General features: G+C 34.0%; 1 protein-coding gene across 2 annotated transcripts; it reads left to right on the plus strand.

The window, feature by feature from the left end:
* The first annotated feature begins 32,890 nt into the window (after window positions 1–32,890).
* LOC131065569 (uncharacterized) lies at window positions 32,891–45,439 on the plus strand. Of its 2 annotated transcripts, none has more exons than XM_058000122.2 (3): window positions 32,891–33,777; window positions 43,690–43,817; window positions 45,175–45,439. In XM_058000122.2, exons 1-2 carry the CDS (start codon window positions 33,168–33,170, stop codon window positions 43,797–43,799), a joined length of 720 nt encoding a protein of 239 aa, XP_057856105.1. In that variant the 5' UTR covers window positions 32,891–33,167; the 3' UTR covers window positions 43,800–43,817; window positions 45,175–45,439. The 2 variants fall into 2 exon arrangements, with proteins under 2 accessions (XP_057856105.1, XP_057856104.1); XM_058000121.2 differs by lacking the exon at window positions 45,175–45,439 and adding an exon at window positions 44,095–44,209.
* Window positions 45,440–60,948: the final 15,509 nt, after the last annotated feature.

Here is a 60,948-nt window from a genome sequence, read left to right on the forward strand (position 1 = left end):
GACCGCAAAGCTATCAAGGGATAGGTTATTGTAGATCAGTTGGGTGATGCACCACTCAAAGGTGACCATCCTCTTATTTCCAACTTTTCAGATGAGAAAATTTCATGATCACAACTACACAACCCTGAAAGCTATATTTTGAAGTCTCATACACCAGACATGGCTTAGGGGTAGGTATTCTTTTTATCACACCTCAAGATGGTAGTATCCTAAAGTCATACAAACTCACTTTCCCATGCACAAATAATATAGCAGAATATGAGGCCTTGATCACAGGACTCAGATTGACCATGCAATAGAATCTAAAAGAGCTACAAGTATATGGAGATTCCCAGTTGGTCATCCGACAAGTCACTGATTAATACCAAACAAAGGATGATAAGCTCATGTCATACAAATGGATGGTGGATAGTTTCAAAGAATCATTTACAACCATCACATTTGAGCAAATACCAAGAGATCAGAATCGAGTTCCCGATGCAATGCTTACAATTGCATCTCTCCTAGATCTTCCACAAAATTCGACACGCTATGAGTTCTTGGTGGAACAACTTTGGATCCCTGCTTATGATATCCCTGAATCTAAAATGATATGTCGCCTTATCGGTTCTGACTCCCCATGGTACAGTGAGTTTTCACTTACCTACGTGACCACACACTTCCCCCTAACCAATCAAACAACCAACGAAAAACCTTTATCTGCCAAACCGCTAGATACACCATCTTTGTTGAAACCCTATACAAATGAAGTCTTGATGGTACTCTCCTTTGATGTTTGGAACAAGATGAGATAACAAAAGCCCTGGAAGAGATACATGAAGGAATTTGTGGGGCTCACTCAAGCGGTCCTTCACTAGCAAATAAAATCATGCAAGCTGAATACTATTGGCCCTCCATGGAGAAGGACTCCTATTATTTTATCAGAAAGTGCAAGAAGTGCCAAGTTCATGGAGATCTGATACATGCCCCAACACAGGAATTACAACCTATCATAACACCATGGCCCTTTTGTCAATGGGGACTTGACCTTGTGGGTAAAATCCATCCATCTTCATCCAACGATCATAAATTTATCATTACCGCCACAAAGTACTTCACCAAGTGAATCAAAGTCGTTCCACTCACCCAAGTCACCAACAAGCAGATCACCTCATTCATCCTCAATTACATCATCTGTTGGTATGGTGTACCCATGTCCATCATAGATAATGGGCTCCCTTTCAAAAATCAAGATGTTCGTGAACTCTATGAGAAGTTTCATATCCAACACTGTTTTTCTACCTCATATTACCCACAAGGCAATGGTCAAGAAGAAGCATCCAATAAGAATATATTGAGGATCCTCAAAAAGATAGTCAATGATGTTGGTCGTGATTGGCACATTCGTTTGAATCCATCACTATGGGCATATTGAACTAGCATTTGAACCCCTACAAGCGCAACCCCCTACTCACTGGTTTATGGAGCAGAAGCCATCTTGCCTATTGAGGTTGAATTACCATCTCTATGGGTCTCCTTGCATAGTCTAATAGATGATGAAGAATACCGAGTCTCATATCTTTAGGACTTGGAACTACTTGATGAAAAGTGACAAGCTGCCTGCCATCACCTAAAAGCCTATTAACAGCGCATGAGCATAAGCTACAATCATAGGGTCAAACCTCGCACATTTGAAGTAGGAGATCTTGTTCTCAAGGAAAATCCTCGCAATCAACTGAACATAGAACACTGGGGTATATTCGAATCCAATTGGCTGGGTCCATATGTCATCACTGTCGTCTTCGGGTCTGGGGCATATCAGTTAGCAACTTTAGAAGGAGAACCACTACTAGATCCAATCAAGAAAATGCATCTAAAAAGGTTTCATACATAAGTTGTGCAGAGTATCAAGCTCATCCAATATTAGAAAATACCAAAAACATTCAGAAAGCAGTCCTGAACAAAATACAAAAATACAAAAATCAAGAAAAATAGTAAAGAAAAATCATTCATCCAAACGGTGAAAACCACTTTGGTGGCACATTGGGTAAGTACGGTGGTGAAAACCTGGTAAACAGGCTCCATACATAAAAGGCTATGGCTCCATTGTCTTTCAAATTTGTTGCAATCACATCATTGAATCCATTCACCCATCATTTATATCATGGCTTGTTAATGATTTGCAGTCAGGGTTATTACTTCATGTGTCTTGCGTCATGCTTTCATAGTGACATCTAATTGGGGGCAATGTTCTTCAACCTACTGATGGGAGTGGAATCTCCATGCTTGTGATTCATTGAGTTGTTCATTCAAAATGTCTTGAAATAATACCAAAAACATTCATAAAATCTTAGAAAAACCCCCAAAAATTTGCAAAAATGTCTTGAAATAATACCAAAAACATTCATAAAATCTTAGAAAATTCCAAAAACATTTGCAAAATGTCCTAAAAATAATACCAAAAACATTCACAACATTCAAAAAATTCAAAAACATGACAAAAACATCAACATCAATAAAAAACATTACAAAGTATATTATTCCTTGTACATACACATCGCAAAAGACACAAAACAAAATTTTGAGCTACTCAAACGATGACCACCTACCAAATCAACCAACCAATAAAAACATTTGCACACGACCGTATTCACAAGGAGGCATCCTTCTCCACAAACAAGACATGGTAACATTTTCTTTGACAAGAAAATTTTGTTTGGCTGATAAGCACTTGGTCAATTTTTTATTTATTTATTTATTTATAGCAGGTTCCTACGCTACTCTAGGATATCAACAAGTGATTAGAGTTGTCGGGATGGATCCTGAAATCTTTTTCTTTGTTTGTTTGTTGTCTGTGGATTGTTCCAATGAAGTTCTAGGGCATATACTAATGGTGTCTACGTGGGAAATTCACTAAGCTACGTGATCCTATGCAAAAATATAGTCATGGATCACTATGGCTTACTGACTACAATGTATACCTCGACCATTTGTACATGAACTAGAATGGAGGGGAACTTTCCTTGTCTACGATGTTTGTTTACAGGTGAAACGCTCAACCTTGGTTTCTGCTACCTTGGCCAACATCAATACTACCATGCTCGATGATGAAAATTAAGCACTGTGAATAAGTCATGGGTCGCCACTTCATCTCATTCATATATATTACATTCCATTGCATTCCATCCATCCATAAATCCATATCGCTGCATATCATTCATACATAGTCATGACAATGGATATTCTAATTTTTTTAATCCTCTTCCACATGAATGAGTCATATGTGTTCAATACCTTCTATCTAACATTGAATCCCCCACCTCACCCTCCCCATCTCGATCATCAGCCTCACATACCCTACATCGTGTCCCATCAACCCAATCAAGCCACGTTCATCACTGTCCATCTCTAAAAAGAGGGGTTGTGTAACCTATGTTATCCTAGGTCATCCTATAAGAAAAGCAAGTTACTCTGTCTACACAGATACATCGACTCATGCACACCTAGACTATCAACAGATACTTTTTGATCAAGTATCTCCAGGTCTCAATAGGCAATCAATTATGGCAATCCTAGACTACAACAGGCATTTACATCACTTGCCTAATCTCAATAGGTACGCTTAGTCCAACAAACACCACAAACAACCTACAATGCAAACACTATCAATTAATCAACCAATTAAACACAATCAACACAGACAATTACATCAATTGTCTAAGTCTCAACGAGTAATTAGCCTCAAAAACCTTGACTTCATCAGACAATTCATCCAATTGTCTAAGTCACAACAAGTCACTTTGACTCACTTACTCTGACTTTTTCCTGTACAAGTGAACAACTGACATCAACTGTCACACTTTGACTCAACCGGGGAAATTCAACCGATTGCCCCAGATTGTCCAACTAATTTTGATCAATTGTACAATATCAATAAAAAACACAAACACTACATTTTCACTATGACCACCGTGTACTTTTGAGGCTTGTCGTTTCTCCGTATTCACTCCATCTTCTCCCATTCTTTCACCATTATTTCTAAGTTCTTCTATTCTACATCCCCCCAACTTCTTTCTCTTTTTCGAGAGATCGCCCAATTTTTTGACATTTTTTGGTCCATCTCTCAATGGGGCATACCACCCACTAAATTAACATTTTCGAGGCATATTTCTCATAGCTATCTTTCTTTCTTTGAAACAACGCGATAAACCGCACCGTCTCAAAGAGGGGCAAATATAGACATAAATCTGTCCACTAAATTAAATAAACATTTAATATTTATTTGATAAACTAATATTTCTCTATTAATTAAATTCACATTTAATTAATTTAGTCAACCCCCATTCTGTTATTTTAATTAAATAAATTACATAAATTTATTTAAATTGAAAATCCCTATCTATAACCGAGTTGTTAAATAGATCTAATTTATTTAATTTCCCTCATTCCTCTCATTTAAATAAATTGACATTTATTTAAAAAAAACACAAATCAAATTCCATTTTTAAATAAATCAATATTTATTTAAAATCCCACCCCACTTGCATTCTCCTACAAATGCAAGTTGCACAAATAAATAGATTTTATTTCTAAATAAAATCCTATTTTCTCTCACCCACCAAACCCACTTACCCACTAACTTCCTTCTAGATTCCTTTAACCCCCCCTCTAATTAGCCTAATCCCCCTCTCTAATCATTTGCACATTCCCAAACAAAGGTCACTTCTCAAAAATGCCTTAAAGTCTTTAAAATGCATTAAAGGCTTTTATTCTTCAACAAGTTAACCCCCAAAGTCTTTTTAAGCCTTTATGGCTCTTACATAACCATTAATGGTTAACTCAACTCACCCACATGATTAGATACTTTCCCTCTAACTCAACCCTCATTTAACTCATAGGTCTCTTCAAGCATTTATTTCTTTGACTATGGTTATCCCCTTTAACTCTTACACATGAGTTTATCCATTGGAGAAAAGTAATTACCCTTGGATAAAAGCTTTATCCACTAACTCAAGCCTAACCAAACCCTCCTAGGGTAATAACCTTCATGTCATCTCAAGCATTCAATGCTTCTTCCCTCTCCTCTCCAGCCATCTCATGTTGACACTTACCATCATGGGATTGGGTTGAAAGCCATCACATGGATCACAAACCCATCAATCCTAGCCCTTCACAAGCCCACTCAATCTTGACCATTTAAACAACATTTTTCCCTATAAAAGGATCTCATTTCTCAAGAAAAGAAGGAAGCATTTTGCATTGTTAGTATACTAAGATTCACATAGACATTAATTAGGAGCTTTCTCATAGCAAAATCATTTACACTTGCATAAGCATTTACTTTTATTTTAACAACCATCTTGAATCTTCATATCACATCCATGGATACTGCTAAAAGTTGAGACCTACACTCATGTGAGACTTGGAGAGGAGAGGAACAAGGGAGAAACATCTATGAGCCTCTTTGGAGCATCTTGGGGAGTCTTCTTTCTCTCTTTCATTTATGTATACTTCTTATTGTTTGCTTTATATCTCTCTTGGTATGCATCTTAAGGTTTTTGAGTTCATTTGTATTTAGTTTTGGTTGGGACTAATCTGCTAATGTTTGAACTTGTGTTTGTGCCTTGTGCCCCTTTTGCTACGCATCATTTGGTGAACCCAACGTGAATCAAACACGCAACCTTCTGATTGACTTTTTTTGTGATTTTCCAAAATTTTCATGCACAGGTTGCGCTTTAGCACTTTTGTTCCGCGGTTTGGCACCTTTGTTTGACAGTTTTGGCACTTTAGTTAGGGTTTTAGCGCTTTTGCACATTAATCACCGCTTTTGTACTAATATAGCGCTTTTTCTCTGTCTGTCTGTCAATTTTAATTATGTCTAAAAAAATTATCATAGTGCTTTTGTTAATACTATAGCGCTGTTGTTAATATATATCAGCACTATTGTCCGAATTAGTGCTTAGGTTTTCTCACAGAGTAGCACTTTTGTTCCAGAGAGTTCAAAATTGTAACCGAAAAAAACTAAATTTAGGCTTGTAGAAGCCAACATAAGGTTGGATTTTTACTAACTTCTTTATTTGCAAGTTTTTAACAATTTATTGCAGGTTGGAGGAGTTAAATCTAGGATTTTAATTTCTTTTTAGCTTCATTTCAAAGATTGGTTAAAAAGAATTCATATTTACTCTTTTCTTGGTAAAAAAAACCTCACAATTTAGTTTTGGTGCTTTAAAACAAATCAAAACTTGTCTTTTGGGCTTAAAAAGAACATTACTTGCAAAGCTAAAATTTACAACAACTTCAACATTTATTTTTTTCAAGTTAGGTTCACACTTCAAAATTTGGGCTATAAAAATAACAATCAACTTGTCCATTTACTTACAAAGTGATTTACTTTCAAGCAAATGTGCTTTCATTTCATTGACTGGATTTCCATTCCTAGTTAAACAAACAAATTGCTTTGTGGGATAAAAAGAACACCAAATATGTTGGAGCAACATCTCCAAATAGCAAATAGATCACATTACAATAAAAAGGTTAAAAAGAACAAGTGTCTTTTGTGTTTGGCAAGCTTGTGCAAATCTGTAGAGTGGTCCCAGTTCTAACACATACTATCCTCTCCCTTGGCTCTCATGGTTCTAGGTGCAAGAGAAAAGTGTTAGTAACACTCTAAATTTTTTTTTTTAAGTGAGGCCTGCCAAGAGACACATCACTCTTGGGATGACCTTGCACGGTAAATTCTTCGAGCTGCTATAGAAATCAGGTGAGAGTGAAATTTGTAGCCTTGAGTGTAGTTGTTCCTACAGTGTAACTTGTCGAAAGGACATATGGACCCCACTGTGAGTTACAAGGCTCTTAAGTGAGTCACTGCATAATGAACTTACATCCAAAGACATCGAACATTACTAGACACCTTTTATTTTAGAAGCCCACCCGTTCTATTGATTGAGGATATTTGTGAAAAGTTCAGTGCAAGAGCATAGATGGTTTTGCTCCCAAGATACTCACCATACATATTTCCTTGAGTAGAAACAGGGCTTTTTGAAAGGCTACTTGCAGTTTGATGAAAGTGGTGTCTCCCCCATCATAGGGATCACCTATCTATTACGCTCGCGCAAGACTTAGTATATCACATCCATACCTGCCACAACGGGATACATAAGGTATGTAGTACCAAAGTCAAAGAAATATCAAGTTGTGGGCTGAGAATATTGCAACTGGCCATTACCTTAGGGATAAAAAGTGTTTGAGTTGTCTTCATCTTGTTTCAGACCAATAAAAATTTGGGCCAACTTTAGGCCTGGGAACATACATACATTTATAAGGGTCACAAAGTTCATGATTGGGTTGATTTAGACCCACACCTGTTGTGCCTTTATTGAAAAGGGGCAAGACTAAGTGCTTGTGTGCTTGACGTATTTTCTTGTCAAAGGATTTAAAACAATTGAAACAAAGTATCCATCCAACAAATCTACATCAACATTGATAATTTTGTATGGCCATCACTCATATCTTGAGAAAAAAAAGTCTTCATCAAAAGACTAAGTTAAAGAAGAGATAACTTGGTTCAAGGGCTCTTATCAAGAAAATGAAATTTCTCTATATCAATAGACAACTCTTTCTCTCACATAGAATATTCTTATGTCATATGCGCTTGAACCTTCAGGGCAAATCCAACGAATTTGACAAAGAGCCTTTGAAAAATAGAGATTTCACTTAGTATAGAGATTTTGATTATCGAAAGAACAAACGAGGCAAGATCAATCTCGCTTTCTTTCCTAAAATTTGTATCACATACAATGAAGTTCGAGAGGAACCACTAACCCTTGTAAGAGAGGAAGAAGTAGAAACCCCCTTCATAACGGAAGAGTTTTATTGAGACACATATCCTATCCACTTGCACATCCAAACATGACAAAATCACTCAACTCTCAATACAAAGAGGTCTTGTCCTTAGTCCTTTCAGATATTGCTTAAACAAACCAATGAATCACTTTTTAGGGTGCCTTAGTTAAACCCAGGTTGGAATCAACCCTACAACATTGATGATAAAGAAATAGAAGTCTAAAGTGAAATGATTGAATAAAAATGCTTGATTGAAATGATTATACCTTCAATTGATGATGTAATTCTCTTAGGATAGATCCTCCATGTTTTGATGTAATAACATGGTAAATCATCATAAAATCCATGATGAAATCATAATTGAAGATGCCTTGATGTAGCTAGCTACTCCTTAGACTCAGATTTACCATTGAAGAATAATAGTTTCTCTTGGAATAAAACTTGTAGATGATGAAATGAATTATAGACCGATGTCTTATATCGGGATCTCAAGGTAAATTCACTTTTTGGCTAACTTAAAATAATCATTTTTTTGCATTGAATTTAGATCTAAAATTGCCAAGATCGACATATTATCCTCCTAAAATTTTGGCCAAAAATCATTTGACACTATTTGACAATTGCTAATGTCTTAACAAAATAGGCCTGAATGGTTAGGGTCGATATGAAAAATGATAATATTTAAGTGGTGGAAAAAGTTCATCAAACTTTAGAATGATGTAGGACCCATATAATCTTAAAAAGAAATAAGATAAATGACACACTTAAAAATAAGATCTTAGATAAGAAAATGTTGATGCAATAAAGTAATATAGGACTCATAATCTTGAATTAAATATTAATTTAATATTATAAGAGGTCCTATAATGCATAGAGGAGTGGGAATATTAAATCAGTGCTAGGGAGAGTGTGAAATACTCAATGTTAAAGGAGTACAATTTATGACATTGAAGATTATAACTTGCTAAATGCATGAGCTACAAACCTATTCAGCATTCATGGTCATTGGCCATTCCACTCTTACTTGAATCTTACCTAGATCAATTGTGTTTCCTTCTTCCAAAATAAAATACCAAAAACTATGAATCTTTGAGTTAAAATATTAACACTTGCTAATTTTTCCATATAGACTGTTCTCTCTAAGAATTCACAAAACCATTCTCATTTGTTTATCATGTTGATCCTTTCTCTATAAATAAATTAATATATCATCAAGAAATACCAAGACACATTAATGCAACATGTCATGAAACTTACACGTTTCCTAAGCATGTGAATGTTTAAGAAGTGTTGGTTAACCCAAAGGCTAGGACCACAAATTCATAGAGACCAAATCTCACGGGGAAGTTATTTTCTAAATATCCCCGTCCTTAATTCTAAATTTCAATGATATAATAATATTATTTTAATTTTATAATATAGCATGGATCCTTTCGCTTGACCAAACATATCATCTAGCAGTGATAATAAATAAGAAGTATCAATGATAACCTTATTAATTATTCAATAATTAAATAGAGATGGAAGGTAGCATCTTTATTCTTAACAAACAATTAGGAGAATGTTGGCATTATGTCATACACACTATAATTTTACATATTCTTATTGTAATTTATATTAATTATGCACTCACATGGAAACAACATCTTACTTGATGTGTCATTAGTTGTCACGCGTGAAGATGTAAAAAATATAATTCATACTCAACAAGTTGTAAGTATCACTTAGTGTTGTGAAAGTCGTAATTATTAACTTGAAGTTTGTAAGTGTAGCATCGTAAATTGTACACCTTTATTAGTGTGTCCAATTTTACACTCTCCTAAGACCTATTTTTAGTATTTCCTTTTCCTATATGTGTGATAGGAATTTATAATTATTTAATATTTAATTCAATGTTATGGGTCTTATTCCACTTTATTACACTGTTATTAGGGTCCTTGATTCCAGGTGTGCCCTTTATTTCTTCAATATCTTGATTTATCCTTTATCCTACCCCAATTTCAACTTCCAAGACACATTCCATATATCTATACATTATGGTTTGAGCAACCAAGATGGAATCGACATTAGAACCCCGTTATCTTGCATTCGTCAAAAGTTGAAAAAAATTTGTTGGGACCAAGGCAACCTACCACCATGGTCCTACACTTTTTTCCCTAAACTTTGACAGGATAATAAGACTAACCTACCCTATCCAAATCTAGCTCCATGCAAAAATATATCAAATCTAAGTTGACCTAAACGTTATTTCAATTATAAAATCTCTATATAAGGCATCTCTCTCCACTCATTTTAAATATTACACCTTATGCTAACATTATCATCCAATTCAAGAGCAATTCTTATTCCTCAAGAGTAGACCTGATTCAAGGAGCGGCCAACTACATCAAGACATCATCATATTATGTTTTAAAATTATGATTTCATGATGTTTTTTATGTGATTTATCATGTTATTAAATAAACACATGGAGGACTTATTCTAAGAACACTACATCACATATTGAAGGTATAATCGTCTACATTAAAGAATTTCAATTTAAGATCTAGCCTTGACCTTAAAAGGCAAGATTTTCCTATTCAATTTATTTTTCAATCAGGTTTAATTCCAAACTCGAGATTTGACCTAGGGAAAACCCCTATCCACAACCCTCTTCCTTCATTTCTTCTTGTGTGTAGCTACAAGTACCCAATGGAGCAAGGAAGACCAAAATAACACCAGGACCCAAAAATAAAGCATCTAGTCAAATTTTATAAAATATTACCTAGAATAGGGAGCTTTGGCACCATGGTCCTTCCATAATAGGTTCAAATTTAACAAGTGACTTCCAAACTACTTTAGGTTGCAGATTCTTTGATAGTAGCTCAACCTCAGAAGACCAAGGTGTTCTGGTACCCTTGCCCTGCCAGATCGGCATCAGATTTCAATCACAAGTGCAAAGACAAATTCCCAATCCATTTCTATACTTTTCGTGAAGTTTTTTGTTTCACTATCGTTTAGTATACTCAATCTAGTTGCTTGTTCATGCATGCACCTCCTTACCCTAGATTTGATTTTCAATTTACATCCTTTCAATTACATTTTAAACTCAAATAAAAAGGAAATAGGACTCCAATCATCATTCAACCATCTTCCTAATATAATTGAGGTTGTATCTATTGATTCACTCTCCCTTTTAATATAATGCATGTGAAAGTTAGGTTATTTCCTAGTTTACAAAGCATAACTTGTAAAACCCTATTTTTCCATCTATTACATTTTGGTGAACTTGACTCCTCTTACATTTGCATATTTATGATTTTTTAGTTTTAGATCTAATATTTGCATACAATTTTTAGATTTAGATGCATTTAATAATGGTTTATGTACTTGCATTAGTGAAAGACCACAAAAAATACATATTGTTGTCTCTTTTTATCATGCATTTTGCATGTGTTATCATTTGGAAAAGAAAATTGTTGTCATTTTGTTTTCATTAGTTAGTTCCATGATGCATTTATTTTGTATATGTAATAATGGCTTAGCATCCCTTGTTTCATTCTATCCCTCTCCTAATGATCCTCCTACCCATGAGGACATTTTAGTGCAAAAAGAGACCTTAAACACTTCTTTCAAAACTCTCCCTTCTAAGGATGAAGTTCTGATGAATGATGTTGATCTTTCTCCTAAAATATACCTCTCACATTAGGATATCCTAATGGAAGAGGATGATATCATAAACACATTCTTTAATGATACTTTACCTTTCATACATGGTACCTCTCCTAAAGAAGAAATGTTGATGGACACTAGTAATCTTTCTCCCCAAGTTTATCCTACCCATATAGGTTCCTTGGGGCAAGAAGAGGAAATTATTATCACCTTCCTTGATGATCTCCCTCCCAAAGAGGAATCATTGGAGAACAAAGAGCTTAATCAAGTAAATACCATTCATGTTTCCAATTATGAGAAGAATGAGCCCAATAAACCTCCTAATATCCTAAAAGATACTAAATACATATGTGAAATAGTTGATATGGAAAGACAACTAGAACAAAAATTTGGTTCCAAAATACATCACGCATTTAATCATGTTTCAAAAATAAAGATCCCAATGTTATTCTCACTTCCCTCCCTTCCCCCCATCATCCTAAGAAACATGTTGATAAGGAACCTAGTCTTGTTGAGAAATTCCACAACATCTTACCCAATATTTTATTTGGGACTTGATTCAAAATTCAAATTTATGGTACATAAGTTGATCCAAGAAACCTTACAAAATGTGGTCCCTAATCCCTCTTCTATACCACATGTTATTACATTCTTACAAGATAAATTGCCTTCTATAGAGGTTAAAATTATAGATGATCCCCTTATGATTAATCCTCACATTTATGAACAAGACATAACAACTACCTTAATTGATAATGGGTCAACACCTAACATTTATTGTGTTGACTTATTAGATTAGATAAATTTGTATTATTCTCCTATTCAACGTGATCCTCTTTATGTTAGAGACTTGATAATATTCCTAGAGAGTCACTTGGTACAATCATATTACCTATCAAAGTAGGACCTGTGACATTACCTACTCCTATTCATGTCATGCCCACCCATCTTAATTATAACCTTCTTCTAGGTAGACCATGGATTCATGTTATGAAAGTAGTCCCTTCTTCTCTTCATCTCACAATCAAACTCATATATAACAATAAACTTCACACAATCAAGGTTGATTCTAATTCTTATGATTTTGTTCATGATGAATTAGGATACATTTCTCCCTTTAATACTTGATTCCTTCAACAACACAATGTCCTATCAATGACTCTTCCTTAGGAAGGAATTGAGATAAATTATACTTTATACCTTTCTTTAATGGGTATAAGATCCCTCAATCTAAGTATGAAGCCTTGAAGGATCCCTGTGTGTCATTTATCCAAGCTTCTTTGAAGTTAATTCCCACCTCTCCTTCCAACACATGTCTTGATGATGATGGGAGATATTTAGACTTTGACACTAAGAATGAACCCTCTCCTTTAGAAATTTCAACATCTATGGATGGATGTATTGGACATGATTTAGGATGTGTACAACAAAGTTTTGACGGTTAGGCAAAATATACACCACACTTTTCCAAAGAAGGTATAGGTTTCCAAAATCCTCCTTTTTCAACATCCCCTCCCCCATTGCCTAATACATCTATGTCTTCTTACAACTTCACATCACAACAAGAGAGTATTTTGTATGAGCTTCTTAAAGCCAACTTTATTACTCTCCCTTTAAAAAATTAAAGAAAGAATCATAAGAAACATCAACACAATCCTTCTTTTTGCAAATATCATCAAATCCATGATTATTCCACTAATGAATGTCATGATTTAGAAGATAATATTCAACAAAAAATTGTAACTAGTATCATTAAAATACTTGATGACTATAAGTTGGATTCTCATCTTATTCCTTGCATATAATATTTAAGTTCCTATTATGTTGCTCATCACTATGTGATATTGTTAGCTTATTTATTGGGGGCCCATTGTCATTCATGGTGGTACAATTTCAGGTGCAATCATACTTAGGTAAAAACATAATAGCATTGTTATTATTGTCTCCACACTTGGGGGGCACAAATAGCATTCCAATTATTCTTTATTTCTAAGGATTCACTTTTTCTTTGTTGAGTTACTTCATTCATAACTCAATGTTGTTTCTTACATAGAATTATCCTTCATGTGAGTGCATGTGTGTTCCTGGTTTAGGACCTATTCTTCCTTGAAATGGTTTGTCTTTTATGAATAAACTCTCCTTAGTGAAAGTGTGAAATTTTTCACCAAGAATCCACTTTTTCCCAAACATTGGAGAAGGCGTGTATTATTAGTCCCCTTCTCCTTTCCAAGATGTCATCTTTTTTAAGAATTTCCTCTATTTTTGGTGGTAGGTATCTTTGGGTAAATATATCTTCCTCCTTTTTCAATCATGCATCCCTCAAAGGATCCCTTTACACTTATTGTAAGATATCTCTTTTACAATTATCTTTTCCTTTCTTAAAGAAACGAAGCCTATTCAGGCATGCATTGTTGCTTAATGGATATATCCTTGGTGTTGAAAGTGGGTATCCTTGTTCCTATCTACCTTAAGATATCAACATAGTTCTATGTTGAAATCTTAAGGGAAGGGCATATATGCAGCCTCCTAGTTGCATTTCAACTATCAATTATCAACATGGAATTGTTGCATCCTCGTGCTTTATCCTTATTTTATGTATTATCTGTCTTAGATAGGTTTTTGCATTTTCATATTACATTCCTAAAACTATAAATTTTCTATCACGCAACTTATATAGGTGGTTGCATGCTCAAAAAAAGACCTAAAGTCTTAGATGAGATTTTTATTTCTTGAAACTAGGCAACAACATATATAGCAAGTTGAGTTGACTAGCATAACACAAATTGCTATAACTTTTAGCTCTTCTTTTTTCAACTTCTTTAAGGTAGGTTGAGTAGCATAACACACCTTTCTAGACCTTTAAACCTTCCATGTGCTAAATTTTCAGGGTGATTGGACCTAGCATAACACAACTTGCTAGACTATTTTGACTCTTCATTCCTCCATGGATCACCTAGCATAATGCACTTTTCTAGCCTGTGTAATCCATGTTTCTTCTCCATCTCTCATGAACCCATAACATAATACACTTTGCTAGTATTGGATCATGGTTTATTGTGCTTTCAATTTGTGTACATCCTTGTTCTTTCTATAAGTCCACTTGTGATCTTGCAATAACATGCCGAGAATGATAATAATAGTTGAGATATTTTAATTATCTAGGTCTCTTCAACTATTTGACTTGTGACTTTGTGTTTTAGTACTAATGTTGTTTTCTTTTGTGTATATTTGAAGCTTACTTGCATCGATTGACATGGTCCTATGCTTGGGGGCTTGACTATCCCTTAGTATTATCCTATCTCTAGTTTGTCTTGCTCTATCTCTTCATTTCTACTTTAGTGAGTTTAATCATAAGATTATACTCTATCAAAGTGGGGGCTAAATGTAGCATTATAAATTGTACACCTTTATTAATGTATCCAATTTCACACTCTCCTAGCACCTATGTTAGTATTTCCCTTTCCTTTATGCATTATAGGACCTTTATTGTAATTAATTGATATTTAATTCAATGTTATGAGTCTTATTCCACTATTATTTGGGCCATTGATTCTAGGTGTTCCCTTTATTTCTTCAATATCCTGATTTATCCTTTATCCTACCCCAATTTTAACTTTTAAGGCACATTTTGCATATCTATACATTATGGTTTGAGCCACCGAGTTGGAATCGACATTAAAACCCTGTTATCTTGAATTCCTTGAACGTCGAAAAAAGTTGCTAGGACTAGAACAATCTACCACTATGGTCCCACACTTTTTTCCTCAAATTTTGAGAGGATAATAAGATGGTCCTATCCTATCCAAATCTAGCTCCATGCAAAAATATATCAAATCTAATTTAGCCTAAAGGTGATTTTAATTATGAATATAAAACATCTCTTTCAATTCATTTTAAATATTAAATCTTATGCTAACATAATCATCCAATTTAAGAGCAATTCTTCTTCCTCAAGAGTAGATCTGATTCAAGGAGAAACAAAATACATCAATACGTCTTCATATTATATTTCAATTATGATTTCATGGTGGATTTTATGTGATTTATCATGTTATTGCATCAACACATTGAGTAATTATCCTAAGAACATTGCATCACCTATTGAAGGTATTTCGATTAGGGTTAATTGCAAACCTGGGGTTTGACCTAAGGGAAACCCCTATCCACAACCCTCTCTATTTAGTCTTGTGTATAGCTATAGGTAATTAGTGGAGTCGGGAAGGCCAAAATAGTACTGAGACCCATAAATAAAACATCCAGCCAAATTTCATCAGAAAGTGCTTGGACTAGGGTGCTTTGGTGCCATGGTCTAGGACTAGGGTTCTTTGGCGAAATGGTTTCTTCCGAATTAGGCCCAAATTTTAAATATGAGTTATAGATTGCTCTAGGTTGCATAGTCTTTGATAATAGCTCAACCTCAGAAGACCAAGGTGTTTTGGCGTCGTGGCCCTACTAGATCAACATCTGATTTCGGTCATAGGTTCACAGTCAGATTACCTATCTTTTTTCTGTACCTATCATGAAGTTTATATTTCACTATAAATTAGTATACTCAATCTAGGTTGATTTTTCTTGCATTACCTCCTTACCATATATTTTATATTCAATTTACATCTTTTCAATTATATTTTTTAACTCAAACAAAAAGAAAATAGGACTCCAATCAACATTCAACCCTCTTTCTAATAGAATTGAGGTTGGATCTATTGAGTTCATCCTCCTTTTAATGTAATGCATGTAAAAGTTAGGTCATCTCCTAGTTTACAAAGCATAATTTGTGAAACCCTAATTTATTATCTATTGTATAGTAAGGTGTGAAAATATGGAATTAGGTGTGTAGAATCCCAAAAAGTATTTTTAGCCAATACACAAGATCATCTTGCTATAGGTAGATATGTCCAAGGTATTATCTTGACTTGGGTGGTGAACTTGACCATGGTTTTAGCACATGGTATTCGAAACTATCATTGATTTTTTATTTTGGACTTTCTTGTATATTACATGAATGTATTATTCATATTAGTGTAGAAGAGGTGTGGCTAGAAGGTAGGGTTATGCCATCACATTCTATCTAGAGAGAGAGAGAAAGAAGACACAATTATGTTGTATCTCCATCATATATTTTTTTCATTTTTTCTCATAGCCTTAGCTTTGTAGCATGTGCATGATGTATGACTAGGAAATTGCTAGTTCATTTACATGGCAGTGAGCAACTATTAAAGGTGCATGTTGTGGGAAGATTATATATGCAAATCTTTTGGTTTCAGTTCCCCTTTGTTATACTCCAAATAGAGCAATAATGCTTTGTGAATATATTATAATTTTGAAAAAAATTAACAACACAAGCTTTAGAGGTCAAATTATTCGTAAAATAATTTTCTAGGATATATCTTACATCATTTGCTTTTCTCAATTGATTAGCTTTAGTTTTGTAACTTATCATGCAATATCTCTCCTAGGATTAATATAGGAAATATTTAGTTTGAAAACTTCACTTTCTTTCACTTGGTATAATAACTTTTTTTTGAGTTTTTGATGCTAATGATGATATCGAAGTATTTCATTTAGTTTTTACATTTGAAAGATGACATCAAATACAAGAGTTTCAATATGATTACAATCATTGTGATATTGATATTTTTTGTAGGTGCTATTAATGATTTGTTGTGTGCATATGTGAAAATTTTGAAATTCAACTCTACCAAGAGCATAAAGAAAAAAGCGAGGCATTGTCTATGATATATCCTTTTGAAATCTAAACACTTTTTTAATCGATGAAATATGTTTTTATATTAATAATAATTTAAACAATATAGAGTAAAGAAAGTTGAATCTGCAAACCACTAATATTTACAAAAAGCTATTGCTCCAATAACCCCGGTTCTACTAGAAATGTACCATACTACCCTACATTCCCCAAGCAGTCTAATGAAAGTAAATATACAAAATATAGGAGTAGTTGTTGGAATATTGGCATAAATGTTGATGATATTGATGAACTGGTATAAGGATTGTTGGTGATGATATAGTTGAGATTTTGTTTGATGACTTGATGATCAGTTTGTGTTGTCATTGATGGCAACTATGGTTACATTATTCTATCATGTTATCTAAGTCGTCTATGATTGATCAGAAAACTATGGAATGGATTTGACAGTTAACTGGCAAATAGGACTTTAACTGGTAAATGTGAAACTGCGTTATACTTAAGTAATTGGATCTAGAGATTGTTGAGGAATATGGTGTTACGGTTTGGAATATGTGTTTGTAACATTGTAATGAGGTTATGACAGGAACCACATCATGTTTTGGCTACCGGAAGTCATGTTTATGATTGACTGATGTATTTTTTGTAAGGTTTTAGTAACGTTTAAGAACCGAAATTTAAATCTTATAACCGGTAATGATTTTGAGTTCTACGGTTTTATTACATTATGTTTGTAAGATGGTGATGACGTGGCTGAATTCATGTGAAGTGTTTAAATGTTGTTTTGGCGCGATCGAAGAGAAAATTTCTTGGGAATGAGTGAAGTGCTTAGTAGAACGAGCTAAGGGTTTGAAAGTGTATCAGATTGATGTGCAATGATCATTCAACGTCTGTAGTTGATTTGTAATTTGTTGTAATGATCCATATGATTATATGTAATGATTTTTAAAGATCTATGATGATCTGTGATGTAAAACTTAGTATGAGGTTAGGGTTTTGTAACCTACTAAGTTGTAAAGTCTATTTAGGGTAAGTTTGTGATGATTTACTATGTCGGTGATCAAAAGAAGAGTGTGTGGCTGAACCAGCATGTGTGTCTGTAAGAGAAAGTAGATTGGAATAGAAAAGGATTTGTACAAGCAAGCAAAGAGTGTTATTTTTAGATCATACATCTATTGTTCCCTAACAATTGCAATAGACTCAAAATCCCTTGACCGGGTAGGTCCTGACAGGCCTGATTGTATAAATCCCTTCACCAAGTGACTCATTATCTTGGATTTTAAATCCTTTCACAAGGTTACTCCTAACAAAGTAAAGTTCCTAACAGGGCTGAGGTAAATCCCTTAACTGGGGGACTCCTAACTGGGCATAATTGTAAGCTCCTAATAGGGCACATTCTGAAAGAGTGCAAAAATCTCATGGGTACCAATTCCCACTATGGTTTTTTCCATTTGGGTTTCCACGTAAAAATCCTGGTGTTCATGTGTTTCTTGATTTCTTGTGTTAAGTTGATATCTTTCTATTGCATGCATGATATTGAACTCTTAAATGAGTAGTTTGATAAATCTGGTCAACAATATGATTTCAGTTATTACCAATAATGTTTATGAGTTGTTTTGAGATAATTTTTTAGTGGTTGTTAAAGTTTTAAAGTTTACTGTCATTACTGATTCATCCCCCCTCTTAGTAATAATCGATTCCTCACAAATAACAATTGGTATCAAAGCATTGATCCTTTGTGTGCAGAAGCTTAATTGCTTGAGGTAAAGATCCTTGAGGGTAACATGAGGGATATGAGTTATAGGGATCTTTGAAATAGGCTTGTAGAATCTGAAGAAGTCCTAGGTGAGTTAAGGGTCAAGTATAAAGCTTCATTGGCTCAAATAAGAGAGCTAGTTGAACAACTGCATGAAATTAGTGAAAACAGTTCATCTAAGGAAGCAAACATTGATGCCTTGGTGAATGAGATGGAAAAGTTGAAGGATGATAAGGCAAATCTAAGAAGAGAGCTGGAAGCCCTTACTATAGGGATGAGTCAAGAGTTGGAAGCCAGAAGAATAGCTGAATACACAATAAGAGATAAGGAGTAGGAGATTATTAAGTTGAATCGGGAGACTAGTACCTTGAATGCACATATTCAAGAGGAAAAAGAGGGAAAAGAGGAAGTGAAAACTAATCTAGACATGGCTATGTCTCTTAAAAGGAGTCTTGTGAAAAAGAATGAAGATCTTACTAAGGAGTTGGCTAATGCTAATGAGATATTGGCTAAATACAACAAGAGCACTACTATGCTTAATGAGCAAATTCAGTCACAAAGGCAGAACAGAGATACACATGGCTTGGGATACACAACCTTTGAACAAGGAGAACCATCAGGTACCAAGGACACCTTGCTTGAAGCCAAATCCGCACCAAAGAAGAAAAATAAGAACACTGGTAAGAGAACCTACAAACCAGTATATTTTAACTGTCACAAGGTAGGTCATACTGCTAACGTTTGTAGAAATAGATCTAGTGTTGTTAATGGTAATAGACCTAATAGATATGATGTATATATGCCTAGTACTTTTAATGGTTATTGATACAATTACAACAAGTATGGGCATAAAGTTGTTGAGTGCAGGTCTAGAGTGAACAATCAAAGATCTTACATGGGTCATAGGTCTAATGACGAATGACAAAGATCATACTATGACCAAAGAAACCCTACTTGGCAGAGACCTTATGTGAACTGGTCTATTCCTCATGAAATAGAGAACAGATGGAATGTGATTTGCACTATTTGTCATAACTATGGACATGTTTCTATGAATAGCTGAAGAAGAATTGGTAGAGGTAATGATGGACCATGTAGAGCATCTAGGGTGGCATGTTTCCATTGTCACAAACCGAGACACCTTGCAAAGTTTTGTAGAGCTAAAATAAACAAATCGGTTAATCAATTTATTGATCAGAAAGGAAAGAAGAAAGTAGATGTGCAGGAAACCAGGAAGGAGATGAATAAGATTTGGAAGAAGAAAAGTGAGGAGGAACCATCTGAGGACTCCAATACTTCACCTACTATGGAGAATCCTTCACTGGTAAACTAAGTTATATATGAGGCTTAGGGGGAACATATTGTCAGATCCATTTCCAAACCCCCTGAATGGTATGTGGTAAGTTAAATCTGCATACTTTGATGTATAATATTGTTATGAAGTGATTTTGTGATCAAATTGGTAAACGGAGTGTGATATTTGTGTTAGTATCAAGTTTTAGAGTTGAACAATGATTAGGGTATGTTCAACCAGTTTAGTAAAAGGCAAATAAAAGTTATTTGATAGTTTCATATTTTTTTCACTCAGTATTATTGAGAAAATATCTAGAGAACATCAAAAACATTGAAGAGCTTTTGACTAGTACTTTGATTAAAGTTGATAGCAGATTGTGGAGATTTGTGAGTCAATGGAAGAGCATTCTCACTAGAAACCCTAGTTGTGAACAAATCTGATGATACCAATAGATTTGATGAAGCAGTTGATGATCAAAAACTTGTGATTATTGAACTGGAAGTGCATAAAGATGTTGAGCCTAATAGTGCAGATGATGCTAATCAATTGGTAGGTGATGAAGATGAAGATGAAGAACAAGAACAAGAAGAGACTTCTATACCAGAACCGGTTATACCTAGATATGTGAAGTTAAATCATCTTTTCTGAATGGTATATTGGAAAAGAAGTATATATAGAACAACCAGATGGTTTTGCATTGAGTGAAGATGAAAATATGGTTTGCAAACTACACAAGGCACTATATGGATTGAAGCAAGCTCCCAAAGCATGGTTTGAAAGATTGCATGCACATTTGATCAAGATAGGATTCTAGAGAACCAGTGAAGACAATAACATATATTTGAAGACTGATGGAGACAAAATGTTACTTGCTGAAGTTTTTGTTGATGATATAATATTTGGTGGAAATGATAACATTTGTATGTCTTTTTTAGATGAAATGAAGAAATAATTTGAGGTGTCTTTTATTGGTGAGATACAATTCTTTATTGGTTTATAGATACAACAACTAGAGAATGGAATATTTATTTGTCAGACTAGGTATGTAAAAGAAGTCTTGAAAACTTTTGGCATGGAAGAGTGTAAACTGGTTGGTACTTCGATGGTGACAGGTTGTAAATTGTCAAAAAAAGACGATTCACCTTATGTGGATGAGAAAGAATATAGGTCTGCGATTGGAAAGTTGCATTATGTTGTTCACAATAGACTAAACATTGCACATGTTGTTGGATTGGTTGTAAGATTTCATAAAGGTCCTAAGGAGACACACATGGTAGTGGTAAAAAGGATATTCAAGTATTTGAAAGGAATAATTGATTATGGTTTGTGGTATCCTTACAATGATAATTTTTCTTTAAAAAATTTCACAAATGCAGAATGGGTTGGAAATGTTGATGACCGGAAAAGCACAATTGGTGAAGCTTTCTTTTTAGGAGAAAGATTGGTGTCCTAGATGAGCAAGAAACAACATTGTATTTCACAATCTATAGATGAAGTAGAATATGTGGCAACATCAATGGATTGTACTCAGGCTATATGGATGAGACATATTTTGGAAGGTTTTAAGGAAGACATGTCTGAACCAGTGACTATTCGTTGTGATAACACTAGTGCTATTAATATTTCAAAAAATCTCGTATTACATGCAAGACCAAAGCACATTGAGTTGAACTATCACTTTCTGAGGGAAAGAGTATAGGAGAAGAAAGTAAGAATGGAGTATGTGTCTAGCAAAGAGCACTTAGCAGATATATTCACTAAACCTTTGCCTAAGACAACCTTTGAATATCTCAGAGGTATATTAGGGGTTGTACCCTGCACAAGATCAACTAAGATGCTGGTGATGCATCAATCCAGATAATTCATTAAATATATTTTAGTTTTGGATTGATGTGAAGTGGGCTACTCCTTAGGGGGAGCATCTACGATGAGATAAACAAAGATGAAGACAACATAGGTATTTGCACCTTTGGCATTGTTGTCCAAGGGGGAGAAGAACTAGTTGAGAAGAACAAGAACTAGATAACCGACAAAAGAAATACAAAGGAGATGTTGAGTAGAAGAGCAAGTACAAAATATATCAATTAAGTTCAATATGATGATGTTTTTTAGTGTTGCCATCAATGCCAAAGGGGGAGAATTTTGGCATATTGGCATAATTGTTGATGATATTGATGAACTAGTATAAGGATTGTTGGTGATGATATATTTGAGATGTTGTTTGATGACTTGATGATCAATTTGTGTTGTCATTGATGGCAAGTATGGTTAAATTGTTCTGTCATGTTATCTAAGTCGTCTATGATTGACCAAAAATTTATGGAATGGATTTGACGGTTAACTAACAAATAAGACTTTAACCAGTAAATGTGAAATTGTGTTATGCTTAAGTAATTCGATCTAGAGATTGTTGAGGATTTTTTTGGTGTTGCGGTTTGGAATATGTGTTTGTAACATTGCAATGAGGTTATGACCAAAACCACATCATGTTTTGACTATCGAAAGTCATGTTTATCATTGATAGATGTATTTTTTGTAGGGATTTAGTAGGGTTTAAGAACCGGTATTCAAATCTTATAACCGATAATGGTTTTGAGTTCGGCGGTGTATTACATTATGTTTTTAAGATGGTGATGATGTGGTTGAATCCACGTGAAGTGTTTAATGTTGTTTTGGCACGATCGAAGAGCAAATTTCTTGGGAATGAGAAAAGTGCTTAGTAGAACGAGCTAAGGGTTTGAAAGTGTATCAGATCAATATGCGGTGATCATTCAATGACTGTAATTGATTTGTAATTTGTTGTGATGATCCATATGATGATCTATAATTATTTGTAAAGATATGTGATGATCTATGTTGTAAAACTTAGTATGAGGATAGGGTTTTGTAACCGAGTAAGTTGTAAAGTCTATTTAGGGTAAGTCTGTGATGATTTAGTGTGTCGGTGATCAAAAGAAGAGTGTGTGGCTGAACCAGTGTGTGTCTACAAGAGAGAAGAATATTGAAATAGAAAAAGGATTTGTACAAGCAAGCAGAGAGCACTATTTTTAGATCATACATCTGTTGTTCCCTAACAGTTACAATAGACTCAAAATCCCTTAACTGGGTAGGTCCTAACAGGCCTAATTGTATAAATCCCTTCACCGGGTGACTCGTTAGCTTGGATTTTGAATCCTTTCACAAGGTCACTCTTAACAAATTAAAGCTCCTAACCGGGCTAGGCTCCTAACAGGGCGCATTCCAAAAGAGTGCAAAAATCTTGTGGGTACCAATTCCCACCGTGGTTTTTCCCATTTGGTTTTCCAGGTGAAAATCTTGGTGTTCATGTGTTGCTTGATTTTTTTTGTGTTAAGTTGATATCTTTCTATTGCATGCATGATATGGAACACTTAAATGAGCAGTTTGATAAATCTGATCAACAGTATGATTTTAGTTATTACCAGTACTATTTATGAGTTGTTTTGAATTTTTGGTGGTTGTTAAAGTTTTAAAGTTTACTGTTATTACTGATTCACCCCCCCTGTCAGTAATAATCGGTTCCTCACAAATAACAGTAGTTTGCAGGCATATTACTAGGTTTACAAAATGTAGAATCCTAAATTGTACTCCCTCACAATTTTGTCCTCACTTGGGCCCTCACCTTAATATTCATCCCCTAAGGCCTAATCGAAGTCCTGATTATGCTCACACTATGTATTTTAGTCAAATTTTCATTATCTGCACTTTCCTCCCTAAGATCTTGGGCCTTTAATGTCCAAGACTAGGGTACCCACTCTAGAGTACGAAGTGCCCTAGTCCTCTTCAAAAGGGATAATTTTGGGGCCTCATAACGGTAACATGATTTGAGCGGGAACCTAGATCTCGTGTCAACTCATGTCATAAAATGAATTTGTTTTTTGACTAGCATGTATAAAAGGAGGTCTACCTCTCTCATTTTGACATCAACTTGGAAAATTTGAGTCCTCAATTACACATTAGCAAATTCAAGTGAGAAAACAATAAGTCTTCTTTCAAGCATTGGAGCAAAAGTAAGTCAAGATTCAAGCATTGGAGATGGCATTCATGTTCTATGTTTTATGAAGACTATTTATATGAAACTCTAATTCCTTGTGAAGACAAACAACACTTCATTAAAAGGTATATCATTAGTGTTTCAAACATTTTTCAGCGTTTCCCTCAAAAGGAAATAATTTTCATTACAATACTTCATTTACATTTCAATTCTATTTCATGGTTGATTCCAAAAATAGGGTTTGACCTAGGGAAAACCCCTATTCCCAATCATTTTACCTTCTCTACTGTGTGCAGGAATAGGTATAGAGTTGCAATTCTCAGGATTGAGATTATGCACAGAGATGAACAAGTTCCCTTTTGGACAGTGAAAAGTTCAGAGGGCCAGAGTGACGGACATTCTGGTCTTGACAATTCAAGTCGACCTTCTGGGAACAAATCCTAACATTCACATATTGCTCAGATCTAGGTTCATGGCTTTGTTTGATGACTCCAACTCACTGTTTATGCATAATTGCTTCAATTTACACAGATTTACCCTAATTTCACTATCATTAGTTAAACAATTCAATTTAAAGGGAAAGAAGATGAACATATAAAACCCTTGGGATTTGATCATAATCTTAGTCTTTTTGACTTAGATCTATCAAATTCCATCTTTCCCTAATGTAATGGTCCATAAGCAAAAATTAGTGGTTTTATACATTATTGGGTGAAACCTTGATTTTTTCACCTTTAAACATAATTTACAATCTAAATATCAAAATGAAAGTAAAATGTATATTGTCCTTAATCTATTTTCATTTTCCTCTTTGTCTGCTCCTCCCTGTAATCTCCTTTGTCAAATTTCAACCTCTTCCTTTTCGGTGCTTGCACATAATTGTCCTCCACTCTTTGTTCTTTCTCCATGTCTCTTAGGTACTCCTTGACAAAGGTCCACCCTAATTATACTTCGGCTCGCTTGTCTTCCTTGTCGCAACCAACACTCCATAGTAGAATAGGGCATAAAGTAGGAGTGAACTCAACTACATGCAACCAATCCCCACCCCATGCCTTGAAACCCTCTCCAAGAATTTAGAGATGACAATAAATGCTTCTAGTCCATAACGCTACTCACCCTTCATAGATGAGTTCATTATCCATCACGTTTTGTCTTTCCCACCAAGATCCAAACACTAGGCCAAAAAAAAGTAGGCGATGCTCACATTTGTTCTATTTGAAAACCATGCATTCCTCTCCCAACATCATTTTGATTAATTGGAAGAACATTGGGTCATCAATTTTAAAAATGTTCTTTAAACAATCATCACTAGTTTTTCCCAGAAACACAAGCTATTATTTCTTTGTTCTTAAGGTAAATTTGGGCTCTATCTCGACTCTACAAAAATTATACCACCACTGCCAGCTCCTGATTGAAATAAAATATTTCTTCATCTACTCTACCTCCATAAAACATCATTTGCACATTTTAGAGGTCATATTAATCTCATCACATTCAATGCTTCTCAGTTACTCTATTCCTTGTCTTCATTTCATACCCACTCATCTTCAATATGCACCTCTCAAAAAACTTCCCAAATCAAACACTCATTACCTATATTTATTGCAATTGCTCATTTTGACAAGGTGTCTACCACCTTATTGTTGTCTCTCCAAGTGTGTGTTATTTTGAAACAAATAAATGAATTTAAATTGGATCTTATTAATTTGATGTATTTATTAATTTTCCAGACGTATGCTTTGTCTTTGATAATTGCATTGACGATCACTTGAGAGTCCCCTTCCAAGTGTAACTTTGAAATCAATAATTTTCTCTCCAAGTTTATGGCGAGTAAAGCCACCTTGGCGTTTTCTTCGTTGTTTGTATCATCCACAAGCTTCTGAGCTTCTACAACCCAAATGCTCCTCGTCCAATCCTTAGCAACACATCCTGCCCTTAAGGGACTAGGATTTCCTTTGGAAGCCTTGTCAGAATTGATTTTTATCCATCCTTCTTCTAGTTTGATCCAATCAACTTCCTTTGTCTTGTTCAATGATGGATGAACCTATGAAGGCCCATTGGCAGGTCTTTTTAAAATCTACATGTTATTTCAATTAATATCTTCATTATTTAGCATGTGTGATTCATGTAGTTCACATGCATACTAAAGTGGGAAGTATAGAGAAAAGTATATAATGCAATCTCTCTCCAATTATTTAATACTCACCTTGCGCCCTATCTTAATGAATTATGTAATAGTAATTACTTTGTTATATTTTATGCCCAAGCGAACAAAATCTACAAAATTTAACAACTTTTAACATATTTAGCTCCATTAGCCTTGAATCATTATGAAAGTTCACATCTATTTCCTCATTTTGGATTGAATTCCAAGGGGGATTTTATCCATGGATAGAATCACAAGACAAAATAATGTTTGTAATCACATCTTTTGGATTTAGACATGTTTTTCACTTATATCACACAATCTTTATGCCAAATACCACATTACTTGTCAACTTATAAACTAAAATAATCGAATTTAGCAATTAGGATGTCATCTTTGAAGGCAAACTCCACAACACTAGAAAACATCCTCACACATCTTTGAATATCCTACCCATGTAAGTATCAGTTCAAATTAACAAATATTAGTATTAACAAATATTATACAAATGTATAATGCATCTTTGTGTTTTTTATGTTCTCAAATTTTGTAAAGATCAATAAAAGTTTAACTAGGAGTTAAAAAAGTTCTACTTCAACCCTCTTACAATAGCTCTGCAAGATGCATCTTACAACACCATTATCTTACAATAAACTCCACAAGATACTTTTGACAACACTAAATCCTAAATTAGATATATTTAATGTTAGGAGATATTCTACAATGACAATAAGGAGTATAGTGTGATAGTGTGAATGCATTAATAAAAACTCTTATCATTTAGCTTAATTTTGACAATTATTTACATGTAGACAATTATTTACATGTCAAAATATTAATTTTAGTTATAAACATAATATTTTAAAAATAAACACCACATAAAAAGAAAGATATGCCCTTATCAAAATTATAAGTTTTAGATAGATGTATAATAAATAAATAAATAAATAAATAAATAAATAAATAAATAAATATATATATATATATATATATATATATATATATATATATATATATATATATATTAGTAGGTATTACAAATAATTAATTCAATTCGAAAATAAAAAAATATATAGTAGGTATTAAAAATAATTAATTCAACTCCACTGCGACCGTCATCAGTTTGGGTGAATACGCGACCCTCATTTTCCAAGCAATCCGAGGGGGTGATTAATGTTCTTTCATTTGCATCAAAGTCCAATACGGCCATGGTTTTACTTGCTCTTAGGTTTCTAGGTTATCACTGTCTCATAATATATGTATATGGCCTCTGCTATTGTTATTTCTGCCTACCCGCTATTGGTGTTGTCTTTCCATAGGAAGGTTTTAAAGCATTCAGCCTATGTTCATACACCCGTATTTTGTAACTACGCGGGTGGCATATTTGTTTGTATATATTTAAAAAAATAAAGCTTAATAGAGGGCGCTATCCCCACTCTTGATAACACTTATAAAAAAAATAAAAAAATTAATTCAATTCAAAAATATATTTATAATTTTTTATTTTTAACAATGTTTTAAATAATGATAATCATGAAAATTGTATTAAGAAAAAAGATGTAGAGTAAATTTAAATATCTCTATAGTAAATATAATTTAAAGTAAAATAAAATAATTTTTGTTGAGACATGGACCAGCTAGGACTCGAACCTAGGACCTTCCATACGTTGCTGGAGTGCTCTACCACTGAGCTACTGACCCCTCTTGGACTAGTCCATTGTCGGTCTGAGTGTGGCTTATTTCCAACACGGACACCCCCCTTAAGCCACACCTCTCGTGTGCTTGGGGCTCCTAGCCTGGACCTCACTCTGATACCATGTTGAGACATGGACCAGCTAGAACTCGAACCTAGGACCTTCCATACGTTGCTAGAGTGCTCTACCACTGAGCTACTAGCCCCTCTTGGACCAATCCATTGTCTGTCTGGGTGTGACTTATTTCCAACACCAACAATTTTGAGATAAATAAAATAATTTCAATTGATATAGCTTGACATTTCTTTAGATAGATGCATTTAAGATATCTATACTAGCTATAAATAAATAGGTTTCAAAAACATCACAACAACATCAAACAAATTATAATTAAATAGACAAAACACATTTCCAAATTGAAAACACATATAATTAATTAATGATGGATCATAGAGTTTGATACAAACATTGGACATAATAATATCTATAATTTGCTCCTTTCTATTAATTTTGATCAGATTATAGTAGGTAGGTACTTTTAAATTTTAATTTATGTTTTGATCACAATTCCCAATGAATATTGGTCTCCTAACTTATGAATGACAATCTGAGATTATACTATCCAATCAACTTGAGTATCTAGACTGTCTAATTGGTTGTATTTGATCCAATATATAGGATATACATGATCTGTTATTGGTTCCCTCAATTCTACTAAAGTATTTAGTCTTTTATGATATAATCTCACAATAGGCTATGTATATATATTGATCTGCAATCAATATATGTAATTATTGATGTTAATTTGATTGCCACCGACTGTTGAGTGTAACTATTGATCTGCATAGATCTACAAATATATGTAGATATACATCCGACCTTTGATTATGATGCAACGTCTACAATTTAATATTTATGCACTCCTAAATACGCCTTGCTCAATTGTAATTATGAACTGTATATATTTGACTTATTACATATAGCATTCTTTAGGAACTGCTATATTTCAAAACCAGTTGTATCGTTGTATATATATTATCGATCTCTCTTGCTACGTTATGTCTCCGCCTTATTGTATTCTGTATCTATCACCCTCCCAAAGGAATTACATTGTAAGATATAGGAAACCCGAGGTCGTGACTCTACATGAAGGGACATGATCCTTTTGGAGGCAAACCGATACATTGATGTAATCGGTATCTACAACTAAACCAATTAAACATAATCAATCATGTGCAAACACACATCACCGGTAATTAGACACCACACTAATAATAAGGATCGATAATGAAATCTAGATATCGATAGTTGGTTATACATATCGACAACAATCATTAGCTACTGTTCTTTCATATTGATTATATATATTAACTAATATCGATTTAATATTGTTTAATATATTAGACAATTAATATCGGGTTTCATTAATAGCTGATGTACATAATTGTCTAAGATAGTTCAAATAACTGGAAGACAACTGAGAGGGGGCGGGGGTGAATCAGTTGTCTCAAATTACCAGAACATTAAGCAATAAAATCTTTAATACCGAAACCCAAAAGATCAATACTGGAATGCATAAACCAATCACCAAAATAGCAGATAAACCAATTAAGCATAAACAACAATCAAAGAATAAATACCATCCACATGACACCAAGATTTGTGCGTGGAAAACTCGGTAAAGGGAAAAACCATGGTGGGAAGCCTACCCACAATTAGATAATACTTCTGCAGTAAATATGTTAATTACAATTGAGGGTCCTGCACTTGTAGGAAGGCCAACAACCTAGAGCGCACTACTCATCACAAAAGGAGTCTCACTGACTACATAGAAATCCAAATTACAATCTGGAAGAAAGAATGAGCTGCAAATATAACATCTCCTATGCCTGAGTACAGCTCTGGTTAAGCTCAATATCGGAGGACTAAATCCTCTTACATAAACCCAACTCGATCACCAATGATCGACCAAATCCTCTGCCATAATGATTATTACATTATTCGCTCATTACATATCCATATCCTTACCACACCTATGATCTACAATGAGATCTTACATCATATATATACAAACCCTCGACCACAAACAATAAGGTCGGCCATCAGACAATAAAACAATTACATAATTACAAAACATGTTGCTCTGAGACCAAACAAATAATATCCAACCCATAATACATCCCGAAAACGCATCGAGAGGTCCAATCCACACGTTACATTAAGTCGGTCCATAACTTAGATAAACTGGGACCCAATTTAGGTCCATACATGCTAAGGCAATGATCCCAATCAACTAAGTCTCGAACACGATCACCATCAGCATCCTGAATCTCCACTAGAAGCAACACCAACACCACTTATGCATAACATCAAAGGTCTTCAATAAAGCTCTTTTTTTTCACACATATCTCTCCCCCTTTGACATCAATGCCAGAAATCTGACAAAATATCAAAGCAAAAACCAAAAACCACTAAATCACAAGGCTAACTACTCCCCATGAGTAGTAGCATCCCTACCAACACTTTCTATTTTTGATTTTATGTCTTATTGTTTATTATTTAATTTTCTTTGTAATTTCTTTTCTTTTTAATGTTCTTTTTAATTTTTTATGTAATTGGATGCATCTCATTCTTTGTGGTTCATTCTATTTTTTCTTTATTTTTTTCATTTATTTAATTTTCACTCTCTCTAACTTTTCTTGTTTTTTTGTATTTGTGCTCTCTCTATGTATTTCTTTTTTATTAATATTATTTTCAATTCATATTATTGTTGCCCTCCTTTTTTCTTATTTTACATCCATTTTTTCTTCCTCTTCTTTAGTTGTACTATCCTTCATATATATATATATATATATATATATATATATATATCCAACTAAGTTTAGTTTTATTTTATTATTTAGTTATTAGTTTTTTAATTTATTTTTCATTATATTTCAATTTATTTCATGTTATTTTATTTTATTTTTTTTACCATCTTATTTCATTTTATGTCTTTGTATTTATTAGTACTTGCCAAAGTCTAACTGTACAATTTTTAACATTATAAATTACCAAAATTATTTTTCTCTACACTTATTGGCTCCAAAATAATTAGTTTTAGTGGCAACTATATAAATATATGTAAATTTTAATGCAATGAGATTCTTCCAATTGAAATCTCATTAAAAAAACATAATTAAATGTGTAATATTTTTTTCTGCTCTCTTTAGTTTTGTATGTACCTCTATATGTAAAGTTGATTGAGATATTAATAAATTAATTTATATATAAATATGTTATTTATATAATAAAAAATTAATATGTTTAAAACTAATTATACTTTTATACATATTTTATTATATTTAAATGACAATGAATTTAAAAAATTATTACTATTTTTATTTAATTAATTTGACTGAATAAAATTATTATCTATCAAGTTTATTGTTATTTATTATTAATTTTAATTTTTCTTAATATTTGATTTTTTATATAGTTTTGTTTACACATTTTTGTTTATTATATTTTAGTTTTTAAAGTAGATTTAAATCTAAAACTATTTCAATTATTTAACTTTATTTTGTGAAATTAAAAATTTATTAGGATTTCTTTAATTTATATTATTTTTTATAGTAAAATTTAAATTATTATGAAATGATTATGTTTAATTTTTTTTATCTTAATTATTATAATTTTTAAAATATAATCATTATTAAAATTAAATCATAATTATTATTAAAACTATACTAAACACAAGGCAAGTACTAGCCACTATGTGGCACTTGTTTCTTTTAATTTTTTAGGCTTTATCTCTTTACTTATTTTTTAATTTCTCTCCTTATCGTCACTTGTCCTAACCTCGTATAGGTTGCAGGTTGCACTCACGCAATCAAATCAAGAAGCCGCATACAAGACACTCAAATGGATTGTAGAAAAATCTACTATATTAAATCCTCCAAAATCAATAGCTCAGACATATAATCTTATCCACATATAAAATTAATTCATAAATATATCAAAATGAAACCTTCAATTAAAATTAGATATCACGATTTTAAATTTGATTATAAAGTTGGTACAAAAACACTCACACAATCAAATTCAAAAGTAGCATACAAGACATTCTAATGAATTGTAAAAAAACTACTATGTTAAATTCTGGAAAATCAATAGCTAGACATATAATCTTATTCACATATAAAATTAACTCATAAATATATCAAAATGAAACCTTCAATCTAATTATAACGTTAATGCAAAAGCACTCACACAATGGAATCCATAAACCACATAGAAGACATTCAAATAGATTGTAGAAAAATCTAGTGTGTTAAATACTGAAAAATCAATAGCTAGACATATAATCTTATCCACATATAAAATTAAGTCATAAATATGTCAAAATAAAACCTTCAATTAAAATTAGATATCATAATTTCAAATCTACCAACTCTTAGAATACACCAATGTATAAATTATTGCATATGAAAATAACTTATACATTAATACATCTTGAAAACTAAATAGCCATTCAAAAAAAAAAAAAACATTAACCATTTCAGAAAGAAAATAACATTTTCATTATTACTTATATCTACATTCTATTCATATCTTATATTTAAAGTTGTATTCATATCCTTTTCTGTACAAAAATATAATGGATTAAGAAAGGCTTAAATCTTTTAGGATATGAATAGTAATATTTTGAAAGGTAATATGCTTTTTAACCGTCAAACCATGCAGTTACAAATCCATTAGGTCCCACACTGGAGAATCTACTTAAATCACCGAAAGAAAAGAAAAAAACACAGCGAAGCTCCTTATGCTTTAAAAATCAAACCGGTTTTATCGTACCCATTTCAATGATTTCCTTTCCTGCCGGACGGGAGCACGAAAGTGTTGTTTCAAATCTTAAATTATTCCCGGGACTCCAAGGTCGCGAGTTCGAATCGCAAACGGGTTTACACGGAAAGGAAAAAACAAACAAAATCTGCTGCAGAAGGGTTCCAGAAAACCGTAGCAGCAGAGAACAAGAAAGTAAGAATGGAGATGTGAGCGAAAGAAGGAACTAGTAATGGAGATTAAAGCGTAAATGCGAATATAAATGGTGATGGCGGAGGAAAAAAAGAAGTGCAGTCTCTGCGAAAAGGAAAAATGGTGTTTACACCATCTCAAGAACGGTGGGAAATACTGTCATCTTTGCAGCTCCTGCGTACTCATCACACACTGCGATATGTACTGCCCTTATTGCCTTGAGGACTGCGGCCCCAACGCCGACGCCCTCTTGAAATGCTCCACTTGTCTGCGTAGCGTCCATGTAGACTGCCACCGCAACTCCACGGTGTCAAACCCCAATGCAGACCCCTTCCGCTGTCTGCACTGCCTCAACCCTAACTCAGACCTTATACCGTTTGCTGTTCTGAGCAGCAATTGCCCTACGAAGAAGAAGCTAAAGGGAAGCAATGGAAGGGCTGTGAGCCCTCAGGAGTTCGTTAATGCGAAGCTTGTTTTGACTGCAGCGAGGATCACGTCCGTTGTTATGCACAGGGTTGCGCGGGAGGCCACTGCGGAGGCGCAGCTAAGGGCGAAGCAGGCGGCACAGTTGAGAAGGGAGGCCACCGAGGCGCTTCACCGCGCTCTTGCCATCGCCAATGAGAATGAGGATAAATTACGACGCGGCGTAGCAAAAGCTAATGGCGCCGTTGCCAATCCAGGTTTGTTTGTGCTTCCTTTTGTTTGAGTGCAGAAATTACCTGCAGTTCTTTAGTGTTAAGAATTTATTTCTTATAGAACCGTTCATAAATCATAGGAAGTAAATATGGCCTACGCTCAAAAATTAGGATGGAACAGAATCACCCCACTGTCACGCATTTTGGGTCAACCGGGAAACAATGTATCTTGCTACTACACATGTTTATTACTCCTGCTGGATGCTTTCTAAGGCTTACAATTTCTGTTTTTGATATTAACAATTTCTATTTTACTTAAAGGCTAATTCCAATATGAGTTATCTCGTAGGAGTTCGCTTCAATGAAAAATTTACAGTTGAAAACCTAAGCTTGAACAAGCAAAATAAGGCTTTTAGCTTAAAGAAATGGTGGTAAGCCTTAAGAATCTAAGATTGAAAAAGAAAAATAAGGGTTTCTCACCATTTTCAAGAAATTATACAGTAAGAAATCTAATATTAGAAAAAGCAAATAAGGGTTTTAGCTAAAAGAGGTGGGAGAAGGGGGTAGAGAACTCTAATGGTTTTGCTTGAAAGAAATTTTACTGTTGAAAACCTAAGCTTGAACAAGCAAAATAAGGGTTTTAGCTAGAAGTGATGGTGGGAAACACAAAGCTTGAAAAAGCAAAATAAGGGTTTTAGCTGAATGAAATGATGGGAAACCTTAACTTTGAGCAAATAAAAACAAAATAAGGGTTTCAGCTAAAAGAAGCAGTGGGGGGGAACCCTAACCTTGAACAAGCGAAATAAGGGTTTTAGCTATAGAAGAGATGGTGGGTAACACTAAAAACTTTAAAAAGAAACATAAGCGTTTAATCTTGAAAGAAATGGTGGGAAACTTTAAGCCTGAATAAGCAAAATTTAAAATTAGGGTTTTAGCTAAAAGAAGTGGCAGGAAACTCTACCTGTGTTTCTTCAATGAAGATTTAATAGTAAAGCCTAAAGTTGAACAAGCAAAACAAGGGTTCTTGCTAAGAGAAAAGTGGGAAACTCTAATGGTGTTGTGTCATACTAAAGACATATAAATGAAGTGTTGTCAGTTGAGTGGATGAATGACTTTAAGGCTATCTATAGTGTATAAGCACTGCGTATGTCAATAGAAAATTTAGGAAATGTCCCATGAAGGCTAATGAACGAGATGTAGGCGGTTAAGTTGCTAAATGTCTTAGTTGTTTAGGATGTTACAAAATAAGTGTAGGGAAATGTAATGTCCTCACTTTGAAATATAATGTAATAATAAATAATAAATAATAATAAATTTAAAATACAAAAGGAAAAAAATAAAAATTAAATTAACATATTAAAAAAAAAAATATAATTAAATATAGTTAAAATTTGATTAAGTTAATAAATAGTCAAAAGGCATGAAATGATAAGTTGTGATTCCCCAAATTTGAAGTATAAAAGGGAGAACAAAACTCATTTGAAGGGGGGATAATTTGGGAATCAGAAGTGAAGATCTGATTTAAATAAAAAGTGCAGATCTGATTGTGAAAGGTTGCGTCCCTCTCAAAGGGCAGAAGTGATGAAGAGTTGCACTGTTTCAAAGGGTGCTAATGGTGAAAGGCTGTGCCTCTTGCCAAAGGGCATCCATAATGAAGAGGTGTGACCTCTCCCTCACATTGGAGGATAGAAAGTAGAGAAGTTTTCATTTTAGAAGGAAGGATCCATGGCATAGCACAAAATGTCAGAAACATTAGAAGCAGATTTAGGAGCAGACCTAAATCAGAATAATAAGAAAATCTGAAAGAATGATATGAGCATTTACCAAAGAGATCAGAAAACAAATACAAATTTGCAAACAATAATAAAGCAAGCATTGAAGGAATGGAAGAGGAAACATTGAATCAATAACCAGAGAATCAGACCTGATGGAATAGAAAGGATTCTCATACACACACACACACATATATATATATATCTGAGTATTGGTAGTAGATCAGATTGATATAAACAGCAGACCTGTGCATTTAAAGAGGGAAGCAACATTGAATTGAATCCGTCCAAATTACCACAGCAGACTGAAAATACTTAACCTGCAATAATTCTACAAGTATACTGGGCAAGATTTAGTGTCCTCCTAAAAGGGGATATTACAGGAAACTCTAACATTGTTTCAAAGAAAATTTTACAGTTGAAAGCCTAAACTTGAACAATAGAAACAAGGGGTCTAGCTAAAAGAAATGCTGGGAAACTCTCATGGTGCTGTTTCATATTAAAGACATAAATCGAAGTGCAGTCAGTTGAGTGCATTAACGACCTTAAGGTTATCTATATTGTATAAGCATTGTGAATGTCAATAGAAAAATTAGGAAATATGCAAAATGTTTTAGGAAAATTCGCCCCACAAAGGCATATGAATGATATGTAGGCAGTTGCGTTACTAAATGATATTTTAAGTCTTAGGTTATAAATCAATCAACTATACCTTAGATTAAATGTTTCAGTATACTAATCTAATTCAATTCAAATCTGAAATATGACTGAGAAATATTTAAATGCGTGCCCCATAGGCAGAAAAGAGATTAAGGCTTTTGTTATAGATAAGGTTTAGCCAACATATTTGGAGTAAATAGTTAGGGAGAAAAAAGAGTTATTATATTGAGGAGTTCAATCCCACATATGGTTTTTTCAAAAAGCATATATAAAGTCTTGTATCCCTTGGAGGACCAAAATCCTTATTTCTCAATTGAGAACCAACTCTCATCAACTTCAATGTGAAACAACGAACCATAGCCTAAAAGCAATCATATATGTATAATTAGGGAGACATGATTGGGAGAGGCAGAAAACCGGTTCACATGAATTTAGCAGGCCACCATGTTGGATGGACAGGAGTTCCTGCTACTTGTGGGCCACTGGGTGCCATGTAATGCTCTTGGACTTAATTTTGTTGAACAGTTTCCAGGCGCCCTATCGTGCTTTCCCCTCCAATCCCTACTATGGTTGGTTTTGGGGAATGAACTGTAGATTAGATCCTAGTAGCAATATTATTCATCATTTCATTTAATGCTAATTGGTCATTTACTCTTAAGTTCAATAACTATTAGATGAGTTAATTATAGAATGCTAATGGTAAAAAGTGAATTATATTGTTGGAATTGTTACCTTTGGGCAAAAACAGGCCTATCCCAATTAGGGGACATTATACTTGGTATCAGAGCTTTGATCTTGCCAGCCTGCAGGGTAAAGATAAAATGGTAGATTCACTCTACTCTCAACAGCATAATTTGAATACATGGGTGACTGCAAACCTTCATCATCCATGGCTGCAACATGTTGGTTTTCATGGGTATTGCAGCTCAATATCATTTTCACCTATATGCTAGAGCCACATAAAGGATTCTAGTTTAGGCTCATCACCACCATCCCATGGCATTAGAAGTTAGACTTTCATCAAAAAAGAAGAGCATCATAATCACAAGTGCTCACATCAAGACAATATGCGGCCAATATACATCATTGTTACGTGTGAATATACTTTTTAACATCTGAATCTAAGAATGATTTATACCACAACTCAACCCATCAACGCAAAAGCCAACACTATAAGCCACTTAAAATGAAGAACGGAGTTTTGAAAAATAAATTGAATGAATGATTCAATAATCGGATAATCTATTCAACAATATACAAGCGTATATAAAGAGATTACAAGGACGACGTTCTAAATTAAGAACAAGTCGTTTAAAGTGAACTACTAAAAAGCTAAACGCTAATAAAGCTTAAAAGCTAATTAACTAAAAAGAAAAAGCTAAATGCTAAATAAAGCTTAAAAGCTAAATGACCATTAAACAAGGAACTAAATATAGGTGACTAAAATATAATTAAATATTCTAATACCCTCCCTTAATGGTCATTCTATCTACTAACTACTCTACAAAATACACTGCAGGTCTTTTGATCACAAATGAAAAGAACACTCTGCTGTGGTGGAGACCCTCCCCGGATCTGGAAAGTGTTAATGACCAAGAAATACGAAAATCCATCCAACTTGACATTGGGTAACCAAACTGAAACCTGAAACCATGATTTTGAGGAAAATCGGCAAACCCTCCAAAACTGAAGATACAAATCATCATTTTTGTGGAAAAAAATGGTAAAAGCCCTTCAAACGATTTTTGTGGAAAAAATCGAACAAAACCCTGAAACTTCACATGGCAAGACCCAAAACACCACGTGGTAAGACACCAAACATCATGCGGTAAAACATCAGACATCATGCGGGAAAACACCAGACAACATTAGGTGGTAAAACCCTAATTTTTGAGAAAAAAATCAAGCAAAACCCTTCCATGCTTTTTTATGGAGAAAAATAAAAAAACCCACGCAAGCTTTGCAGATGACAGATAATAATTTTTAAGGAAAAAATTCTAAACCCTTTGAACAATTTTTGAGGAAAAAAAACGTGAAAACCCTGGGACCTGTAGGATGAGGTCTGGCCTAAACCAATCTGATCAAGGCAACAATATTCAGATATCCTGAACATGCACTGTTTCCAGGTGTTGTGGCAATTGTTGAACTTTTGACTGTGTTCCAACATGATGTTGGTCAAAGATGCCATCACGAAAAAGGAAGTTGAACGAGGTCAACCTAGTGAAAGCATGAGACAAAAGAATCTGATTCAAAAATCCAAAAATTAGAATAGAAGCAGCTGCACAAAAAATCTGAAACCCTGGAGGAGAATTCTGGCATGAATTCCAAGGCGCGAATTTTGAGGTTCGGAAGAAACCTAGAAATTAAAAAATTTCTGCAAACTTACAACAGCATAAATGGTGCCCAAAAAAAACAACAAAAATCCCAACGTCCACAGACATAGCAGAAATTGTGAACTGTTTTTAAATTCCAAGGCAAATTTGTTGGCACAAAATTTGAGGTGCGGAAAACGAGGCACCCAGAAAAATTTGAGACCAACCTAGAAAAGCTCTCAAAAAACCCACCAAGAATCTGAAAACAAAATGCAGATCTGACGGCTCAAAAATTGAGGCACGGAAAACGATGCACCCAGAAAAATGTGACGACAACCCAGTTGAGGTCTCGAAAAATCCACCAAGAATCTGCAAGAAAAATAAAATTTCGACTTGAATTGAAGGGTCAAAACCCTAGTCGAAAATTGCAGAAACCCTAGGAAAATTTTCAATCTGCAAAAAAAACCTCGGGGTTGCAGGCCTGAAAATCTCTAGAACTCTAAAAAAAACATGAACTCTGCCCAACACAGAAATTCGCCCACAAACCAAAAACCCTCAAAAAACTTTCAAAAAAGCAAAATCATTTTTTTCATAAAAAACAATTAAAAAAATCTGGAAAATATTCCAGAAAGAAGGCCATGAATTTTTATTAAAAAATTTGCCAAACTTTAAAGAATCCCATCGACCCGCTCTGATACCATGAAAAATAAATTGAATGAATGATTCAATAATCGGATAATCTATTCAACAATATACAAGCATATATAAAGAGATTACAAGGACGGCGTTCTAAATTAAGAACAAGTCGTTTAAAGTGAACTACTAAAAAGCTAAACGCTAAATAAAACTTAAAAGCTAATTAACTAAAAAGAAAAAGCTAAATGCTAAATAAAGCTAAAAAGCTAAATGACCATTAAACAAGGAACTAAATATAGGTGACTACAATATAATTAAATATTCTAATAAGTTTTTCAAATTGTCCCTCTGTTTCAAGCTTATTTTGGCAACATGTTGTGCTATATTCATTGCTGACATCAGACTGGTAACACTCTACCTCTTCTTCCTATTTCACTTGAACAATCTTTATATGCATCCTCTTTGTTTTACAATCATTATGAGAGTGATTGCATGTCTTGTAGCAAAGAAATCAGCCCTCATGATGACCATCTTCAAAATCATCAAGGACAAGTTCTTCCAACCGAAAATCTGTCATGGCACTGTCATTCATACACTTCATGGAGTATGAATCATTCACTTCATCTTTATGTGTCTAAATACATATATAGGGATCCTAGTATCTCTAAGAAAGCATCCCAATTTGTGATTGCTCGAGGACAAGCAATCTTGCGTAGGGTGGACTGTAATGTCCCCTTAATGAAATAGAATTTAGTAATAAATAATAATAAATTAAAATTTATAATAATAAAAAAAATATAATTCTAAAATATAAATTTAATTATGTTTAATGAATGGCTAAAGGGCATGAAATAAACAGTTATGACTATTGGAGGATTAAAGGTATGAAAGGAGCGAATCAAGAATCAATCATCAACTGGGAAAGGAATGGAGAAAAATATAAGTGACTTGAGGAAATAAAAGTAAATAATTATTTTCAAAAGACAGCAAGGATGAATAGTTGTTTACTCTTTCAAAGGGTAGAAATAGTGAAAATCTGTGACTCCCTGCCGATTTTAAGATATAAAAGAGAGATCAAATTATTTGGAGGGGTATCAATTCAGATCACAGCAATTCAAAGCAGAAATTCAGAATGGCACTCAGCAATAAGGGAATCCAAGAGATTTGTAAAATAGTTTATTACTCTCAAAAGGCGACAATGAAGGGTGGTGACTCTTGTATGAAGGAGAGATCTCATCACTCTATATCAATTCAACTATTCAATCATCACTCACCAATACATCAAATCAGAAAATACCAAATAATCACTCATGAATCCATCAAAGGAAATCATTCAATCATCCGACAATCATCAGTGGAGATTGATCAATTCTGAAATTCATCATCAAATATCATTTCATTCAACTATATATATATATATATACGAATTCAGAAATCAATCAATTTTAGAATACCAATTTACAATCATTTATGATCAATAAAATAATTCAATTCATCAATTCAAGGCAGAATTCCAGAAATACATTCAGCAATACATATAATTTGAATTTCAGAATTTCATTAAAGAATTATTCCTAAGAACAGCCAATTATTATTCAAGGGATTGATTGTCAATCCATCAAGAAATATTATTTAGCAATAGTCTAGCAAATATTCCAAGTCATCAATTTTGAATTCTATTTAGTACTTGAGAACTGGACGAGATCTGAGTCCATAGGGTGGGCTAAGGTTTGGTAAGACAGGGACTTTTCCTACCCTTTGGTGAGCTAGGGATGGGATCCTTGGTATTGTCATTGGACGGGTCCAAGCTCACGGGGTGAGCTAGGCTTTTTAGCGACTAGGTTTTTTTTCCTACCTTTGACAAACTAGGGACGAGTCCTTGGTTTTGTCACTGTTGAGTTAGGGACGGGGTCTTCTAGCTCTGCAGATCTGCCACGTATTTACGGAGAATTTGTTGTTTATATAAATTCTGTGATCAAGAGGATAGAAAAGATAAAGATGTAGTCTGGAATTTAAATTTGAACTGCAGTTGTGTGAATGAAGGAAGCACAACACTTATTAATTTTTGGTATTGTCCTCCTCCCCATCGTATGCATGTTATATATCTAAGTGAATGAGAGGGTACGTAGGGAAGAGATATGTCTTCCCACGTCTCTCCCTACGTACCACTCAGCACATTAACAAACATATCGCAATTTGTTTAACCCAGCCCGTAAACATTAATGGGTGTAATTGATAATATTCCCAGCCCGATAACAATGACGGGGTGTGACCGGTGGCACTCACCACAATTTGATATTTATTTATAATTTATAGTTAACGTGTATACTACTTATGTTAACATATATTTAATTCATGTATCGGAAATGGTACTACCAATGTTACAAGAATTAACAGAATTCACGATTTGATCAACTTGGGTATTGTGCAATCATGTATTAACTTGAATATATTTATATAGATTGCAATTCTTGATAAAACTATCATATCTTGAGTGAATTCTATTATTTTCAAGAATATCCCCAAAAGTGGACATTACAAGGACTTAAGAGTTTTAATTTAGGTGAGTTAGAGTTTGTGACATTACCTAAACTGTGAAATGAAACATGATACGTAGAATCAACTATCAGATGCGTTCAAGAAAAGGTACACTTACCATCTTAATGAATGCCATCAATGAAGTAGAACAAGTATTAAAAAATACTGGCCACTGATGAGACCCACTCCTTGTGGTGATAGCTCACCTTGAAAATATTATCCTCATTGGAAATATCTGCATGTTAACTCGGCTTAACTCACTTGAGCTCTTTTACTCACATATATACAACACCAAGTCAGGTGTTCTTGCATGTGGTGATCTTTGAAGATCCCCTTTTTGAGTTGGTGTTTATTCCCAGATGGTAGGAAGCATCTTGGCTTAGATATCATGATCAAGGGCCTTGTCTGTCAAAAATTTCTATTTCCTGCACCTACTCTCTATTGTTGTTGATATTATTAGAATTTCTTTAAGGCACAACAATACAAAACTAACTGTCAATGCACCAGAGAAACTATGGAAATTCTCAAATGTCAAGGGACTATGAGTCAACTCATTGAGGTTTGACTTTGAACATATTTGCAAACAAGAATGGTAAGCAAATGTCTAGAGGGCTATTTGAGAAAATTGTTGATGATCAACAATGTGGTGAATGCACTGTTGGCAAATTAAAATATGGCTATCAGCTTAGACAGTGTCTAGCACTGATTGTTGCCAACGTTGTGTCAGCTTTTCATGTAGTTTTGTCAGATACAAGATGAAGCATATATGTGGACAAATGACAATTTGAGTTTCCCAACTAGCTCTTCTAACTAAATCATCTACATCTAAATATCTTATTTTGCTACATGTTTTGCATATACATAGAAATTCAACACACATTGATGAACTAGGATATGTCTAACAGCAGACAGCCTCCTGCTTGCCTTTTGTTGTATCTGTTATTACAGATGTTTACCAGAGTACTCATAACAATCTCAATAATGATATATTCTATTTATGAATGAATGAATTTTGTTTCTTCATATTAGTCTTTGGATGATTTATAATTTTTCCTCTTTTTTACATGATGTGTACATAATTGTTAATGTGCATGTGCTGATACATAAAGTTATCAGTTAACTTAGACAGATGAAACAATTTTGGTCCTAATTTTTTGTGATACATCCTTGGCCATGGATCAACTTATCTGCAAGCCATAACAGTTTTGAGAAAAAATGCAGTAAATACAAAACGTTTTAGCATTTACCATAATCTTTTGAGAGTGTATATGGAAGAAAAACTTCAATTTTCAGGTCTTCTTAACTAAAATTGTTGTTTAATAGCCTATCTTTTGATTATTGCTGTTTTTACCTGGATTGATAAATACTGGCAAAAAATCAATATGTAAGAATTTAGTCATTTTGTTATATTCATGTTTTTCAATTTTTTCTGATCAATTTTTTTGTATTGTTGCTGATTGGTTAGTTTGATTCAAATTGCAATCTGTGTTTTGCAAAGGAATGCAGATGTTTAGAAAATTGTGATGAAAACAGTGAATTTTCCCGAATTGCCAGCATTGTGAGAACTGATCAAAACTATGTAAGGCATTTATTGGCCAAGTTATATTTTCCATGTGTAGCCAGAAAACAAATGACAGAGCAGTCTTTAACAAAATGAAATAATAATAAAGTATGCGTTTCTAGCATATAATTAAAAAGAATGGTCAAGCTAAAGATGAAGTGCATTTAGAAGTATGTGAACAAAACTGCTTGATGTGGAAATCATGGTTTTTGTGGTTTTAAGACTGGATTTGATTCTCATTTGAGGGTGAAAAAAACATAGAGCATAAAGTATGTTTTGATTCCTAAAGATATTATTATGGGAAGATATGTTTTGATTCCTAAAGATATTATTATGGGAAGATGTTAACACCACAAAAGAACACAGCTAGTTCACCTCACACAGAAAGGCTTAGAACAGTTCGTGCAACTTTTTATTCAGTAGGTGCATATTGAGATTCAATCCATTTGAATAACTGAGCAATAGTTGGATGTTGCAGGTAACATGAACTCTGAAGTTATTGCTCGAAACATGGCTGCTGTTTCATTGAATTCAGCACCCTTGCAAAAATCAAAGGTAGCTGGTGAGCTGAATGGGCAAGCAAGATGAAGCTTCATGTACATAGTTGTAAGTGATACTGTCTTTCTAAATTAAGGAAGACCCTCCGATCTTTGATCGCTTTTGTCACATATGAGGGTTGCGTATGCTTGAGAAATCCCTCGTTATGTATTAATTTGGACTCTTGAGTCGCTACTCAAGAGCAATGTATGAATCAACTTACGTTTTATTCTTGAATTAGGCCTCTTTGATAAACTGGCTGACCTTGAAGTATAGAATCTTGGACACAGCTGATTACTTGTTACTTCCTTCTCCATATTGTATAACCTGTTCTTGGTGATTTCAGAAGGGAAGATTGTAGCACATTTATTAGATTCTGCTATTCTCATCATCCAGACTATTGAACTTGTTAGTCAAAAAGGTATTTCATTCGAGCAATAGCAATTTGATCTGTTTTTCTATCCAAAGTTATGAACTCTTGTAGTTTCTTCTCTGTAAAACAAAGCATGGGATTGATGTATCTGGCTATTTTCTTGTATTTATTTGTCCAGCTTTCTGTAGCATATACTTTGGATTTTAGTGAATAAAATTGAAACTGGATCATTTTATGCGCGTCACTCACTATAGTCCTGTTTATGGATAAATCAGTTGATATAAAGGTAGCCAGTGCAATGCATTTCATAAGGGACTGATCCTCCTGTTAATTATTGTTATTGAGGGACATTTACTGAGTAGAAGTCTCTTTAAATTTTGATTTGGGGTATTTCAAAAGTGTTATGAAACACAATGTTGCTTCTTGGTAGGTATGATAGGTTGACTTGGTTGTGATTCAGGTTTTCTTTAAGAGCAATCAAGAATAATATTGCTGGTGTACTTGCCAATGCAATTACTCACATTGTTTTCTGGTGTCATAACTGGCCTTACTTATGTGGGGAAACTATACTTGATTTCCACAGCTTTTCTGACTGTAATAGTTCAATAATTATTACTAATTGTATGTCCTTTCCCTAACTTGCAAACATTTTAGGGCTGCATTTAAAATTATAGTTGAATTGTTCTTATGTTAGGCTTGTAACTTGGTCCATTGTAATTGCTTGCTTCTGATAATCATGCATGCCAATGCTCTTCTAATGGGCGTTACAATCTTCTATGATGATAACTGTTGTGTTCTTTTGCCATTTACATCAAGAATTTTAATATGCCCTCATTAAAATTTCTTGTGAAGAATATTTTTGAGGTAGGCTAACTTCTTATTACATACTATAGTTGTAAACAGATATCTTTTGCTTCAATTAAAAATAAATGCTGTCTTTTCTCTCACTCTTCTATGTCAGACCATGCACGGTACGGTTTGTAAAGTGTATGTTTTATCTTTTTTGTTTGGTTTCATGCCTTCTATTTGAAATAATTTTGTATTGTTGTGCAGGTTTTGGATTTGTTGGTTGAGAAGTTCTATGTATGCAAATAATTGTAGGAATGATTCATAAACAAGACATGCCCCTTTTGTGCGTGCATTTCATAAGTCAAGACACCTCAATTTTTGTCTACATGGTAAATGACATAAAGTTCTAGGTGTATCTCATGGGTTGGAAAGTATCAGTGGCCTTTTTAGTGAAAGGATTCATCATTTTCCATTCAAAAACTCATTTTGTGAAAACATTAATTACGTGCTTTGACTTGAAATATCTTTTTTTTTTAATTTTCTGTTCAGACTCTTTTAATTTTAATATTCAACAAATAAAGAGGAGGTGAACATTGAAACACCATGAAATTTTTTAACCAGTGGATGCATTTCAAAAGTTGATGCATTTCTGTTGAGTCTGTTTTTAATTTTAGTATTCGACAAATAAATAGGAGGTGAATTTTGAAACACCATGGAAGCTTTAGAACCACTGGATGCATTTCAAAAGTTAAGTACAATAGTTTGTTGCTGGACTTTTCCTTTCATCTGTAAGTTTCGTTTGAATTATTCAAAACAGTGGTAGTAACATAACATATTTTAATGTTTGAATTTTTTTTATGGTTTTGATTGATTATTTTCAGAAGAAGATTTCTGATTTATATGGCTAAAGCAGATGTTAAGGCTCTTAATTGAAGCACCCCATGGAATGAGAAGTTTGAGAAACTAGAGTAGTCTTGTGTAATTTGTTAAAAGTTATCTCTGTAAATTTGGATTCTAGTATGTGATGTCATAGATTAAGACATTTTTATTTACAATTTATATTACTAGGGAGTGTAGTACGGAGTTTCTACCCCGCTTTCTCATAAAATATGCACATTTCAAAACAAACTATCCTGCTGTTCAAGGAGTTCATTATTGATCTGCATCATTACACTGTTTGACATTATTTTTAATTTTCCCAACACAATCTGCACCATGTTCTTAATACAAGCTCTGTAAAGATACTTCAAGGCAATCCAATTCTGATATTTAGGTTGTACTACCCATGCTCTAGTTCCTGAAGAGAACAAAATCAAATTAGATTCCAAATGTGAGAATAAGATGTTTGTGGGTTATAGAGGCCATTACAAGAGATATAAGTTGATTCACGTGTCCCTGCAAATAAGGCGGCAATCAATAGATATGTTGCCTAGAGAAGAATGGTTACACTTTTCAGTCTGCAATTTTACTTGCTTGTAAGTCAATAAAAATATAGCCAAAGAGATGGAAAGGAGGCTTGGGGTAATGTTAAAACTGTCCAAGGATAAGAGTTGTAATATTTTTGGGGACTGATTTAAATGCTGAAATGTCTGATGCTGAGATTATTGACATCTCAGAACAATAGGTTGTTTGAGAAAAAAGTTGATCCAGGTTGTACCATCACCCTATAGATAAGCAAACAAAGGTAAGCTTACACAAGTTGGTAAAAGTGGAAGGTGTAAAAGATTGTAATGTCCCCTCTTTGATTTGAGCCTTAGCACTGAGTTTGTCAGCAGTTAGACAGGTCTTGACTTTATCCTGTGGGCAGTTAGAAAGGATGAGTCTTTAAGTTAGAACTGGGGAATTCAGTCTTTTGGCTAAGGCGGCTTGGTGTGCCAGTTAGGTAGTATTGTTTAAAATAAGGATACTGCATTTTTAGTTATCTCATAATTGTATGTATCTATTTTTATTCTCAGCAAAAGCAGGTAGTGATGGGTCAATTTGCTGCCAGCAAATTGTGTGGAGTTGATTGTCAGTTAGAAACCAAATTGTATAGACTGTTATTGATTTATTGCTGGAGTTAAAGAATATATGTAGTGCTGGGAAGGAAGAAAAGGCATCATTTGAATATTACAAACAGAAACAATTTTATTTTCCTTGGCTGGATGTGGACTCTCAGCGGTTTGGAGACGAAATCCTTCAGGCGGGAATATTAGTCATTGTGAGGATGATAAACTTCAGGATGCAGTACGAGTTGTAGAGTGTCACTAGAATCATCAGGTGTATGTAGTTCAAATAATGGAGTGTCCAGTAAGTTGTATCTGTTTGCTAGATTTCCAGTTGAATGTATGCTAACAGCAGAAGTTATTAAAAAAATATAAAAGAAATATAATTGTTTTTGGAGTATTTTTTATGTCTGTTATTTGTGTACTTAGTAAGGGTCTCCACAGCAGTATCTCTACTTCTGTATCTGTTATATGAGCATATATCATAAAGGTCATTACAGTGGGGATCGGAGCAAAAAAATTGCAAGCTTGCGGAAATGGATGGGAGTTGAAGACCTATATTTTTGATGAAGAAAGATCAGAGTTCATACAATTTAACATAATCAGCATCCAGTTGAGGATCAGATGATTGAGTTATTTGGAGTTGGCCAACAAAAAGTAGAAGCAAGTCAGGAGAGGATGAATGAATTATTGATAAGGCTATTGCAGGTTTAGATGGATACGAAGACCACTATTCCATTTTAGAACCAGGAGAATATTAGGACATCATGGAGAGGAGGAAAGCTCACATGCAAATTACCGTCCAGTAAGTTTCATTAAAAAATCCTCAAAACTCAAACATCACAGAGAGGATGAAGCTCACATGCAAGCTATCACCCAGTGGGTTCCATTCAAAAACTGTCAAAATCCATGTTTTACAGAGGAATGCAAATGTAGAACCAGAAACTTCTTTTACAGAGGAGTTGGGCAGGTTATTTGGACAGTATAAAGGCAAGATTCACGATTTCAAGGCAGCTAAACCATTTGACAGGCATTCAGAGTTAGTGGGAAAGGGGGCACAAAGGAGGAATCAGAAGAATAAGCAAGGTGAAAGTAGAAAGGAATTGCAGCATAAAGTTGATAAATTAATTGGACCTGTATTCACTGGCACAAACAAGATCTTTACTGGGTCTTGGTTGTAGAAACTGCAAACATGGTTTGCACCCAACCCCATGATGGAATAGGATAATGCAATTCAGTTTTCTACCTTGCACTTGGAAGGTGTAGTATATGATTGGTGGCATCATGGCCTCATCACACTAGGACACAACCTTTTGCAGACATTTGAAGATCCAGCCAGAGGTTGTTGGACAGATTTGAACAAAACATTCAGGAATAAAGCAACAAACCTTAGTGTGTATGTAGCAGAGTTCCAAAGATTAGCAGTCATGAAGCTAAATTTTTCAGAAAAGAGGATCATTTTCCTCTTTATTGAGGCTTATTTGAGCTTCTGAAGGGCCTAGTTAGGGCCTTTACACTGTCATCATTGTAGGAAGCTATCAGGAGGACCTTAGCACTTAAGCCATTTCTGTTGAGGATCAAATTTACATCATAGTCAAAACTGCTCACTGTTGGATTCCAGAAGGGAAACTTTCAAAAAGGTGGATCAAGTTTGCAGGCACAAAAAATAACTTGGGAAACATTTTCAACGAGGAGAATAAGTGGCAATACTAGAAATGAACTTAGGAGAGAGAAATGTTTTACTTGCAAAGAGCCACGAGAACTTGGTCAAAGATGCCTTGGCAAGGGCTAATTCCATTATATACAAGTGGTGTATGATGAGGAGAAGAACCTGAAGAACGAGAGCTACAACTAGTAATGGAAAAGCAACCCATAGAATATAGTGACAGTTTGGAGGAGGACAACAAACTTGAAGATCTATTGGGAGCACCATGGTATCCCCCTATTAAGAGTTCGTTGAGTGTTATTTGGTTAGCGGATTAATGTGTTGATAGATAGCAGGGCACCCACAATTTCATCGATGACAGCTTGGTGACTAAAAGGAGGTCGGAGGCAAAGGATTTTGTGGGTTTCAATGTTACTGTTGTAGATGGATTCACCATTGCATACACAAAGATCATGCAACTGCTAAAACTAACCTTGGGTGACCATCAGGTATGTGATGATTTCAGTGTCGAGACAAATATAATTTTAGGAGTGCAACGATTGCATTACCTTGTTGAGTTTTCCTAGAAATATCAATTCACGGAGTTGAATTTTAAGTTACAAGTAGAAGATGTAACTCTTAGACGTATGTTGAGGGGTCACCACGGGCGATAACATATGGATAGAATATTTTGGAAGGGACAAGTTGCTTGGTGATGAAGGTTATGCACACCATATCATCAATAATAGTATGATGTTCAATGATGTGTCTCTAGGATTGCCACTGGGTACAGGATTCCAAGATATTATTAGAGTTGGAACCATAGAAGCAATTTCCCCTCTCGGGAATTTCTGGGCATCCCAAAAGATAAAGATATTTTATATTTCTCACAATATTATTGTAAAAAAATATATCTCAGAATATTATTGAAAAAAAAAGCTTGAAAAAATATTGGGAACCTAAATAATGCAGTAAATTTTTAAAAAAGAGCAATAGCTGATGTGTTTTACATTTAAAGCCATCCTCATTACATCATAAATTTACATATGGGTTTTTCTCATTAATTCCGAAATCTCTAATTATAGATAATTGTGATATTAAGAACTCTGCTAGAATGATACATTAATGATGAACCTTTAATGCAATTAAATACAACTAATGTAAAACCCTTCCATTCTGAACTATCAAATCAAAAAGAATAAACCAGACACAAAATGGTAACTGCTGACAACAAAAGTCTCCCTAACCTCTTCAAATGGGTCTTAAGTTACAGCAGTGGCAAGATTCATGCATTTCGGTAGTGAAATGCCCTATCTTAACAATGTTGCATATAGATCACTTTGATTGGCAATATATCCTATAACGTTGACAACAATATTGATGCCTGTGTTGATTGCAATACTAATAATGATACTATTAAACAACATATTGACCTAGAATGTATAGGTCACAATAATGATAGAATGCTGTTAGTAATCATAAGAATGTTACTAATCACAAAAGGAGTTATGTCGAGAGCCAATAATGATAACAATCTCACTGGGAATGATGTTATTAACAATTGGTGTATGGCAATGAAAATTTTCAAACAATTATCTCAATCATATAAGTATTTTATTTATGAAATAACAACACCAATATTCATTGAGAAGTAGATATGCCAGTCCTAACATTTGTAATGCAACAATGATGACAAGTCAAAGGATAGCATAATCATTTGATAGTTTTGTCTAGTAATGACTATGCTTACGAATCATGAATAATGATAACAGTGTTCATTGTTATCAAGGGCAACAATTATAATCACTAATTGCGATAATGATAATCATGTTCCTTATTCACTAGATGTTTTCCCAATTATAGATATTTATGTTAATTTTTTAAATAATGATAGCAATAATTGCTATTCAATAATGATAGTTGGAAAATCTTAACTATTACTTACATTGTTGAAGGTGTATAACCTATTTATAAAATTGTAGAGTAGAATGACCAAAAACTTATAGGTTTGATGCTTATATAAAAACACTAATTTACTATGATATTATCAATGACATATTGCCAATAATTTATATTGGTGAAAATTTCAGTCAAAGAATTGTGAAAAAACAACGATATTTTAAAGAAAATTTGGAGAACCTTGTTAAGAAAATATGTATCAAAATAGGTCACAATATTTTAAAGATATCCACTTATATGGTTGGAACCAATCTCAAAGCCCATCATTATAACTTCATATATCCATGGACATATAAGGAGGTATAGAAGGCTATTGAAGAATCATAAAAAAATGGGCCACATTAGACCTAGGTCCAACCCTTTTGCATATTTAGTTGTTCTTGTGAAAATAGATGGTGCCATGAGAATGTGTATGGATTACAAAATTCATAACAAAAAAAATTAAAAAATAGACATTCCATACCCAAGATTGATTAGTTACATGGGTGGTTTACTTTTCAACGATTGATTTGAGATTGGGCTATCAACGAATTTGTGTTTGCAAGGAGGATGGGCACAAGAAGGCATTTTGATGTTATTATGGACATCCTGAGTTTCTAGTCGTGTCATTTGGCTAGACCAGTACACTAATCATTTACTGCTCCCCAACACACTAACATAGATGACAGAATGGAGCTTTTGCATGGACATATGCAACACAAGAAGCTTTTGATAAGCTCAACTATCTCGTGCCCTATACTTGGCATTCTAGATTTCTCACAACCCTTTGTTGTTGGTGCAGTCTTATTGCAAAAGGGGCAACTTGTAGCATTAGAAAGATACAAGTTAAAAGTTGAAAGATTTAGTAAGGAGATTTTCCATTTAGAAAAGGAAATGCTTGTCATTATGTACGCTTTGGCAAAATTCAAGTAATATTTAGATAAGCTCGCTCTAAGCCTATGATTTGATATTGAATATATGAAGGTTGAAAAAAATGTTGTTTTTTATTCTCTTTCTAGAATGCCCAGTTCCTATTCTATTTCTTCCATTTCAAGTGACTGAAAGGTTTTTATCGTGGTAGACTATGCTAATACTACATCTGCTACTAACATCTTAGCTGGGAGCATGAAGGATGATAGGTATGAGCTAGTAGATGGTCTTGTTTTGTACATAGATAGAATCTTTTTAGCGCCTAAATCTAAGATGAAAGAGAAATATTTGGATACCTTGAATAATGCACTCATGGCAATCCTCCTTAATGTAGATTGACACTTCATATTGGGAGAACATTTGAGATTGAGGATATGGTCTCTTGCAATTGCAGCCTTATAAGCAGACTTCCATCAAGCAGAGTAGGGCTAAAAAGCTCAAATCTCACTTTTATGGGCCTTACAAGATTGTGATAAGAGTTGGTGAAGTAGCCTATGAGTTGGACTGGCCAATAGGTAGTCGGATTCACAGTTTTTCCATGTGTTTTGCTTCAAAAAGGGACTTGGTCAGCATTCACAGTTTTTCCACGTGTTTTGCTTAAAAAGGCACTTGGTCAGCATATTGCACCATTAGTTGATTTGCTAGCCATGCATGATGAAGGAAAACTCATAAAACTCATATTGGTTCCAGAGGCCATCATTGCGGGAAAAGAAACTGAGGGACGGGCTGTCAAAAGTGTTATCCTTAATTCCAAATGTTTCATGGGATAGCGTGAAAAAACAAACGCTTGCTCTTTCCTGTTGCAGCAGAATATAAAGTAACAATCCCTGCTGTTTGTTTAAAGACATTTTCTGTTAATTATTATTAATTAACAGGTGGCTCAAGGGAAAACAACTTCTAGTCATTTTGATAATCAAAGTGTAATCAAAATGATCCAAAAATTCGTTACTTCACCCATGGACGCAGAATGATCAAATAGACAGCATCAACTAGTTGAGAATGGAGAAGTTGAGTTGTAATATTGTGCAAAACAATTGACATCTTCTTCAAATTTCTTAGAGCTGACAGATAATGAAGTTTAGGGACAAGCTTAGTGTTGTATGATACTATAATGTATGGCCATGAAGTATAGTATCAAAGTAGCAAAAAAATTTCTTTGGTAATACCAACAAACCAAGAGATAGATTTTTTCAATTAATCCTGATTTAATCAGGAAAGAACTGGGTTTGGGTTAGGGCTTTCAAAAAATTGTATTAGAAAAATTCGGTCAGGATTAGGGGTTTCAAAAGAAACAAAAAACTAATGCAATCCACACTAAAGAAACTTTCAAAAATTGTGCTTGCGTTTTTATATCTCGTTTTTCACAAATTTTTGGATGAAAATAATTGATTCCAAGTTAACAAAAGTATCACGATTTTTGCATTGAAAAACCAGTTTTCTGCCCATCTGTCATTGCAATTTTTGTAACTATATGATATAATATCTAACGGTCATAATTAAGTATCAAGTAAAGTGGTCATATCACTCAAGTCCCAAATCGGATGTTGTATGTTATTAAATAACAAATAGTTATACATTAATTCCTAGAATTTAGTTTCTATCGGGTCATAGTGAGACTTACCACAAACTATATTAATCGCACCTGTGAACACACAAAATATCATATCATCATCTTGGTCTCCAAATTATCCTGTATGCATGTTGTCTCTTGCCCATTAAGTTTTGCCATCAACCTTAAAACATTTTCTTTTTTTCTTTTGGGACATTGGTCTTCTATATGCTCCAAGAGTGTGCAATGTGGTATCATTCAGAGGTTAAACATAGTTTATAGAACATTTTGTCCAATCAAACTGATTTATGCAAATCAATCTTTTTTTATGTAAAGTGATGATGAGCCTTCTCAATTTCTCAATGGTCCCTTGTTGAATAAATTATGTCAGAAGCCAGCTAGGATATTATCATACTTGTCCCTGCTGTCTGAAGGCATCACTTTAAAATAAAATGCTTTTCTGTCCAATCAAATTGACTTCTTCAAATCAATCCTTTTTCTATGTGAAGTGATGTCAAGCCTCCCCAACTTCTCAATGGTCCTTTGCTGAATAAATTATTTCAGGAGCCAGCTGTCAGGATATTATTATACTTGTCCCTGCTGCCTGTGAAGGCATCACTCTAAAATAAAATGCTTTCCTATTTTCACTTTTTGTATAAGTGCAAAAAATACACTCTTTCTTCTCAAGTTTTTTTGGCCTTTTCCAACAACCAGTTTCACAGTGGAATTGATAAGAGGTAGTTCTTAAGTGAACAATAAGAATTTTAACTCTTCATAAAATATTGTCCCCAATGTATGCTTTTTTTGAAGATGATCACACCTGAGATTGAATTCCTTGATATAATATATTTTCTTTCTTTTTAGATCTATACCCCAAATACACTTGAAGAATTTATCCATAATAAAAAGCTTTTATGTCTTTACTATTTATGAAAGACATACTCTAAATATTCCATTTAGACATCCATTGATAGTTTGCTACATCGAACTCTTTTAAAATTTCACAATATGCATGGCCGTTGTACATATTGGAAAAGGGGTTCCACTAGAAGAGAAACATCTAAGCCTGCTGCCCAAATAAGTTTCCATCAATATGCAAAAATGCAGAAATGTTTTGAAGTAATGGCATTCCAGCCCCTTGGTCAAGCCAAAATCGCTAAGCCCATGGTTGCAATACTTTAATAAAACATATCTCTGGATTGTGTCTGTAAGTCCAGCGCATCGAGGGGGTTGTCAATATGGAAAAATGCACACATGTTTTTCAGCTCTGGTGTTATAAATCCAGGTCAAATAAAAATGGCTATAGGTCCATGGTTGCAGTTCTTTGAATTGTTGAATTGTGAAGAAGTCTCGGTTCTTCTGTATCACGGATTTAGAAGAAGAAAATGTTTCAAATCCATAATCAAGAACACCTAAGTTTCCCATAGTGCAAATTTTCTCCCATGCCCCCCATTGCCGTGAAATCTCGGGAAGCCAGAAATTAGGAAGTATTAAAAATCTTTTGTTTGACCTGGATTTTAATATTTTTCCCACTAATCATTAGCCTTACTTTATTTTCTTGATCCCCTTGTCCTATCTAGACTGCATCTTGTCACTAGCTGCTAACATGTTCCGTCATGTTTTACAAATTTTCAGGTTTTCGCGTGTTAGAACTGCCTACTGTGTTCAGGGCTCCAATGAGGGCTAGTGATCTGCATATTGCCACGAAATCGAAGGATACTGATGTTTTTTGTACTGCTAACAGCTGTAAATATCGGGGTTCCTTTATATAGAGATCACAATCGGAGAAATCTACCGACGCAGGCGTTGCTGGAGACAAAAGAGAATGTGGTGGCGAAAATGGGGCTGAGATCCAGGATTGTTACATCGGAAGGAGGATGGTCAGTTACTGGTATGGTAAGAATTGCTCTGTCCAAATTACCTGCCCGAAATATTTTACAGGACGCTGTACACGCATTCTACATGATTGAATATACACCTTTCACTTTTTGAAATTCGATACGTTCTAGAAAATATAATGTAGTTTAATAATTTATATATATAATGTGTGCCGTTTTTCCATAGGACCTTTCCGATTTTCAAGTGTAGTTATTGTTATTGTTATTATTATTATTGTAGTTTTTATTGTCAAATACAAGTTTGCAACTTTGTCTATCTATCTTGAGGATGCGTTGGCTCCAAAACGACAGTATGGATTGACTAACACGCGTGTTAGTTGCGCGTTTTACATCATCGATTGACTAACACATCACTATCACGCTGTACGAAAGGTCCGTTTTGGAGCTAGAATAGCTGCGGTCCTATCTTGGGAGCCTATGTTTTGGTGTTTAATTATTTTTAGAGCTAAAAGGCAATCTTTGACTGAATGACCATACTCATTGGAAAGTCTCCACTAGGAATGGCTAATTGTAGTCAAAACCATTAATTTGGATGGCAATAGTTGCTGGCAAAAGGTGATTAAGATCGAAATTTGTACAATTTCTTGCATGGGTTGCTATACTTCATCCTAATTTCAACATATTGAACTATATAAGTTAGCCAATAAAATTTCCAATTTTAGGAAACACATATTCTATATAGGCTATTTTTAGCCTCGTAGACATTTATTTTTATTATATATCTATAGTTCCTAAAGTAAATCCAGAGGGCTTATCCATTATAGAGCTTCATAAAGGGTTTAAAACTAGACATAGGATGGGTGGGTGGGTGGAGAGTACAATCCCTTACCTCTTGGCATACCAAATTGAACTATAAAGTCGATAATCAAATGAGAATTGCATGGATTTCATGCACTTGAAGCCTATGGATGACCCGATTTCAATGCATAGATACAATCGCATATGCCTAATAGGTTTCTTAGCTCTTGTTCTATTATTGTTGTTAGGGATGACTCTAGTTTTTTCTCGATCCTTCTTATTTAGAGGCCACTCTTATGTGTGTTGTATGGTTTGTTGGATGATATTTAATCATATTTATGTGTAATAACCAATATTTCTTATAGGTTCACCAATTTCCTTTTGCATAATTGTGGTTTACTTCTTATGAGTAGATAAAGTGGGATATAAAAAAAGTATAATATAATGATGTGAGTGTGTTCACTACATTTTTTAATATAAATTTGATAAATATTTATACATTAAATCAATAATTAAATTTTAAATAATATATATATATATATATATATTTAAATATTAATTAATTAAATATAAAATTAGTACGGTTTTAAAATTAGGATATAATGTAATAGATATAATCTATAGATTAATATGTTACTTATATAAAGTCGTGATGTTTTACCTGTTGGCAATTGACACTCTATTGATTGTTTTCACTATGTTGTCATTGATGGCAACATGACTTTGTGTTCCATCTTCATATGGTGTACCGACAGGCACTTCATAGATCCTACACTGGCACCAGCACCGACACCGACACTAGCAAGACAAAAGATTTCTTTGGTCATCGATAATGCAGATCGACATGGTATAGTAAAGGTTATCGGTATTGGAGGCTGACATATCTTAGATCCGACATTGACAATTTGTTTTAATGTTTATACATTTATGTTATCTGGCCAACATGTAATATGATATTGTATATATCTTTGTAAGCCAACATAAGGCATAAAAATTGTATAGGGTATATAGGTCGATTTGATAGATCATTTTGTGTGTGATTTAGAAGGGATATGAAAATGTAATATGATGCAAAATTACTTAGAGAGATTATGTATGTGAGGAATTTATTGTAAGGGTTATTCCAGTAAAGGGGTTTAGGGTTTCAACCGGAATAGATAGAGCTTAAACCAGAACTGTATTCTAGCATAGAAGATGTTATCTTAGCAGTTCACACTTCTCTGGATTGTTGTCTAGAATTCTATGTAGTCAGTGAGACTCCTATTGTGATTGAACAATGTACTCTAGACTGTAAGCCTTCCTGCAAGTACAGGCCCCTCATATATTGTAATATCTCTCCATATGGCCAGTGGATTGATATTGCAGTTCACAAATCTCATCGTGTTTTTTCCTCTTTAAGTTTTTCCACGTATAAATCTGTGTGATGATTCTTATATATGTGTTTGGCTTATTGGCTGCTTTACTTATTTCAATTCTATTTATACCAGTATACCGGTTGGTGTATAAGTGTTTTGTTAAGGCTAAAATCTACTATTCTGGTATAACACTGATTCACCCCCTCTCTCAGTGTTATTGGTTTCCAACATTACCTCTGTGAGCAATATCTAAAATAAAAAAGTGTTAAGTGGATCATAAATGCTCACAAAAGATAGGGTTTTTTGAACCATGAATAAAATATAGGTTCTCGGCACTGTATAGTTGAATATTGATAAAGCATATATAATTTGATGTTTTGGAGAAATACCGTCTAAATGAAAACAAATGTTCACAAATGCAAGGTTCACAAAGTTTTCACATCTTGACTGGTTCTAAACAAACAAATGTTGTCTTTTCATTTCATGTCATTTGGCTTCCTCTATTTTGGTACTTGGTTGTTTTCTCAAATCCTCTATTCTTTAATAGGGTGCACATCCTTTTATTGGCTAATTGAATAAGGAGAAACTGTTGGAAAATGCTATCCACTTATTTGAACATTAATTAGTTAATTGTTGTCTATCTATAATCAATAAAATGGTGCTAGAAGAAGCTTGTATAATTTATATCAATTATTTGGTTATAATAACAACAAATTTTATGCCTCTAAGGAATGTATTAACCTTTGGTTAACATAAGAGATTTAAGTCACTTGGATTTTGCACATAGGGTAGATTTTTTCTTTCTAGAGCAGCCAAATTTGCTTCTCAATGTATATACTAATTTAGTCTCTATTGGGTTTCTTAGCTAGTTTTTGTTGAACTTCCTTCAATTTGTATTAAATGCTATAGCTTTATTTTTAAAGTTGTTCACATTGTGGGAGTTACACTTTGAGAGCCTCATCCTCCTTATTGGAGATCACATGTTATGTGATTCCCAAGAAAATGTATGAGAGATAAGTCTCTTGATAATTTTTATGAAGTTTTCTTATATTATTTATTGATGTCCATTTTAGGACTATGTGATATGTTTGATGCAATCATTGTCAAGATATTTTTTTTATTACAACATAGTTAGGATAAGTTTGTATTTAATTATTTCTTGGAGTAAATATTGTTAGATGGGAAGCTAATATTATAAAATTGATGATTGTGACAATTGCTCCTTTGAGCTTAAGGTAAGCCTAATTTTTATACTCTTAAATCTTTTCATGTTTGATAATACTTTGACCAACACCTTGATATTTATTTTACTTGTTGCACATTGTGAAAGAATGAGAATGGTATCAAAGGATGCTATATACTTGTAAATGTTACATATCAAGTGCCCATTCACCATCCAACCAATTTATCAATGGCTTACCCAACCAATCCATGTGAGAAAATATTTATACTGTTGAACTGTAAGGCCTTACAACTAAGAGTGGTTGAGCACATGGATGCTAATCGTTCATGCTCAACATAATTAAAAATCCTCGATTTGATTCATGATAAAGGTTGAGTGAGAGAATGGATGCAAAAGTAAATTTAATCTAAAAATTGATGCTTGAGAAGGCCTTGTTAGATGATATGATAAATACCTCACTAACTCAAGAAGCCAAATTCCAACAATTTGGCATTCAAAGGAGGATTTGTGGTAAAAATTAGAAGCTATCCAGGGTTTGTGTAATAGAAAATCTTTGATTTGATTTTCGCTAAAGGTTGAAAGAAAGAGTGGATGCAAAATAAAGTTTGGTCTAAAATTAATGCTTGAGCAGGTGGTCTTGTTAGAAGATATGATAAAGGTCTGGCTAACTCAAGAAGCTAAATGTTCATATGTGGCTACTGATCAGCAAAGTACTATACACTCAACACGTATCCTCAACATTTTTTTTGCCGTTTTTTGTTGATGAAAACCGACATTGTAATAAAACCCTAAAAATGCATGTTATAAGCGGCTGGGATGCTTAAGGCATTGTAAGGTTGATGTACTATTTCTGCTGGATAATAAGAAAGATTGGACGATTGTGTATGGTGGACGTAACCCATTCTGGGTGAACCAAGTTAAATCTCTGTGTTTTATGTGTCCTGTTTTATTTCTTTATCTTTTGTATTTAAATCTGCATATAATTGTTAGTTCATATTTGCTTCGGATCTGCTTGAAACACTAACAATTGGTATCAGAGCGAGGTTTTCTGTAAATTGGCAGGACTCTCAGATTTGAGTGGGAGCAATGGAGGATTTCAAATTCAAGGTCGAAAAGTTTACCGGCTAGAACTATCAGTTATGGAAAATACAGATGGAGGATTACCTGTATCAAAAGGATGTGGCAGCCATTGGAAGGAAAGACAAAGAAAGCGACCACAATGTCAGATGAGAGTGAGACATTTTAGATAGAAAGGCACTGGGATCCATTCGATTGTGTCTTGCACCGTCTTAGCATTCAATATAATAGAAGCAAAAATGACTGTAGAATTGATGGTGACAATCGCTAAGTTGTATGAGAAACCCTCGGCTTCGAATAAGGTATTTCTTATGAAGCGTTTGTTTAATTTGAAAATGAGTGAGGGAGGATCTATAGCGGAGCACTTAAATGAATATAATACAATTACTAGTCAATTGTCTTCAGTAAAAATTACCTTTGCAGAAGAGGTTAGGGCTCTCTTGATTTTATGTTCTTTGCCAGAAAGCTGGAATAGCTTGGTTATGGCTGTAAGTAACTCTATCTCTGGTAAAAATACTTTGGTATTTGATGATATTGTTGGTGTTATCCTAAGCGAGGAAATGTGAAGGAAAAACACAGGTGAGACTTCAACATCATCGGGTAGTGTTTTGAATGTGGAGAACAAAGGAAGATCAAAGGAAAGAGGAAAAAGCCCTAGGAATGAGAAGTCACGAGGGAAGTCAAAGAAAGGACGCTCTCAATCTAGAGGAAAGAAAGATTACTGGTACTGCGAAAAGCCTGGTCATCTAAAGAAAGACTATTGGTCTCGGAAAAACAAAGAAGGAGACAAAAATGAAAATGATAGTAAGGAAGCTAATATTGCAAGTAATACTTTACAAGATGCTTTAATCTTATGTTTGGATAATGTTAATGATTCCAGGGTAATAGATTCTAGGGCTTCATTTCATGCTACACCCCATAGAAAATATTTTCTAGATTATGTTCAAGGTGATTTTGGACAGGTATATTTGGGTGATGATGAGCCTTGGCAAATTGTTGGAAAAGGAAAGATAAAGATCAAGTTGCAGAATGGAAATGACTGGTTTCTGCAGAAGGTAAGACATGTTCCTAATTTAAGAAGAAATTTAATTTCTGTAGGGCAACTAGGTAGTGAAGGTTGCATAGTTACCTTCTCAGACAGGATGTGGAAGGTCACTAAAGGATAATTAGTAGTAGCTAAAGGTGCAAAGGTAGGAACATTATATCTGTGTACTGGTAACACTTACTCTACCCTAACTGGTACAGATAAAGTTACTACAAGGACAACAACAATAGATGTTGCAAGAACAGATTCGATAATGTGGCACCATAGGTCTGGGCACATGAGTGAGAAAGGGATGAAAACCCTTCACTCCAAAAATTTGTTGCCAGAACTAAAGAAGATTGATTTAGAGTTCTGTGAAAACTGTGTTTATGGCTAATAGAAAAGAGTCAGATTTCTCAAGGTTGGGAAAGAGAAGAAGAGTGAGAAGTTAGAGCTTGTGCATTCAGATGTATGGGGATTGGCTCAGGTATCATCTCTTGGTGGCTCTTGTTAATATGTTATTTTTATTGATGACTCAACCAAAAAAACATGGGTATATTTCCTAAAACAAAAATCAGATGTTTTTGAAACTTTTAAGAAATGGAAAGCTTTGGTTAAGAATGAGACAGGAAAAAAGTTGAAGTGTCTCAGATCAGATAATGGAGGTGAGTATTGTAGCAAAGAATTTGAAGATTACTGCTCCTTAAGTGGGATTC

This window comes from Cryptomeria japonica, chromosome 4 (genome assembly GCF_030272615.1).
Source record: "Cryptomeria japonica chromosome 4, Sugi_1.0, whole genome shotgun sequence".
Classification (NCBI taxonomy): domain Eukaryota; kingdom Viridiplantae; phylum Streptophyta; class Pinopsida; order Cupressales; family Cupressaceae; genus Cryptomeria; species Cryptomeria japonica.

Excerpts from the sequence above, each read along its gene's own strand:
- LOC131065569 (XM_058000122.2), top strand. The coding sequence starts at position 33,168 with ATGGTGATGGCGGAGGAAAAAAAGAAGTGCAGTCTCTGCGAAAAGGAA. Across the intron at positions 33,778-43,689 it reads TGGCGCCGTTGCCAATCCAG|GTAACATGAACTCTGAAGTT; the intron begins GTTTGTTTGTGC and ends TGGATGTTGCAG.